The following is a 68,219-nucleotide window of genomic DNA, read 5'->3' as shown; positions in this document are numbered from 1 at the left end:
AGATGGATCTTTAAGAATGTTTTGAGCTTTCTTAAGGCAGCGGGAGCTATAAAGCTCTTCCAAAGAGGGGAGAGGGCAACCCATGATCCTCTGGGCAAAGACATTAACCCTCTGGAGTGACATCCTATCTGCCCCGGTGCAATTGGCAAACCATACAGAGATGCAGTAAGTTAAAATACTCTCTATGGTGCAGCGGTAGAAGGTCACCAGCAGTTTTTCATTCCTTTGTTGTTTCATGAGAAGCCTCAGGTAGCCTAATCTCTGCTGGGCCCTTTTGACCAGGGCTGCAATGTGAGCCCCCCCAGGTCAGGTCCTCTTTTAGGGTAACACCCAGAAACTTAATACTGACCACTTGCTCCACTTGGTCTCCATTGATAACCAAGAGCTGGATGTCTGATCTGTTCCTTCTATAGTCCACTATAAGCTCCTTGGTCTTATTGGTGTTGAGGGCCAAGTTGTAGGAGAAGATGCTGGCAGAGGTTTTCCAGACAAGGGTCAGCTGAATAAATACGCAGACTAGAACGATTCAAGGCTATATGAAGCTATTCAAGTTGCGTTCTATATTCAGAACATTTTCCAAAGCCACATAAAAGGTGTAAAAAAAAAAAAAGAGTCTGGCGCCCAGTTCTAGAAACGAGTTTGCTGGCTGCAGTCGGTGGCCTGGACGGTCTCCATGTCTTCCCAGCCTTCTACTCTCGCCTGGGCCTGCGTTCAGGGCCTCTGGCCAAGCCTCCAGGCCTGTTCCTACCTCCCTACCTCCCTCCCTTCCTCCCGCAGATTTTCCAGAACCCCCACCAGGTGGTGACCGTCCTGCTGCTGCAGGTGCTGGGTGCACTGGCGCCCTCCCTGCCCACCTGCCTCACTGCTGCCATGGAGCGCTGCAGCCCTGAGAGCAAGCTGAGCCAGCTCCTGGGCCTCTATGGCACCACCATCTACTTTGCACACGGGCTGGAGGCCGCGATGCTGCCCAGCCTGGGTAAGTCCTTGGCGCTTGGACACCCTGCCCAAGCGGCTTTTATGGGGGGTTTTTTGGTCCTTTTTCTACAGGTTTTTTTTATAGGAACACAACTTGTTAGCATTGCATTGACTATCTTTATTGCAGTTTTTACATAATCCTTGTACCAAGCTTTGTTTGACTTGAGTGAGCAGTATTGACACAGTGTTTAAAGTGTTTGCCAAAGCGGAACAATTTGCATTCTATTGTGAGTAAATACTCCCCAGCACTTTTGATTCCTGTAAAGGTGAGCTCAGCCTCTCCTTCCCCCTTAGCCTCGTCTCTTCTCACGGTCACAGAGGGCAGGTGGGAAATGCCCCCACTTGGTGGGGAGCTGCCCTCTGGGCTACGAGGGGGAATGACACTCCACCCCCACCCCCACCCAAAGAGAAAGAAACGTGAGCCCTTCCAGGCTGCCTGCAGGCCTTTCCTGGAGGAGACAGAGTAGCTGTATGGGGTGGGGGTGATGTCTCAAGTTTTCACCCTCCCTGCTAATTAAATAAAAAGCAACACAGCAGCAGTAAAGGTCTATACCTTTACTGCTGCTGTGTTGCTTTTTATTTAATTAGTGGTGGAAGGATTTAATTCTAAAATATACTTTTTCCAGAGTAAATACATAAAGCACTTTCTTTGTGTTCTTTAATACAGGGGACTCCAACCTTGGCAACTTTAAGACTTGTGGACTTCAACTCTCAGAATTCTTAAAGTTGCCAAGGTTGGAGACCCCTGCTTTAGTACAGCGGTCGCCAACCGGTGGGCCACAGAAAATTTTGGTGGGCCGCAGAGAAATGTCACCCCAGAGCACCCTCCAAAGCAATTAATCCAGGCTGCTTAAACTCAAGGCTGCGCCACCCACATGGCCCGTGGGAACCCTCCCCGCCCACTCACTCCTTACCTGGCAAACTTGCCTGCTAAATTGCTATTTTTCCTTTTTCCAACAATCAGCTGTTCTGCTGTGCTGGGAGATTTAGATTAACTAGAAAGCAGGAAATGGTTAGATATTTTGCTTTCTAGCTAGTCTTTAGATCTTTGGCTCTGCTTTTAAGCACAGCCGAACCTCCCTTAGGACTGAAGGTTCTATTATTCAGTGCAGACTCACGGCAAGCAAATTTTATGTGACAGACTCAGATAGCTGATGGCAGATAGATAGATCACTGAAAGAATCTGTGATTCTGTGAGCAACTCAATCTGCCTGCCTGCTTTGCCTGATTTTGGGTAAAAGTTGCTCTTTTTTATAAAAAATTCAATATTTACATACATGGTGTGTTGTGAGTTAATTTTGTGAGTTTGCTTGTAAGCAATGTTATGTGACAGACTGAGCTAGCCGATGGCAGATAGATAGATCACTGAATGATTCTGTGAGCAACTCAATCTGCCTGCCTGCTTTGCCTGATTTTGGGTAAAAGTTGCTCTTTTTTTATAAAAAATTCAATGTTTATATAAATATTTATAATATTTACATACAAGCCATGCCCAGCCAGTCACATGACCACCAAGCCACACCCACAAATTAGGCCACGTCCACAGAACTGGTTAGTGGTCCCTGGGATTTAAAATTATGAGTTTGGTGGTCCCTGAGGCCCAAAAGGTTGGCGACCCCTGACTGTTATTTTGCCTGTTTAGTGCCTGTTATTTTAAAAGAGAAGAAGCTCAGCAGCCCCTGCCCTGCTTTGTGGCTCCTTCCTTCCTTCCTTCCTTCCTTCCTTCCTTCCTTCTCCTTCCTTCCTTCCTTCCTTCCTTCCTTCCTTCCTTCCTTCCTTCCTTCCTTCCTTCCTTCCTTCCTTCCTTCCTTCCTTCAGAGTCCGGAGGAGGATCCTTGGAGAGTTTGGGGAGCAGAGAGGTCCCTCCTGTGCTTGCAGGAGAGTCTGCCAGCACCATTTGGGCCTTTTAACTTCTCCTCTCGCCCCAGATTTAATTTTAGTCTAAGAGCAACTGGCAAAGCGGGGGAGATGCAGGCCAGGTGGGGAGCCCCCCACTGTGAGTCCGCTCTTGTGCTTTCAGGCGAGTGCAACCTGGTGAAGGTGGCCGAACTGGTGGAGGCCGTCTTCAGCCCTTACAAGCCCTTCCAGCTGCAGTACCGGGCCCTGGAGGAAGAGAATCTCCTCATCCAGATGAGCGCTGTCCCTCTGGTAAGATCCCTTCTGGGCTGCCCCCCCCCCCCAAAGAAATCCTGCAGTCGTCACGCACAATTGTTGACCGACGGCCCGGTTTTGTGACACCTGAAGTGTTGGACAGAGCTCCAGAAGTCCGAATCCTTCCGAAAGGGAAGATTCTGCAGCCGAGCGGCCTCATTCTCAGCCTTCCCGGGTGGCGGAGCCTCTTCCCAGGGGGCTGCTGCTGGGCTTGGCTTCCCTTGAGCTTCTTGCCAGGCTCGTAAAAACCGGCCTTCGTTGGCTTCATAGGGTTGGTTCTGTGTGGTGGGCCTGAAAGAGAAGGAGCACAGCCGGTGAGGTGCCTTTGTAAGCTTAAAACACACAGCAACGAGAAGGAAGCCTGGCCAAAGCGGGACTGTCCCCGAGGCTGGTGGGGTTTGTTCATGGCAAAAGCCCCCAAGCTGAGCTCAGCCTGGAAGGGGTCTTCACCAGGGGCATCCTGGGATGCCTTGAGGGGGAAGGGCAGGCCTGTCTTTTTCTGGAGGAAGGGCCTGGAGCCGGCTCAGAAGCTTGGGGGCATGGAGAGGGACGTTTATCTTCTCTTTCTAAAGAAAGTTTAAATTCAGAGCAAGGGTCTCCACCTTGGCACTTTAAGACTTGTGGACTTCAGACTCAGCCAGCAAGCTGGCTGAGGAACTCTGGGAGTTGAAGTCCACAAGTCTTAAAGTGGCCAAGGTTGGAGACCCCTGGTTTAGAGAGTGCAAAGAACATCTGCCTCCCCCTCTGCCCCCCCCTTCAGACAGCTGCCTGGGTGCTGCCCTTGTTATCACGGGAGGACGGTGACTGTGATAGGCTGGACTGGGTTCCACATAGGGGGGGCATCGGGATTTCTTATTTTGTCCTCTTGAGTTGGGGGTTTTTAACCCCGTTAAAGGCTTTTGCTTAAGGGTTTTCCATCTCAAAAGGCCACTTCTGGCATTGGCTCAGGCGACAGGAACTGCAGAACGGTCTCGGGGGTCCCGGAGCCCCAGATTTCCCCATAGAAATTGGGCCTGTTGATTAGCAGGATGCTCCCTCTGTAAAGCCTCAGAGCAGCCGCATCCTGCAGGCTTGGAAAGCGTCTTCTGGGCTCCAGCCGGGCAGGAGGTTCTCTGGGCCCCGGCAGACAGAGTTGAACTTTCAGAGTGGAAGGGCCCCAGTGGAAATGGCTGCCGCCTTGATCCCAATCCCGCCCAGTTCGGACTGGCTGCCCTGCCGCTCCAGAGTGGCGACCGTGAGCTCTGACCTTGCGTCCTGCGCAGGAACACGGGGAAGTGATGGACTGCGTCCAGGAGCTGAGCCACTCGGTGAACAAGCTCTTTGGCTTGGCCTTGGCGGCCGTGGACAACTGCCTCACGCTGACCGACGGGCTGGGCGTGGGTGGACTCCTCGGGGCCCTGCAAGCCCTCTTCAGCAAGTAAGTCCTGGGCCACGGAGAAAGCTCCTGGCACCCAGCCTCTGGGCCGGGGGTGTGTGGGGCTTTCTCAGCACCCCCAACCCCTGCGAGGGTTGCGGGCGGAGAATTTTGCTCTGAGAAGAACAGGTTGGGAGGCGAGTGGGACTCCGCTGCTCCCCATGGCCACAGGAGGCAATGACCAGCCCCGCCTGCTGCCCCTTCCCCACCCTCCCAGGTCCCAATGCGGAAGGGAGGCAGCCTGGCCTTAGGGGAGGAATTGGCTTTGTCCCCTTGGGTCTTCCCTTCCCACCTGGGCAGCATTCAGACACACACACACACTCACACACACACACGCACGGCTGCTGGTGGGCTCTTATCTCGGACCCCTCCCTTAGATACGCCTCGGACTTCAGTAATGCCCTGCAGTCCATCCGGAAGAAGTGCCGTCTGGAGGACCTCCCGCCAGATTCCCACTTCCAGGAAGACTGGGCAGCTTTTCAGAGTGCCATTCGGTGAGAAACACCCCACCCACCCCGCGTGCAAAAGGCAAAGGGGGCGAAAGGGGAGCTTTTCTGGGGGAGTTTCAGCCGAGCCAGATCCTGATGAACCCCCCATCTCAATGGACCTGCTGCTGCTGCACCCTAGGAGCAGGTGCCGGGGGGGGGGGGGGGGCACTAGCATGCAAACAGTAATAGATTCCTCAAGGAAGTGAGCCACGCTCGGTGCTGTAAGCGCAGACTAAGGCCCAGGCTTCCTTTACGTAGAGGGAGTCCTTGAATTACGACCACAATTGGGATTTGAATTTTGGCCGTTGAGCAGAGTGCGGTCCCCACATGGCCGCTTGTCCCAATGACCACAGTCCTGGCACACCCCATTGTGGTCACTTAGTAATCTCGTGGGGGTCATTAAACCAGGGGAGACCCAGGTGAGGAGTGTGGAGTTTCCCTGGGCCTCAGGTAGCTCAAGGTTTTCAGTCCCTGAGCGGAGAGGCATTTGTTTGTGGCCCCTGCCAGACCTCTCAGCCTCCCCCCCCCGCCCCACCCAAGGCACCCCTGCTGCTGCTCTCCGCTTGGATTTTGGCCCCCTCCCCTCTCTGGGCTGGCTGGAAGGGTGGCTTGCAGGAGGAGGTGGGCCCTGCTCCTCTGTGCAGGGAAGCGGTCTCCTTCCGCGGGTGCAGCAGTGGAGCTGAACCCTCCAGCCCCGACTTCCACCATGTACTGGAGTGCGGGTGGCAGGGCGGAGTTTTGCAACAGCCTGGAGCATTTTAAGGTTGTGGAGCCTCCTTTCCAAGGGGCTCATCCTTCCGGACTGTCCTTAAATGGGGGCAGCTGTACGCTGAGGATTGCCCGCTTTGGAGGACTCACGAGCTGCTTCCTAGAGAGACTCAGGAGTGGGGCTCCCCCAGGGCTGGGGGAGGAGGGGGGGGCTTTGGGGCAGCGGTTCCACCAGCCTCTCTTTCCCTGCAGGATAATCGCCACCTGTGGGGAGCTCCTGCGACAGTGTGGGGACCTTGAGCAGCAGCTGGCCAACAGGTGGGCCTCCTGAGCTGCTCTTCAGAAAGGCGCAGGGTGGGGCCCGTCTCCCACCAGCGCGTGGCGCTCCTTTCCGGGCCTCCTTCCCCCCCAGAGCTTTGAAGGTGGCGGCTGTGGGGGCGCCCTCGGTGCTCAGGCCGTTTCGTGTCTGCCGCTTGCAGGGTCCTCTCCACGGCAGGGAAGTTCCTCTCGGAGTCCTACCGTCCCTGCAGCCTGAGCGGCTTCCAGGAGCGCAGCCCAGAGAAGCAGAGCCACCTGAAGAACCCCTGGCAGGAGTACTGCTACCTGCAGCAGGAGAGCCCGGCAGAGTACGCCGCCCTGCTGGAGACCCTCTACACACTCAAGGTGGGCGCGGAGGAGCAACCTGGGGCTGAGCTGTTGGATTACCAACCCCCAACCCCCCCCCACCCCCACCCCACCCCGCTTTCTGAGTGTGTGTCCGGCAGGGGGCGGAGGGGACGGTCCCTCCCTCCCTCCCTGCGAGTGTTTGCTTTTCCTGGGCCCTTCGGAGTCCCTGTCGCCTTGCTTGCTTTTCCCAGCATTCTGTGCCGGTTTGGTTTGGTTTGTCAGGCAGCCTTAGAGAAGGGGTGGGGGTGGGGGGAGAGAATGCATCAAGGCAGGGCGAGTTGGACCCCCTCCTCCTCCTCCTCCTCCTCCTCCTCAGGCTACTCTGGGCAAGAGGCTCTGTTTGACCCTACTCTGAGCATTTCCCAGGGAGACAGATCCACGCCTGCTCTCGCTCAGCTGGCCTGTGGGGGAGGAGGCGGTGCCTCAGGTGGGCGTGGCAGGATGGAAGCACGGAGGTTTTGGCCCAGCTGCCCTTGGAGGCTCTTCCCTCTTTTCCGCAGTGGGCGCTGCCCTTTGCAAGGACGCTGGCAGACGCACACACACACACACACACACACACACACACACCCGCCTCTTTTCTAGAAACAGGTTGGGTACCATAAGGGTGACCCTCCTCCGGGCTCCGGGCTGAGCATCTGCTGCCTCCCGTGGAAATGAATAGGCCTGATGGCCTCGGGCTGGGTCTCCAGTGGGTTCCTCCTGGGGGTCCCTTCAGGGGAGAAGCGGCCCAGGACCATGGGCAAGCTGGAAGCAGGGCGGCCGCAGCCATCACCTGTGGCTTCACGAGCTCCGAGGCCACGCCCGTTGCCCTGGTGTCCCCCTCAGGGTTGCTGGGGATGTTCCAGCCCCCATCCCCGTCCACGAAGCCCCCTTGCTCTGCTGATGCTGGGGTGGGAGAGGACTCATTGGGGTGTTGCGGGGGAGCCCGGCCTGACTGCCCCCTCCCTCCCCACTGCAGGAGAAGGGGACGAGCCACAATCTGCTCTCAGCGCCTCGTTCCGCCTTCACCCGCCTCAACCAGCTGGCCCACCAGCTGGCCTTCGACTCGGTTTTCCTCCGCATCAAGCAGCAGCTCCTCTTGGTGGCCAAGATGGAGGTCAGCAGCCAGGGGGTGGGGGGAGGGGCCCCCTCAGAGTCCTTGAACAAGGACTGTGGGAGAGGAAAGGGGGAAGGCCGCTCTGCGTGACACGTCAGGCTCTGCCTTTCTGCTCGTCCTTGACTTAGAGCTGGAGCGCAAGTAGTGCCGGCGAGATTCTCACCGACGACCTGCCCAACTTCAGCCTCACGCCTCTGGAGTACATCAGCAACGTAGGTGGAGGGATCCCCCAGGAAAGGCAGGCGCTCTCCGGGGCTCCTGCTCTCCGTCCGAGGCAGCTGTGAAAAGGGCGGCTTGCGGGACTGGGCAGCCTGGGAGGGGGAGGGGCTTCCTTGGTTGCTGAGCTGTGGCCCCTCGGAGTAGGGATGGATTCCTTTGGAGAACCAGAGCAGAGACGCCTCGGAGGGCTGCCCTGGGATGGACGAGGCAGCTCAGGGTCGGGAGGGTTGTTCTGGGAGCAACTGGAAGGAGAAACCTCGGGGTGACCCAGAGGCTGCAGCGGGGCTTGGCTGGTCCCCTCGCTTGGGCTTCAGGATGTGCCCTGGAGAGGAATGCGCCGGCTGCCTCCAAAGAAGTGGGGGACATCAGCAGAGTGACCCCGTTTTCTGCGGTGGAAGGCTGGGGCTGCCTAACCGCTTGCTCTCCTCCCTCCCTCGTAGATCGGCCAATACATCATGTCCCTCCCTCTTCACCTGGAGCCTTTCGTGACCCAGGAAGACGCAGCCCTGGAGCTCGCCCTGCATGCTGGGAAGCTGCCCTTTCCTCCAGAACCAGGTGGGGAAGGGCCCCGAGGCCAGCGAGAGGCCTTCATCCAAAGAGGCAGCTGCAGGACAGCTCACATGGGCAGCCCCCCTACTGTCTCTCTCTGAAGGAAGAAGTAGCTGTGGGGCAACCATCACTTGTGGTCCTCTTTCTCCCAGGCGACGAGGTCCCCGAGCTGGACAACATGGCGGACTACTGGCTGGGCTCTCTTGCCAGGGCCACGATGCAGACGTACTGCGAGGTCATCCTGCAGATCCCCGAGGTCACCCCGCACTCCACCAAGCAGCTGGCCACGGATATTGGTGAGGAGGGAGGATGCTTGAAGTGTGCGGGGAGATACCCGGGTTAGGTCCCTGCGTGCGGACGGGGCCCTGATGAGGGCCACCCAGCCCCCTCCCTGCTCCGAGTCCAGATTCCAGCGTCCCTGCCCTTAGGCCGCCCGGCTTCCAGCTGAGAATCTGCAGTGTGGAGGCAGCTGACTGGCTCCTGGGCTCCAGGGTCAGGGGGAATCTTCCTGTCTGGTCTGCCTCCCTGGATCTCAAATGCAAGTGATGCATTTAAAAAGGGGGGCGGGGGGAGGCTTCCCTTCGAGCCCTTAAGAGCCTTATTGCAAGCCATCCTAACCCTTTCAAGTGAAGGGCAGCCAGCACCTCCAGCCTCTCATCCCCAGGCTGGATGGGGCTTCCTTCCGTCGTCTGCTGGACGCAGGGAGGCCGTTGTCATGGGAATGCCCCCTCCCTTCCTCTCCTGGCGGTTTGGGGGTCGAGATGCTGCTTGTTCCTCTTACAGATTACTTAATCAACGTGATGGACGCTTTGGGCCTCCAGCCTTCGAAGACCCTGCAGAACACGGGGAGCCTCCTGAAGACCAAGCCTGAGGATTACAAGCAGGCGGCCAGAAATTTCCCCCGGCGCCTGGCTTGCAAAATTGCCGCCATGAGGGCCCTGGACTATTGAGCTGTGGGTTCCTTGGCCCAAGAGGGGCCCCCATCGCTGCCCCTGGCCAGAGATACACTGCAAGGGCCCCGGGGAGTGCCTGGTCCCCCTGTCCCCCGCCCGGTAGAGTTCTCTCCCTTGGGCGAGAGGAAAGAGGCCAGAGAAACCTCGGGTGCGTTCAGACAAGTTTTGTAAGTACTCAAATAAACCTCTTCAAAACAGGAGCCTCTTCCTGATAGCTGATCGAAAAGGGCATCGCAGCCAGCCGGGCCCTCCGTGTGGAATCGGGTCCGAGGGCAGGGGGATGGGAGGGAGAGTCCTGACCGGGGCAGCCTCAGAATTGGGGTTCAACCAGGGTCCCGCGGAAGTTGACCGGGATGGCTAAGAGTGGCCAGACTAAGGGATGGTTGTGAGGAAGGTGGACAGTTGCTCCTCTGCTGCTCATTCTCTGCTGGGGGCTGGCTGGGAGCTGGGCCCCTGGTGACCTCATGCTCAGAGGCCGGGACTCTGAGTGATGCAAGGAACCGGTCCGTAGGGTGCAACCACAGGAGGCTGAGTGAAATTCTTTCCAGCCAAACTCTTCCTTCCTTCCTTCCTTCCTTCCTTCCTTCCTTCCTTCCTTCCTTCCTTCCTTCCTTCCTTCCTTCCTTCCTTCCTTCCTCCCTCCCTCCCTCCCTCCCTCCCTCCCTCCCTCCCGAGCAATCCAGCTTCGCAGGGCATGCAGCTCTGGCTTCTCCAGAGCCCTAATTAACTCTTCCTTTGTCTGAATCTGGGACAGGCCAGAAAGTCGGCCTCTGCCCTCCCGGCTGCTCATCTGCAAAGAGGCGAAGCCAGCGGCCAGCCCAGGCCGAGGAACTGAGGGTCCAGCAGCCACAGGCCAAGGAAAGGCCACCTGCGAGACCCCCGTGGCCAGAAGAGGCACTTTGGGGGAAAGGACTGAGCCTGACCTGGCCAGAGGCAGCTTTGGGCGGGGGGGACACAAGGAGAAGCTTACGCGCTCAGGGCCAAGAAAAGAGGGGATGTTCTCCCCAAGTCCCCCCGAGGCTTCTCCAGGTGTAGCTTGGACCTTCCCTCCTTCTAGGCTGAGCCCGGCATTGTTCCTGGGGTCCCCCAAGCAGGCCTGGCAAGGACCGCTGCTCTTCTCTCCTGGGGGGACGGGGTGGGGTGGGGGCTGGCCCAGGAGGCAGGCCCTGCGTTGCTCCCCAAAGGGCCGCTTGTGGGCCAAAGGCTCTGGGGGGGCTCCAGTGCTGGAGGAGGAGCTGCCTGGGCCGGATCCTGCCGCCCAGAACAGCCTCCCTCCTGCCAGGTTTATGAGCTTACTCCCAGCTCAGAGCTGGGCGGGGCAGCCCCCCGCCCCTTGGAGAGCCTCCATCCCTGCAATCCCTCCGCTTCTCCTTTCGCCCAGGAAGGGAAGCTCCAGTGGGCCAGCCAGGCTTCCACACGAGCTGCCAGTAGCCCTGGTGGCAGATGCTGGGGACCTACCTGTGGGGGGGGGGGAGGGGAGGCTGCTCGGCTGCTGACCATGGGGCCCCCAGCCCCAACCTCTCTGGCGACTTCTCTGCATCAGCCAGTCCAACACATTTTACTCTCCCAAAGCCGTTTCCCTGCAATCCTCCCCATAGACGATGCTGAGGCCTCTTTTTCCACTTCCAGTAAACTTCTTCACTAACTGCATTTCTTCTACTTTTCCTTCCTTACTTTTCCTCCTCCAGGAGCTGAAGGCCTCCCCTCCCCCACCTCTGATCTTCCTCACGGGAACTTCTGTGGGGCGGACTTGACAGAGAGATGCCTGGGGTGGTTCTCGTGACTCTTGGGGGTGGGGAGGTTGACTGGCCTTTCCTCATCAAGTAGGAGACCTGGCATCAGAAGGTGATAGCACACCTGCAAGCCAGGTGGCTCTTTCAAAGCCCTAGCATTCGGGGCAGAGCAGCTGCCAGCCTGGGCTGCCGGGCGAGGGAAGTCCCTCCCTGGGGGATGGGGCTGGAGGGCAAGGGCAAAAGGCTGGCCCAGCTGCCCAATTTCCCCAGGAAGGGGCCATGCAGGATCCAATCTGGGTCGCCTTCGAAGCCTTCAGAGTCATGCTGGAGCCCATCCGTTCTCCCCAGCAGGGTGTGTGCTTAGAGCTGTTCTGTGCCTGGCATTTGTGTGTTTGCCTGGCTGTGTCTGGCTTTTTAGTTCTTGACCAGGGTGTTGATGGCTGGCAGGCAGTGCCCTCATCTGCCCACTGCACTAATCACGGCTCCAGCTCGGGACGGGAGCCTTTACCAAACTCCATGCCAGCCTGCCAGTCTGCCGAGAGGGTGGGCATCCCCTCACTTCACTTCCCCAGTTAAACCAAGCCTTTCCCTCCACTTCCTCAAGAGCGGGGGTTTTTTTTGTAGTTCTGTGCCAAAAAGGCCTTTTGAAAGGTAAAAGCCAGGTGGTTTTGCCTTCCGTACAGCAGAAGAGTCCTGCTTTCCACAAAATGTAAGAGCAACGTGGCAGATTTCGGGCTCCACAGCAACACTTTGGGGCCTTTAGGGACCTACCGATGTGGCAAGCCACTCGCTGCCCTTCAGCCCAGAACAAGGCGAGCAGCGGTGCCGGCCCAAGGGCTGTGCTGCCGGGTGTGTGCGTGCACCGCTTCAAACGTGTGTGCCTGAGCTGCAGGGACTGGAAAGGCAGCATTTTTGCCTGCAAACTCACTCTGGAGGAGAACAGAAGGCGGGCAGCATTTCAAGAGGCAAATTTCTCCCCGCTAGCATCCAGCTGTGGCGAGTGATGCAAAACAGATCCAGGCCTCTGATCCAGGAAGAGCTGTGCTGATCAAAGTGAACAGAATGGAGCTGGAAGGGACCCTGGAGGTCTTCTAGTCCAACCCCCTGCTCAAGCAGGAGACCCTATACAATTACAGACAGGTGGTTGTCCAACCTCTTCTTAAAAGGCTCCAGTGATGGAGCAACCACAACTTCTGGAGGCCGGCTGTTCCGCTGGTTAATGGTTCTCACTTTTAAGGAAGCTTCTCCTTAGTTCTAGGTTGCTTCTCTCTTTGATTTCCATCCAGGAAGCCCAGGGATTCTTGCATTCAGATCCCCGGCAGGGATCCTGCAGCTGCTCAGGCTTCCGGGGGACCAGGAAGCTTCCCCCCACCTCCCTCCCACCCGGAAGTTGCTGAGCTCGGCCCCCTTCTGCATCAAACAGCAAACCCAGACTCCCAACTGTGCAGCGTGTTTCCTAAGGTGCTCCTGGAGGACCCTGCAGGGCCACAATACTTTGGGAGAGAGCAAGCCAGGCACGATGCTCTGCTCCTTTCCCCTCTCTGGCTCTCCACCTGCAACCAGGGACCCTTCTCCCCCTCTGGGTGCTGCGTGGGGCTGGGTCCTTTGACTGCCTTTTTTGCCCACTCTGGGACATCTTGGTTTGGGGACCTGTCTTCTGCCTCGTGTTGGCAAGGGTGAAGATGCTGGCACTGCCTTTGAGAGAATTCACTTGGTCCGAATTCGGATCTCCCCCTTCTGACTCGGATTCCGCCTAGGCTGATGGGCACCAAGCCGGCAAGCGACAACCTGTCGCCGCAGCTTTTCACGCCGCCTCCTGCCCACAAGCGTTGCACACACCCTCTAAAAAGCAGCTGGCACCTTTCTCCTCGAACCCCTGTGACGCCTTGTCCTGCGAGGAGAAGAGTTTTGTGGCCGCAAAATGAGGAAAGTGAGGACAGAGGAGCGGCGGGAAGGTGACTAAGGGAACATGATACTCACCCAAACTGGGTTTATTTCGTGACGAAGCTTTGTGACTGTTATAAGGGCCCGTTTCTTCCCAGTGACTCCCTTCCTCTCCCATATCAGCCTTTTGATCGGCTCCAATGAAGTCCGTCATGGGACATCGGCCCCTCCGGGAAGCTGCCTGCCCGCCAGGTGCCTCTCCCATAAAAGCAGCAGCAGGCGCAGGCAGGACCCAGAAGGCCTGGCCCTGGCTCCCCCCTTCCACCCCCCAGGCCCCCTGTTCACTTTAAGATGTGCACCGAGCATTTCCCACGGCTGGCTGTAAGCCCCCTTTCATGGCAACGTTCGTTCATGGCAACATCTGGACTTGCCAGATTTACACCCGGAAAGAAACGTCTTTGGGCAGATCTGGGCTCTCCGGCTGCTCCCCGAGTTTCTGCTGGGCTGAGTGGAACTGGAGGGTGGCTGTGCTGTCCAGAAAAGAGGGAGAGATGCCCTGCAGGGGCCTGGGGAGCAGGGAGGAAACCTGCCTTCCTGGCCTCACTCGCTCTTTGGGTCCACTCCAGGAGCGTCTTCCTCGTCGCTGTCTGGCCCCACCAGATCCACAGGGAGCACACGAAGAGAGTCGTACTTGGGGGGCGGAGTGCCCGGCTCAGAGCCAGCCCCTTGAGCATCTGGGGCCCCACCCCCCGGGCCCTCAGCTGCTGCCGCCTTCTCCTCCTCCCCGCAGAAGCCCAGGTTGGTGTAGGCCTCCACTTTCTCGCAGATGGACGGGAGGGCATCTGGGGGCCTGCGGGCTGGCTTCCACTTCAGCCCCTTGCCCCAGGAGATTAGCTTCAGGACACTGATCCAGACGAAGTCGATGAGGATCTCCCCAAACTCGATGAGGCACAAGACGGAGCCCCCCATCCAGAAGCCGAACTGCCCGCCGAGGCTGGAGAGGAGCCAGACAATCTGCCGCGGGGAGAGAGAGAGAGAGGCCCGGGGTGAAGGTTGGCCGGTTCAGACGTCCCCAAAGCAAAGATGCAGGGAGGGGCCTCGCAGCTTGGCCTTGGGGGGGGGGGTCTGGAGCTGGGCTGTTCCTCGCCCTTATGGTCCCACACGAGGCCAACATGGAGGTGAGGACTGCTCACCAATCCAGCTCCTGAAGCCAAGGCCAGACGTCTAAAATTTCGGATCCTGAAAATTGCCTGTTTCTCCTCCGTCACAAGGAGCTTTGAGCCGCTGCTTGGAGTTTCCTCCTTTTGCTTGCAGAGCAACCCAGTCACCCCACTGCTTCAGGTCAGCCCCTCCCGGTTTTCCCAGATGTCGACATTGTTCCCACCGCATGCAAAGCAGGGCTTGCTGCTAAGCATGAGTGGAGTGCACACCCTCCTCCCACGGGACATTCCACATCAGAGGAGGCCCCTGCCGCTGCGTTGCCCATCCCTGCTTGTCAATGACCTCAGCCGCCTCTGGGGGGGGACACAAGCCTCGCAGGACCTCTGGGGAAGGAGGGGGCTGGACCGAGGACCGGACCTCTTGCCATCTCAGCGGGGCCACTTACCGTGGTTGCTGCAGACTCTGAGATGGTGCGGTAGTTGTATTCCTGGAAGTAGATGCTGAGCTTGATGATTCCGTTTCTGTGACGGAAAAATAAGGAGCATTCAGGGCTCCTCACCGTGTGAGACAAGACCTCCTTTCTGTCTCCACCCCTTTTCTAACAGCTTGCGGGTTTTCGGAAGGTTCGCAGAAGAACAGACTCACAAGAGTTTGAAGGTGCTTCCAAGGACCTGAGGGCAAGGCCTGCTCCAGCATCCCTCACAGAGGACCATCCAATCTCTAGCTGGCCCTTCAGCAAGGAACTGGCCACTTCGCGTGCGAGCCTGCTCCCTTGGCGGAGAGCTCATACAATCAGGATCCTCCTGATACCCCAGCCTGAGCCTCCAACCATGTGGTTCTGGTTCTGTCACGCAGAGAAGGTCCCCTCCCTCCTCTATGTGAGCCTGCTTTGGGTTTCTGAAGGGCGCTTTCATATCTTGCCCTCTGGGTGACCCTAGTCATGTCGTACCCACAGAGCCTGATCAAGACCCACAGAGTGGACCCATTACTTCCCATGATCTGGACTCCATGATTGTGTTTTGCCCTTCTAGCACCTCTAGCACACGGATGATGGTGGTTGAAAACGACAGCCCGGTGCCTTCATGCGGATTACCAGCTCTCTCCCATCCCATACTCACACTTTTCCAAACAGAACTTGACATGATGTCCCATCCAGTCAGCCTTGACTATATAGATCGGGGGTCCCCAACCCCCAGGCTGCAGCCCACTGTCAGGCCTCAGTCTGCTTGAAACTGGGTCGTGTGAGCGATGGGGAAATGCTCATGCGCGAAGCTCCACTCACACGAGCAGAGAGTGCTAGAGTGGAGGGCGCTTGTGCTCACGCACAAAGCTGCATTCACATGCCCCCCGCTCTGCCCGGCCTGGGCCGCCAAGGTGGGAAGGTTGGGGACCACTGATACAGATACTTTCTCTAGCTTTGCTGGCTGAGGAATTCTGGGAGTTGAAGTCCACAAGTCTTAAAGTTGCCAAGGTTGGAGACCTCTGCTCTAGGTGATCTACCCCGACCTGCTTCTTCAGGTCTTTCAATCTCTGAGTCTTCTCCTTCAACACTCTCTCAGCTTGTCTTCTGCAAATGTTTGAAGTGTCTCCTCAACTCCCTTAGTCAAGATCTTGATCAAAACGTTGAACGGCAAAGAGCCCTGTGGCCAGCCCTAGAAACTTCCCTCCAGATTGGTGGACTCTTGGGACGCGGCAATTGTGGGAATAGATCTAAGAGCGTCGTCATCCACTTCATCCCTTTCCCAAGGAGACCATCCTCAGATACTCTGCTGAAGGTGCCCATGTGTGCGCGCCAGGGTCTCGGTCTCCTCCTCTCCCACTCCAGGGGGCTGAGTCACATCCAGCCAGCAGGTTGAAAGGCCAGGCTGGGCTGCTGAAGTCTCAGAAGCCAAAGGGGGCTTTGGTGGGCTTCCCTCTGGCCCTGCCAGGCACCCCCACCCTCAAAGCAGAGAGGACAGAACTAGAGCCATGGCAAACCGGACAGGACTTCACAGGGGCATGTGCAATGTTTTGAGCCAGAAGGCGGGAGCTGTGACAAAACGGGTTTGAGGGAAGTTCAAGGGAAGAGGGAAGCTTGGACAGATACATACGCAGGTTATTTCGGACAGAAAGGGAAAGGCGTTTGGTTTCACTGCAGGGATTGGGAACAGCTGCAGGATTGGGCCCTTGTGCAGAGACACAAGTTGCACGTACTTGTGATGGGCAAGGAAGCAGAACTGGCCAGGCTTCCTCCCCCTGGTTGACCCACAAGTGAGCCGGGCTCCCACGGAGAGAGGGCAGAAGCCCCTATTCGCCTTCCAAGGGACATTTCCCTTCCTACACTCAGGACTGGCTGAGCCATTGGGGTGACTCAGGGCCACTCGGTCAACATCAGGAGAAAGTCCAGGATGAAGCGGGTCCCTCCCCCATGGTCCAACCTCTCTCCCCCATGGTCCTCGTGTGGGGAGGGCTGCCCCTCTGGGCTTTTCCCTCCGCCCAGGAGCTGCAACCGATGCTTCCTGCCACATCAGCCTCAACCAAGAATAGAAACGCTGACGCACCTGTCCAGAGTCACTTTGGTTGACGTGTCTCTTTCGTAAGATAAAATATGGAAAATCCAGTCCTAGAAGAGGAAAGTAAAGGACACAAGCAGGTCACGGTAGATGACAGATCGTCTTACGGGGACCAAGAAGTGGGACTTTTCAGCTTAAATACCCTTTTTACTTCCATGGGCTTTTAGAATTTAAGTCAAGGGTCTTCAAACTTGGCAAGTTTAAGACTTGCGGACTTCAACTCCCAGAATTCCTGAGCTAACATGACTGGAGGAGGAATTCTGGGAGTTGAAGTCCACAAGTCTTAAAGCCGTCAAGTTTGAAGGCCCCTGATTTAAACTATTGAACAGGGGTCCACGAAGGGTTGTTAAGGCGCCCCCGCCCCCAGAAATATCAAGATGGCCGCCCAGCCTCCCTTGTCCAGCCCTTGGAAAGGCAGGTGAGGAGCTGGCCTCAGGTAGGACTCACCTCTGAAGCTTCGGAGGGCCACTCTGCCATGGAAATGGTCATCTTGTACTGGGTGTTGCTGGAGGAAGAGATGAAAGGTCAGACTTTTCCCTTGCCCCCCCCCTCAGCCCCTCCCCCACCATTGGCTCTGCTCAACCACTCTTACTTGCAGGTCTCCTTGCAAGATTGGATGCAATCCTGCCGGTGCTCCTGGCTCATGCGCAGGATGGAGTAGCAGTAGGCTGTGGGGAAGGAAACAGCGTCTTGGCCCAAGGTAGAATCTGAGCTTCCATGTCACCTTTAATTCTGAAGGAGAGACGCCTCGAACCAAAGCTTTCGCTAAGGATTCAGAGCTCCTTGTCTCTCTCTGTTGGGAGCAGCACACCTGGGCGTCTAGGAAGGGGCCACTGGGCTCTCAGATTCCCTCCCCATGGCGCCCCGGTGGCCCCGTTGTCTTGCTGGGTCCCTACAGCCATGGGGTCGTTCCCTCCATTTCCTCACCCCAGGATGGATAGTCCTCGTTGTTGCAGTAATGGGCTCCTTTGGGCAGCGGATAGGAATAGTGGGCACACTGGCAGGTCTTCACTATCTTGGCTTGGAGGCAGGAGCGCAGGCAGGCCTGGAAGAGGACGGGGCCCTGTTGGCCGGGTGCTACCCAAGAGCAGGGCCCAGCCCCAGCCCCTGGGCGCTACCACCTCCCCTTGCCGGTTCCCAGCTGAATTCCTCCAAGAGGCCCCCACAAGAGGGGCCACAAGAGCTCTTGGGAATCTCAGCCCCCCAGCCTGGCACCGAGAGGGGCTCCTTGGGGAACGGGGGAGGGGAGGAACAGCAGCATTGCTCACCTGGATGGAGTACATGGTTTTGTACTGGCTTCGGAAGGGGGCCATCTTGCTGCCAGGGTGGGAGCAGTTGGCACAGGCCCCCATCTCCTTGACCTGCAAAGAGGAACCATTAGAGAACCCACCTGAGTAGCTCTCCCTAGATCTGGAGAACAGCCCTTTCCATCTGGGGGCAGGGCAGAGGAGGGGCGCCCAGAGATGAAAGACCCCTCTTCCACAAAGGCCTTGCTGTGCCCCAGTGGCAGCTCCTTCCAGAGGTCTGAGCTGGTCTCTGGCAGGAATCCTCAAGCCAAGGGCCACAGCAGGGTGCCAGCTTGTATTCCCCACCCCCATTTTCAAGAGACTCTGGCTAGAAAAGGGCCCCACCCATCGAGGAGGGAGGCGGCCAGCACAAAGAGTTCCTGCAGTGACGGATTTTCTAAGGAAATGCACGAGGGATTATAAAAGGAGGGCGCTTGTGCTAAAGGCTTACTTGGAACCACCCAGCCACCGGGAAAAAAGGGGGCCACCCAGAGACCAGGAAGCGCCCCTGCTCTCTTCTCAAGGACAAGGCGGCCCTGGAGGAGTTTGGAAACTTCCTCAGCAGTTTCAGGAGATTGGGGCAGGTTCAGAAACCGGCTGCCCCTTTGCTCCCCTCTTCCCCGTTTTGGGTGGGGGGTCTTCCTCTGCCCTCCTTTCTCCACAATCAGGGCAGTTCCATTCCTTCTGAGCAGCCCTGCAGCCCGTCCTGGGAGGGCTTCCCTGGGCTCACCTGCTTTGCCCAGGTGACTCAAGGAGCTCAGCTTTCAAGAGGCTGCAGCTGCTCTGCACCTGAGAGCTCACAGGGCCCTTCTGCCCACGGAGCAGGACGGCGGGGCTGGGGCAAAGCGGAACAGAGCAGAGCAGAGCGAGAAGGCACGGCCCTCTAAGGGGAGCCCAAAGCCCCCAAGCATAGGCACCCCAGATTCCCCCCGCCCGGCTTGGTCTGGCAGAGGCGTCGTCCAGCCCCTGTTCCTGGAGCTCAGCTGCTGAGCATCAGTCCCCGGGCGGCTCACCTCCTGCGATGGAGCCCATCTCACCACACCAGGGCTTGCAGGAACTAGGGGCACAAGGGGCGAGCCACGTCTCCCTGCTCCCCCCGCAACATCTGAAAGCCCAGGACCCATCAGGAGCAGCCAAGGCGGGTCCTCCCAAAGACCATCTGGCTCTGCCCAAGCAGCAAGCAGGGGACGAAGCTCCTTCTCAGGGCTGGGGATGCCGCCACATCACGTCCAGCAGATGGACCCCACGAGTCCCCCCCATTGCTGTGTTTTCCACTCGGATGCAGTTGAGGCAGCAGAGACCACTCCCTGCAATCAGCTTCCTGCTCTCATCAAGGCCAACCCTCAGGGGGAGCTGCTCAGGTTTCCAGGTTCTGAGGGGAGCAAATCTCCGGCCTCTTCTGGACCCCCAGCTCAAGCCCTACCCGATGGCCGGACACTGAAGGCAGCCAGGCCAGGAGGTGAGCCCCCCCCACCTCCCAGCTGCCCCTTTTCTGTCAATGGGAAAAGGGCATTAAGGACCCAGGTGCCTCCTGCAAGGCCACAGGTGCTCTGGCCACGAAGACCAGCCAAGGGGGCTGACAGGGACCCTCCCTTCGTGCCCCATGCCAGATCAACATCCCGCAGGACTCATCCTCTGGCCATACTGCAGACGCCCCCAGCAACAGGGAAGGAGGCAGGGACCCCAACCGGGAAACCCCATCACCTGCGAGGCAGTGTAGTCCTCGTAGAGGTTCTTCACGGGAACGTCGGACCCATTGACGGTGCAGTCGCTGTAGGGAGCACCCATCCTCTCCAGTTCATCCTAGGAAGGAAGGGAGGCCCAGAGAGGAGGCAACGGTGGCTTCTGGCTTCCTGGCACGGAGGGCCTTCCCCCCGACCCCCAAACTGGGCTCCCCTGTCCCTCTTCACATCTCTGGGGAGTGTGGGTCACACAGGGGTTGAAGTCCTCCGAACCCACCGCCAGATGGGGAAAGCAGCTCCCCTGAGGCAGGAGACCCCCCGGATTCCCTTCCCACCTCTGGCTGGCTCCCACTTCTCTTCAGGCGGTCAGCTCAGAGCAGCCCACCTACCACCAGGACGCCGATGGAGGTCTCGGTCCCTGACATGGCGTAGATGCCCTGATCCTTCAGGAAAGGGAAGCTGCCCTGCTCATGCAGCATCAGCCGGGCTCCGGCCGTGGTGGTGAGGAAGGGGATGTAGTCCTTCTGGCTGATATCCAGGATCACCTTCAGCCCTGCAGAGGCAAAGCCCCACAGGGATCAGCCGGAGGCTGGGGGTCCTGGCAGAGAAATGGGGTGCGGAAACAGGGCACCAGCCTGTCTTCACTCTGTTTGTTGGGGTGGGGGCTTGTCTTGGCAGCCAGGCGCCTCTGCGCAAAGGGCTGGACATCCAGTCCCTTTGCCACACCCTGGAGAACAGCAGGGCACGAGCTTGGGATGGGGGGGGGGCTGGCTGGTGCCTCTGAGCTGCAATAGAGTGCTTCTTTTGCTGCTGGGGTCTCCCTGCTCCAGTTTCCTTCTGGACTTTGGAAGGGGGCTTGGCATCAACCCCCACACAAATTCAGCCTGGATGAGCAATGCCAGCCTAAGGTTAGTTCCCCCCCCTGCCCGTCTCCAGGTCTACAAATGGTGCTGACCGTCGCAGCTGCAGGGCCGGACCCCGAGGCTGTCTCCCTTTCCTGGGACCAAATCTACTTCGACATGGCGGGAGAGGTGTGGGGCCCCTGCCAGCTCTACAGAGCCCCCCCCCCACCTCCAGTTGGAGCCCAGCCAGGCCTTGAGACCCTCCTCCAGGGGGTCTTCCATCCATACCCCCCCTGTGTACCCACCAAACTCTGCCCCTGGATTGGAGGAGAGGAGGGGCTCCTTCTCAACCCCCCAGTTGAAGACGTAGCAGTTTCCGTGGTCCGGGTGGTAGAGGTGGGTGAAGTTCCTGCAGGAAGCCAAGCAGCAAAGAGATTATTCTCGTGGGGAGGTTCGTGGGGGTCCTGGCCCACCTCAGACTGGCTGGACTGGCCCTCCCCAAACTTCAGGGGAGCGGGCAGTAAATCATCTCTCTGGTGCTGCATGGGGGTCTTCCAGGGAAACCCTCCACCAGACCCTGAGCTGCCGTGAGAAATCAGAAAATCCAGATCAATCCCAGCGTCTGCTTCTGATTTGACTTCCAGGGAAGGTTATCCATGCACTGGCCACATTCACACAACCCAAGAGGCCTAAACTATGGACACGAAGGTTCCTCCTGGCTTCACCCAAAACCGGACAGCCAGCAAATCACTGGCTGGAGGTTTCTCTTGCCAACCACCGGGAGTCCCCGGCATCCAGCCTTTGGAGGAGGCTCTGAGCCACGAAAGACCGGGGACAGAGCCAGCAGTTAAGGGAGCCTGGCGTGGGGGCCGTGTGAAGCCAGGCCTCGGAGCTAACTGACGGAGCCCTGGCTTTGACATCCGGAAGGAAGGGCGCCTCGGGGGCTCCCCTCGCACACGTTCAGTTTCTCTGAAAACGTCCAAGCTACCTCATCGGGTTGTTGCTGTGATGAAAAGGGGAGGGAGGATATGACTCCTATAAATTCACCCATAAAATGTATGATACGGTCCTGTTGACCAATTCTTGTTTTCGGAGGGGGGGGGAAATGGGTCCAGCCGACTCTGAGCAAACGAACCTTTTCGGTCATAAAACTTCCAAGGAGCTGATGAGGCTCTGGAAGGGAAAGGGGACTACGCTGCCCTGGGTCCTGAGCCGACTTATGGGGATGAGCAGCATAAGGAAGCAGCTGTTGTGGTCTGCTGGCAACCTGTGCAGACGGCAGCGGAATCGGACAGTGGGGAAGAACAGGGACCAGTCAGGGAGTCTGGAGAGGACTCAGACAAAGGTCCTGCATCCGATGCAGAGGCGGGGCCAAGGCCATCTGGAAGTGGGGTGCTGATTCCGGAGCCTCCAGAGTCTGGCAGCAGCGAGGTAGATGAACAGGGGGAGCCTGTTCCCAGTGCGTGTGTGCAGAGCTGCCAGAAGGCAAGAGCAGCTAAGACAAAAGAGGCAACTCGGGAGTAAGGCTGGGAGGGATTGCCCCTCTCCTAAGGGATAAAGGACAGGCAAAGGTGATGAAATCTTTGCAGGAAGCAAAGTCATTCATTCTCTTCGGATTAATCCTTGAAGCCCTGTGTGGACTTTGTACTTCGTTTGGTTTTGTACCGTTAATTTGGCACTTTAGTTGTTGGCAGCAATTCAAAGGAGAGAAAGGTGGGTGCTTATCTCGAGGGACTGTTTGGGACTCATTATGGGCTGGGAATGAACATAATTCCCAGCGTTGAAATAAAAAAAGAGTTGTTTGGACTATGCATTTGCTTAACTATGGTCCCAGGAAGCCTTGGTCAGAACAGCAGCCATTGGGGATCAGCAAATTCTGGACTGAGGACAAACCAAAATAAGAGGCTTGTGGCAGATGATGTGGAGGGTACCTGCCTTCCAACAGAAAAACCAAACCATTTGGTGAAGAGGGTCGGCTGCCTCTCTTCAAAAAGGAGTTCAAATGTCGGCTGATTGATTGCTCCTGGCAAGGCGATGGCCGGAAGGAGAGGCGGCTGCCCTCCAAGCCGAGTCAGTGGACAAGAGTGTCACAGAATCACAGCTAAGACCCAGAGAGGTTCTGCAGGGGTCCAGGAGGCGGCCAGGGAAAGGCCACAGAGAAGCACGTCCAGCTCAGCCTCGCTGGAGCTTCGTCAGGCTGTGCCTTCACTGGGAGCCCTGCCAAGGGATGGATGTCTGCTCACCCCAAAGATTTCTGGGTACTCAAAGCACAAGCCTCTTGGCCAGGATTCACTCTGGCAACTGAGGGACCCCCCATCTTTCCTTGGGGGAAATGCCCAAGGCCTTGTCTGGCCTGTGGAAGCCCCCCTCCCCCCCTCCCCCCCCCGCACAGGAGGGAAGTCTTCTCTGCCTTGTTGGTTTTGGCTTTAGCCAGGTTGGTTTAAGCTTCTCCGGATCTGAGACTGAAGCTTTTGCAAAATCTTATTTCAATATACAGGATCTTGTTTCTCAGAGGGTAATCCACCCTCTGTGACCGAGCTGGACTGGGCCAGAAAGGGAATTAAGGCAGCAGGAAGTGGAGGAAGAGCAGACAAGATGCTCTTAGCCCAAAGGCCGAGAAGGCAGCACCCCCCCCCTCCCTCCTTGGACATCCCCCTCCTGCACCGGGAGCACAGCTTGCGTCACCGAAGGGAGCGTCTCTGCAGACCACACACACCCATTGTGGCTTGTGGTTGTCATCTCACTTGGTAGCGCCAAGCTCACTCACTTCCTGATGCATCTTTCATTCAGCCCTCCATTGTCGCCTTACAATTCCTCTCCTGCGGCTGAGACCTCTGCGTGGCCCAGTTCAGAGTCTGCAAATGGGCAGCAACGAACTCGCTTGCGGAGTCCTTTACGGGAAGCTCGGGCACTGGATCTCTGCCTTTTCCTTGGTTTACCCCAGGCTGATTTTTATATCCTGGTTGGTTCTGCAGGCCGCAGCACGTGGGTTCACACTGAACACTAAGAGCCGTACAAGGCCTTGCGGTTCAAGAAGGAACCAAGTCAAATGCGAAGTGAATTCTCCTGCGCACCTACCTGTGGTTGCAAGGCTCAGCTCCATAGAGACACGCCAAGATCATGTCCTCTGCCTGGTAGCCCATTTCAATCCTTTTGCTCAATGGCACTTTGGACAAGATGCTGGTAGACTGCAGGACATACCACTCGGTCACCGCCTGGGCCGCGCTGGTGAACTTCCGGTAGAAGCAGTGAGGGGTGAGGTGTGTGCACTGAGGATGCAACCAGGAGGGAAGGGAGAACACATTTGGAAGGGAAGCCTAGCAGCTGTGAGGAGGCGTTGGCCTTTTCAGGTACATGACACCTTGCTGGCCCAGAAATAAGGAGCTTTTTCCCGCTGAGCAAGTGACCTGGTGGGGCTTCCTCAGTAACTTCTAAATAGACCCACCATTTGGCCCGCTTACCAGCAGAGCTGCCAAAGGAAACGTCTAGCTGGGCAGAATAGGACAACTCACCATGGCCAACTCTCGTGGCCGTTCTGACGCAGCCAACTCACCACAGGACAGCTCACCATGGATAACTCAACAAAATAATCTGCCCTGGTTATCCACCACTGTTTCTTTGACATAATTTCCATTTTTGTCAATGGAAATAATATCAAAGAAACCGCATCAGATAACATTTATCATAGTGAGTTATCCCACATGGAATTAATTTTCTGAGTCGAGTTGTCCCACAGCAAGTTGGCCATGGCAACTTGTCCTGGGCTGAGTTGTCCACAGTGAGATGGACGTGGTGAGTTGGCAATTGCAAGATGGACGTGGTGAAATAGCCACGTCGAGTTGGTCGGAGTGAACTGTCCTAGACCCCTAGCCAAAAGCTCAGAGCTGCAAGGACCACCCTGTGGGAGAGCCCGGAAGGTGTGCCACCAGGCAGGGCTGTGAGGGAGGGGCATTGGCATGCCTAGGAGCAGGGGATGAGTTCCTCCTCTGGGGGGGTCATGGGGGAAATCCTCCTCCTCCCCTGCTTACCAGTTTCAGAGCCAGCTTGTATCTCTTTGCTTCCAGGTTGCCAAAAGTGGAGGAGTTCTGGTGCCCTCCAGGACCCAGAGAGCCGTTCCCAAGAATGTCCAGGATGACTGGATGAGCCGCGTCGCTCTCGTCAATCAAGACCAGGGGGATCTGGTTCCAGAGCTGCAAGTTGAGCTTCTCGCTTAGATTTGCTGCAGGGGTGGCCGATGCATTTCCCTGAAGGGGCTGCAAGATCCTTTCAAGGGCTGCCTCAATGAGCTCATCCAAGTCTTTCAGGAAGGGCTTCACCTTAGAATACCTGAGAGATGTGCCAAAGGAAGTTCAGGCCAGGTTTGGCCATCACAAGTGGAAAATGCAGAGAGGATCCTGTACAACCATACACACATCTCCAAACAACAACTGGGCACTAGACCAGGTAGGAAGCCAAATTGGAATCCTGCCCGTGGAAGGAAGAGAGGAACAAAAGGGGAAGGAAGCAGAGGTGGCATTGAGCAAGTTTGGACCAGTTCTGGGGAACCGGTAGCAGAAATTTTGAGTAGTTCAGCGAACCGGCCAATCCCACCTCTGACTGGCCCCACCAACCCAATCTATTTTCTGCCTCCCATCGAGTCCCAGCTGATTGGCTGGGTCTTCTTTGGTTGCCCTGCAGAGGAGAATGGGGCTGGAAAGCAGGTTAGTGGGGTGGGGAGGGAATGGGGATTTGCAGTATCCTTCCCTGCCACACTGCCAAGCCACGCCCACCAAGCCATGCGCACAGAACCGGTAGTAAAAATTTTTGAATCCCACCACTGAATCCCATCCAACTTGAACAGCAGTACCAGGGACTGTTGATGAATGCAGAGGCCCTCCCGATTCCAGCCTGGATCCCTGCAGAAGGAACTCACCGGAAAGGGCTTGCATTGCAGATGGTCACAGCGGGGAAGGTCATGGTCTTGAAGCCGATGGCCAGAGAGGCTGTGACATTGTAGGACAGGTAGGTGTTGATGAGGATGCCCCACTGCCAGAACACCAGCGAAGCGAAGAGCAGTGTCAAGAAGAACCAGATCAGCTTCTTCTTCGGACCCTCACAAATGATGCGCTTGGGCCCATGGGTGTTGGTGTTGTCACAGTACCAGACCAGCAGCTCCTGGTAGGTGTATCCAGGGCCCTTCTGGAGGCGATGGAGAGCCTTCACAAAGTACTTCTTCAGCGTCATTGCAGGAGCTTTTGCAAAACAACAGGAAAAGTCCGTGACATAAATGGAATAAGAAAAAAAATGCCCAATTTCTCATTGGTGGAATAAGGAGCAGCTCGAGAATAAGAAGCAACAGAGGAGCCAGCGGCAGGTAGAGGGTGTCAAGGTTCCAGGGAATACATCCCCTTCAATGAGAACTCCGAGGCAGGCCTATTCCTCAAAGAAGACTCTTATTGGGGCATATCAAATTGGCATAGTCTTGGTGGAGAACCGGCTCTAAGTTCCCGCCGGTTTTACACCCAATTAAAAGTAAAACTCCCATCAGAGTCTCCAGTCACATGGTCCAATCAGCATGTAGTCTGGTTGCTAGGCAACCTCAGTCTCCACCTCTCGAACACCTACACGAACGTCCTTGATTCCCAGGGGAAATAATTTTATTGAAGCTACCACACTCCAGCTCTCTCTACACCCCACTCCCTGGCCCCTTCACTCCAGGCTGAGTCAACCCTGAAGCAGAAACCTCCCCAAAGAAAAACTACAAGGAGAAAATGGCCACAATTAGGCCACCTTCAGGGCTGACAGGTGGTGGCAGTGGTGGTATCCCTTACAATCTTAGATGCTGCTAGACCATAGCCCTGAATATGGGAGTAGACAGGGAGAACCTGGAGCACTAACCCAGGAGGACAATTATGACCACCTAGGCATCACCAGAACTCGGTGGCACGCTTGGCAGAGTTAGGTCCCCAACAGATATTGTGATGGTTGAACCCCCCCCCCCCATTACAATATGCCTCATTGAAAGTCTGGTCCTTTGACGTTGAACAGCCTTCCCCAAATGCTCCACCTGTCCAGGCAGTTTATAATAAGCTCCTACAACAATGCCAAGGACACTAATCCTTCCTTTTGTTGTTTCACAGAACCGTCAGCAGGATTTCCATGCTCTGCTTCGTGAATTTCTGTTCAAGGGTATTTTCTCCTTTACATACACCAGAACATTTCCCCTCTTTTCTCTCCTCCCGAGTAAGCTGTAGCCTTCCAGGGCTACTTGCCAACGAGTTCCTGACCTCTTTTGCTGATAGCTCCATTCATCAGAAGGCAGAGGAAGGAACAAAGGGTCCTGCTGGGTCTAATCTTTCCCAACAGGGAAGAACTGGGAAAAGGAATGTAGGTGACTGATGCTTTGGGAGAAAGGGACCGTGGTATTTGGGACATGAAGAGGAGGAGGAGGAAGAAGAAGAGAAGAGCCAAGCTTGTATGCAGATTCCAGAAAAGGGAACGGGGGTAGCAAGCAGTTCAGTTCCAGTGACTTGAGATGGTTGAGGAGAAAAGGCTGGGAAGATCCTGCAAAGGACTGTTCTTAGAATCACACAATCACAAACAACTCCAGCAGAAAGTATATGGAAGACATCAAAACATTCCAACAAAGTTCAGCAGGAGCTTCCTCAATGTTGAAAAGGTGTGTGGAGAATAAGAAAGGCTGGAGGAATGCCAGTTTGAACAGATCCACGTCTCTCATGCCAGCAGGCTGCATCCTAGCATCTGGAGGGACTGGTGGAGAAGAAGTCTGAGGGTTTCAGGAATTCCAGGACCCCAAGAACCGGAGGCCCCTCCGATGGTGTAGTTCTCAAAGGCCTTTGGAGCAGCTTATTGCTCTCAACAGTCGTAGGGTGGACTAGACCAGGGGATCTCCTCTCCAACCTTGGCAACGTTAAGACTTGTGGGTTTCAATTCCCAGAGTTCCTCAGCCAGCAAAGTCTTCATGTTGCCAAGGTTGGAGACCCTTGGACTAGACGGAGTACCAGAGACTGTTTTCCATCCTGAGGAAAAGAATTTAAATCCACAGCCTATCTAGAAGGTCATATCGTGTTTGCTGTAAAATTAAGGGCTTCCCATAAAGCCCCAGAGATGGAAGGGAACCCCACTGAGCTACCTGTCCCACTGAAGGTTTCCCCTCCCCTCATCATCAAAAGGTCTCTGGCGTTCAAAGCATATCAGGTGCAGTGGAGAGTAACAGGCAGGTCCGGACCTTTTCTGCGAGGCCATCACTCCCTTACTGGAAGTAGACCTTCTCCCGGAAGTCCCTTTCTACTCTTCTGATCAGCCTCATGATCCTCCTCTGAACCAGTTCCAGTTTCTCTCAATCCTCCCTTATGGGTTGAGGGACCCAGACCTGGATTCCAAGTGGAGTCTGACTAATGCAGAACATGCCATGCATGGTGGTGAAGAGAAGACCGAACAAGGAGCTAGCTACCTGCATTTACCTGAAAGGGTGTCGTTCCAGGGGGCAGTGCAAGCAGTGGTGGGCTACAACAGGTTTAACAACCGGTTCTGTGAGCACGCAGGAAACATTAAAAAAAACACACCAATTTGAACCTCTACAGGGCAGCCCCCCGGTAAGGGAAACAGCTGAGGCGTGAGAAATCCAGCTGAGCTGAAAAGCACGGAAATATAAGACAGGATAGGCAGGGGTGGGTGGGAGGGGCCAGCTGATTGTTGGAACTACCGGTTTGGTAGAACCAGCCCGAACCGGCAGCAGCCCAGCACTGAATGCAAGGAATAATGAATTTAAGTTACATGAAGCCGAATTCCTTTGAATGAGTCATAAATAAAGAGTTCAGAGAAGAGCAAGAAAAATTAGGGAGCCTAGAAGCTAAATCATACAAGGAACGATTACAGAAACTGGGTATAAGTACGGTCTAATGAAAAGAAGGACCGGGGGGTGACATGATAGCTGTCTTCCAATTCTTGTTTTTTTTAATTAAAGCTTTTTTTATTTTATATTTACAATAAACTCATCTTTCATTTAAATCGGGGGTCCCCAAACTTGGCAACTTTAAGACTTGTGGACTTCAACTCCCAGAATTCTCCAGCCAGCAAAGTTCTGATTTAAACAGGCTGGGCGCATATATCTTGTGCTAACAATTATAATTAATACTTTTCTTGCCAGTTATAGCAACGATCACATTTTCTTTACGTGCTATTATCTCTTATATCTCTTACCTTTCTGACAATCTTAACTTGAAGGGCTGCCCCAAGGAAGAGGGGGCCAATTTATTTCCCAAGGCACCTGGAGGTAGGATAAGGAACCGTGGATGGAATCTAACCAAGGAGAGAAGAAGGAGAAACTTCCTAACAGTGAGAACAATTAATCGGTGGAGCAAACTGCTTTCAAAAGTTGTGGGTGTGTCATCACTGGAGGCTTTTAAGAAGAGACCGGACAGGCCATTGGTCTGGAATAGTATAGGTTCTCCTGCTTGAGCAGGGGGCTGGACTAGAAGACCTCCAAGGTCCCATTCCAACTTTGATCCTGTTCAATAAATTTAGAAGCCCCCTCCAGGGCATCTCCTCACCTGAGGCAGCCACCTGTCTGGGATGGCTCCTTTCATCAGTGCTTTGTAAGCTACACGTTTATTGATGTGGTTTAAAATGACACGCACATTTTTAAATTGATGAGATTATTCCACTGTCTACCAAAAATCTCCTGGCAATTTATAATAAAAGGATAAGAAGCAATTATGCTAGAACAATTGCCATCTCTCATAGCGACATTCCTGTTGAAAAAGATAAGCTCTAAAGGTCAATCCCGCAGGGGCACATTCCGAAGTGGGGCAGAAAGCTCAGCCTGAGTCGCCTGCAGGAAGTCTAGGCAAAGTTCAAGAGGGCCAGGACAGGCAGGGCTGCTCTTCCAAGCCTCCTGGAAGCAGAACCAGCTCTTGGTGTCTTGCCTGAAACCGTTCGAGGGGCCCCGGTGGCTTCTCCACAGGCCCACCGCTGGAGGTCTGTGGACTAGACACAAACGCTCTCAGGTAGATACACCCTTGAGAACAGCCTCCCATGAAGCTCTTAACAGCAGCTTCTCCGTTTTAAAGCCACTTTCTTCCAAGAAGGGACAGAGGAGACATGTCAACAGAGACTGTTAGGAAGAGTCATGATCTCAAAACTGGGAAAGCAGAGAAAGGGGCATACCTACGCCACATAGCTGCTCTTTCTAAGGGAAAGTCGGAAGGATTCCATGATCCCAATATTTATTAGGAGACACATCTCCCTCTAGGAAATTCCAGGCTTTTCTTGTGGGAATTTTCTCCTTCAGAAGGTGCAAGAGAATCCTCTATCTCGGACCTGACCAGGCAACAAAGACAGCCTAGCCATAGAACATACGTGGGGAAGTAGGAATAGCAGGAACCTTGGAGGAAAAGGTCACTTCCTGTAACATTTAAGCAAAACTGAACTTCTTTCTTGGGCTTCATCCAGGCGGATCTGAACAAACTCTGAGCAACAGCGAAACACTGACAAGGAAGGGAGCCCAGGAGAAGGAGAGTTTCTTGACTAGGATGCATTAATATAGCACAATCCCAAATAATTCCAAAGAGAAAACTAAATAAAGAAGAATGCTGATCAATGTGGCTGCAGAAGAGAGTAACAAACATTTTAAGACAACAAAGGGATTGATATACCAGCTTTTCTGGGAAGGTGGGAAAAGGGTTAGCAGGTAACAAAGAAAAGGCCGGAACTCCTTTGGGTTCCTGGGTCTAGGACAAAATTGTCGCGGGACAATTCAAGGCTGTATTCATCATTTCATTCAGTGACTTTTGTTATCGGTGACTACGTTTTCATCAAAATTATTATAAATCTTGTCTTTCCGGATTCACTTCCTTTATTTTATTATTATTGTTATTTCCCAGTTCTCCGAACTACTCAAAATTTCCACTACCGGTTCTCCAGAACTGGTCAGAACCTGCTGAAGGCCACCTCTGGTCCCACGGCGAGTTGTCCTATTCCATTCCTGAAGGCCCAGCCAAATCTTTGTCTCCTGTTTTTGAGAAAGAATTAAGTACAGGTAGTCCTTGGCTTACAGTCATTCATTTAGTGGCAGTTTGAAGTTGCAGACTTACAGCGGCACCGAAAAAAGCAACTTACAATGGTTTTTGCACCCTTATGACCACTGCAGCATCCCTACGGTTGCCAATAAACATTCAGAGGGGAAGCCAGGTTCACTTACCAACTGCGTTCCTAACATAACAACTGCAATGATTTCACTTAACAAATGTGACAAGAAAGGCTGTAAAATGGAGCAAAACTCACTTAACAGCTGTTTTGCTTAGCAGCCGAAATGTGGGGCTCAATTGTGATCATAAGTTGAGGACCACCTGTATCAGGGTTGTAAAGGCTGCCCTATCTTCAAAAAGGGAGGAAAGGAAGACCGGGGGTCAGTGGATGGGTGGGTGGGGCAACAGACAGGTAGCCCGAGGACCCCCAAAGAAGATTCTAGAGCATTTCATAACAGAACCGATCTGTAAATCTTTTGAAAACGTTATTAGGGGGGGGGGGGGGGGGGGGGGGGGGGGGGGGGGGGGGGGGGGGGGGGGGGGGGGGGGGGGGGGGGGGGGGGGGGGGGGGGGGGGGGGGGGGGGGGGGGGGGGGGGGGGGGGGGGGGGGGGGGGGGGGGGGGGGGGGGGGGGGGGGGGGGGGGGGGGGGGGGGGGGGGGGGGGGGGGGGGGGGGGGGGGGGGGGGGGGGGGGGGGGGGGGGGGGGGGGGGGGGGGGGGGGTGGGGGGGGGGGGGGGGGGGGGGGGGGGGGGGGGGGGGGGGGGGGGGGGGGGGGGGGGGGGGGGGGGGGGGGGGGGGGGGGGGGGGGGGGGGGGGGGGGGGGGGGGGGGGGGGGGGGGGGGGGGGGGGGGGGGGGGGGGGGGGGGGGGGGGGGGGGGGGGGGGGGGGGGGGGGGGGGGGGGGGGGGGGGGGGGGGGGGGGGGGGGGGGGGGGGGGGGGGGGGGGGGGGGGGGGGGGGGGGGGGGGGGGGGGGGGGGGGGGGGGGGGGGGGGGGGGGGGGGGGGGGGGGGGGGGGGGGGGGGGGGGGGGGGGGGGGGGGGGGGGGGGGGGGGGGGGGGGGGGGGGGGGGGGGGGGGGGGGGGGGGGGGGGGGGGGGGGGGGGGGGGGGGGGGGGGGGGGGGGGGGGGGGGGGGGGGGGGGGGGGGGGGGGGGGGGGGGGGGGGGGGGGGGGGGGGGGGGGGGGGGGGGGGGGGGGGGGGGGGGGGGGGGGGGGGGGGGGGGGGGGGGGGGGGGGGGGGGGGGGGGGGGGGGGGGGGGGGGGGGGGGGTGGGGGGGGGGGGGGGGGGGGGGGGGGGGGGGGGGGGGGGGGGGGGGGGGGGGTGGGGGGGGTGGGGGGGGGTTGGGGGGGGGGGTTGGGGGGGGGTTTGGGGGGGTAGTTTATAGGGTATTGTATTTTATTAAATATTGTGGGGGTGATTATGAAGCCATCCTGGGTTTATCAAACAAGCTTTGCTAGATTAGCCTTATCTCAATTTCCTACTGTACAGAGAATATACCTTGATTTCAGCAAAGCACTTGGCGTTCTGGCTGGCATGCTTGGGCCGTGAATTAAGGACAATGAAGTGGATGCACAGCCAACTCAAAAGCCATCGTCCTCATCCAAGGGAGCAGAGGTGGCAGGTTCTGACTGGTTCTGGAGAGCCAGTAGCAGAAACTTTGAGTCGTTCGGAGAACCGGCAAATCCCGCCTCTGACTGGCCCCGCCCACCCCATCTCTTCTCTGCCTCCCATCGAGTCCCAGCTGATCGGCTGGGTCTCCTTTGGTTGCCCTGCACAGGAGAACGGAGCTGGAAAGCAGGTTAGCGGGGTGGAGAAGGAATGGGATTTTGCACTAACCTTCCCCCAAGAGTGGGGAGGGAATGGAGATTTTATAGTATCCTTCCCCTACCACACCCACCAGGCCACGCCCACCAAGCCACGCCAACAGAACTGGTGGTAAAAAAAAATGGAATCCCACTACTGGGAGGAAGACAGGAACGAAAGGAGAAGGAAGAGAGGAACAAAAGGGGAAGGAAGAGAGGAACAAAAGGAGAAGGAAGAGAGGAACAAAAGGGGAAGGAAGAGAGGAAGGAAGGGAAGGAAGCAGAGGTGGTCTTCAGCCGGTTCTGACCAGTTCTGGAGAACCAGTAGCAGAAATGTTGAGTAGTTCGGAGAACTGGCCAATCCCACCTCTGACAGGAGATTTTACAGTATCCTTCCCCTGCCACGCCCACCGAGCCACGCCCACAGAACCCGTAGTAGAAAAATGTGAATCCCACCACTGCAAAGGAGAGCCCTGAGCAGGGGCCGCGAGTGTCTTTCCTGTGCTTTCTTTAATCACTTTGAGATAAACCTCATCCGATTTGCAGATGACACAGCATTGGGTGGGACAGTTAAGACAAAAATTAAAATCAAAAGCTAAAAATTCAAAATGACCACCAAAGGTTAGAGAAATGAGCTGAATATAAGAGAATTAAGTTTATCTAATTTTTTTTAACATACAGTTATTTACATAGGAAATGCATCAAATGCACAGGTGTGGGATGGAGGCTTCTAAAAATTGAGGGGTATAGAAGTGGCAGTAACGAATAAATAAATTCAGTATTTGCCAATGCAGGTGAGAAACAAGTGGAACTCACCATCTCAGCCACCTGTTGAGATTTTTGACACCTGCCCCCAGGGGCTCCTCCTGCCTGCAGGGATTGGGGGAGGGGGGCGATCTCGAACATCAGTGAAAAATGGTTTCTGGTCATTCTCAAACTGCACCCAGCCCTTCTGCGTGCCTGCATAGCCATGCCCAAGAGCTTTGCCCTTTCACCTTTTACTTCTGCAGTGCAGGAGAAGGAATCCTTCCCATCTACGCACAGTAGAAATGTACATTCTTTACAAAAACTGTTCCTGAATGTTGCTGGGCAGGGCTGGTGGTCGGGAAGGGAAATAAGTGTGCAGAGTAAATCTATCATTTCTGTAATTTAACAACAAATTTCTACTGAGCAATTTGTCCCTAGACAAAAATCTGCTTTAGCAATTTTTATGAATTCTGCTATCCTTTTGGCAAATCATAGTTTCTTTCCTGGTTAGAAAAGATAGGAATATTAATGCAGAAAGACTGAGAATAAGATCACTTAGGAATTCTACAATTCAACAATTATAATTTTTCTCTGGAAAAAAGGTAAGTGTTTTCACAAATATTGTTGTGCTTTGGAAGAGTGAATAGCACCAGATGGGAATAAAGAGAGGGTGGATGGTGCAAGTGAAATATATAGAAATTTAAATAGGTCCTGTTAGGGTCCATTTAAAGTTTCTCTGCAGTGTGTGGAGAAGCAATTGCAGTTTTGCAAGTTAGAAAAGACTGGAAAACAAAAGCTAAAGTCAAAGAAGATGCACATCTGGTCACATCCATATTGTGTTCATGAGCTGCAATCTATGCACGTCAAGGAATACGCCCCCCCCTCAATTTGGAAAGGATACATAGAATATGCAGCAAACTGATAGTTGCAACAACTTAACACTGGACACATATTTGAAAAAGAGCAGCCAACACAGAGTTTTTTGAGTTGGTAAGTTGTACAGTTCTGGCCCTTGTGCTTAGATCAAGGTTCAGCCCAGATGAGAACCCTGGCTAGGAAATTAATTCAAACGTGTGAATCAGCTCCAAATATTTTATGGATGCAAGGTGATTTATTGACTTGCCATTGGATGCACTAAAGATGCTTCTTTATTTATGGCACTCAGATTTAAAGAATAGAGGTGTCTAATAGTTGCAAGAACAAAAAACACACTTCGAAACTTGACATCAGGCTTGGCTATAAATGCTCCATTAAGATAATAATAATCATACCTGCCTAAATTAAACACAGCACAGCACACATTTTTCTCTGATAATGCTGTGAACCTGAAAGACAGAAGAACTCTCATCTCTGAACCATAAAGAAACATGGAAGACAGAAACGCTTTGCAAATCCACAACTAAATAGATGAGAACATTTTAGATTTTGAACATTGGAATTTTCAAATATTTAGCAATGAGCATAGTTGAAAATGTTTATTGTACGTTAGAATGAAGAACTGATACAACCTGCACAAAATGTGACCCAATTCTGGAAGGAAAAGGGCTACGATGATGTTTAAAAGGTATACAGGAAGCAAAAGCGCAACTTTTGGAAATGAACAAAGAAATTGGATATTTTTTTTAGCAGATGCGACGGTGTGCTTGTCTGGCCCCGAAACTGGCCAACTTGTAGTCTGGATTAAAAACAGGCACCTCCAAGAGGCATCTGTAGAGCTGACATTGGAATGGTAGCACTTGGTGTCTGATTCTGCAATTTGAGCAGAAAAAATGGGCTGGATCCAAGCAAAGAAAAGGGAAAGTGGAATTTCAAAAAAACCAAAGAAACGGGCAGAGAGCAAGAGAGAAAAGTTCCTCATCCTTGGTCCACGTTGCCTGCACCCTAGGAGGCTTTTCAGGGTGGCCACAAATGCCCCGCTGCCAGAAAGGCACTGCCCACAGGAGTCAAGGTCTCTTGGCTGACTCTACCTGGGCACCAGAGCAAGCCTCCCCCAACCCCCCAACTGTCCCTCTGTTTCCTGTGTCAGGAGGAGACAGCTATGGAAAAAGAAATGTCTCTCTGAATCCTGGGTCTCCAGAGGTTAGGAAAATCCAGGGGTGAGGGGAGAAAGGGGATCCACATTGGGAACTTTTGCTGAGGTGCCTTCCTTCTTAGGCCAGCCCCCTTCACCGAGTAGGGCTCCAAGGCCCCAGTTACCAGCTGGGAATGGCCCCAGGACCGGTTCATTTGCAGATCTTCGCAAGGAACTGGCACAGCATCTGCTGGTCCACTAAACTCAGGGGAACTCCCTGCATTTTTTTAGGCCCAGCCTGCCCTTCCTTTCTCTGGCAAGCTCTGAACTTCTCCTGAAACCCTTTGAGGATCTGAGGGGCTCCCTGGACACCACAGATGCCACCAGGGGCATAAGCAGCGCCACAAAGAGGGAGACTCCCTTGGCACAGCAAAGCAAACCGAGAAAAACTCACCAGCAGGGGCAGGAGGGTCCATGAGACGTGGTAAATAAAAGGCAGCTCTCCGTTTTGCTAAGGGCCCGGGACACCTCTGGACACTAGAAGCGGGGAGAGGGAGGGAGGGAGACAGAGAATGAGAGAAGGGGGAGGGAGAGGGGCGAAGAGAGGGAGAGAGAGGGAGACAGAGGAGGGAAGGACCGCCAAGGACGTCAGGAGAAGGGAGGAGATTGTCTCATTGGGTGGCAAACAGATTTGCTTGAATGAGGAACTGGGTGAGGGAACCCAGTCCTCTTGGCACACTTGGGCACCAGATCCTGCCTCTCTTGCACAAGAAGCCTGGCTGGCAGCTGGCCTGGTGGCGCAGCGCCCAAAACCTGCAATTTGGAAAGAGCAAATAGTTTGAACCACTTGAGATTTCTGCTGAACTTCTTGAACTTTGACTCCTTCTTTAGAAACTGGTCTAACCGCCATTGAAAAGGGCCCAGTGCTTGTCAGAGATCCGCGATAGGCCTGTTCCCATGGGAGCTCCCGGCCCCTGGCTGGGGGCTTCTCAGAGCGAAGGCAGGGAAGGCCCCCAAGAACATCCATCCGTCCATCCGTCCTTTTTTTCATCTCATAAGCATCAGTCACCTTCTGCTTAAATTAATCTTGAGTTCCCCCACCCCACAGAGGGTCCTTTGGAGCAAAGGTCTGCTAAGAGAGAGAGAGGAGGGGAGGGAGGGAGGGAGGGAGGGAGAGGGTAGGGGAGATGGAGACGGGGAGAGAGAGAGGGAGGAAGGGGGAGAGGGGGAGGAGAGAGGGAGGGGAGAGAGGAGGGAGAGAGAGGGGGGAGAGGGAGAGGGAGGGAGGAAGGGGGAGAGGGAGAGGGAGGAGGAGGGGGGAGAGGGAGAGGGCAGGGGAGACGGAGATGGGGAGAGAGAGGGAGAGGAGGAGGAAGGGGGAGGGGGGAGGGAGAGAGGGGGGAGGGAGAGGGAGAGGGGCAGGGGAGACGGAGATGGGGAGAGAGAGGGAGAGAGGGAGGGAGGGAGGGAGAGAGAGAGAGGGCAGGGGAGACGGAGATGGGAAGAGAGGGGGAGAGGGAGGGAGGGGGGAGAGGGGAGAGGGAGAGGGCAGGGGAGACGGAGATGGGGAGAGAGAGAGGAGAGAGGGAGGGAGGGAGGGGAGAGGGGGAGGGGGGAGGGAGGGAGAGAGGGAGGGAGAGAGAGATAGGGAGGGAGGGGGAGAGGGAGGGGAGGGAGACGGAGGGGGAGGGAGAGAGGGAGAGAGGGAGAGAGGGAGGGAGAGAGAGATAGGGAGGGAGGGGAGAGGGAGAGGGCAGGGGAGACGGAGACGGGGAGGGAGAGAGGGAGAGAGGGAGAGGGGGAGGGAGAGAATACTCTCTGCTCAAAGCCAGCAAGTTTTGCTCCGCCTGTCCCTTTTGTACATTTGTTCCTTTTTGCACGCACACCCAAGTTATGTGTTTTCCATGGGAGTTGGGCTCCTGCCAAGCCACTGGTTGGCCACTTGTGGTCATTTAGGCAACCAGTGCAACACACAAAGTGTAGACGAGTGCAGTTCTATCACCAGACCTGGGGCTCTTCTGGGCAACATGCAACATGGCAGCAGTTTTGGAAACCACAACTCCTCCCTGATAGAGCCGTACTCATATCAGGTGTGGTATGTGCTGGTTTCCAGTGGAACTGAGGCACAAACCTCAGGGAAGAAGGAAGTGCTGGCGAGGTCTGGGGTTACTGGTGAATAAGAAGAGCATAAATGTTCCAGCCAATGCTGGGTGGTAGGTATTTCTATTTGTAAATGTGGAAAAAATACAATTCTCTCATTAAAAACATCATGAAAAAAGCACAACAAAGAATGTTCTTTCTGCACCAACTCAGGAAGCTCAAACTGCCCAAAAGGAGCTGCTGATCCAGTTCTACAGAGGAAGGATTGAGTCTGTCATCTGCACCTCTATAGCAGTCTGGTTTGGTTCTGCAACCCAACAGGACAGACACAGACTTCAGAGGATAATTAGGACTGCAGAAAAAATAATGGCTACCAACCTGCCTTCCATTGAGGACCTGCATGCTGCATGAGTCAAAAAGAGGTCTGTGAAAATATTTACAGACCCCTCACATCCCGGACATAAACTGTTTCAACTCCTTCCCTCAAAACGACGCTATAGAGCATTGCACACCAGAACAACTAGACACAAGGACAGTTTTTCCCCGAACGCCATCACTCTGCTAAACAAATAATTCCCTCAACACTGTCCAACTATTTACAAAGTCTGCACTACTATTATTATTACTTTTAATCCTCCCATGATCCCATCCTTCCTTTCACCCATCTCCTCCCACTTATGATATGACTGTAACTTTGTTGCTTATATCCTTATGATTTATATGGACTGTTTCCTAGTATGATTTGATGGCTTATTGTACCCTATGAGTATCATTAAGTGTTGCATCTGATGATTCTTGACTCTTGACGAATGTCTCTTTTCTTTTATGGACACCGAGAGCATTTGCACCAAGACAAATTCCTTGTGTGTCCAAACACACTTGGCCAATAAAGAATTCTAAATATATTCTATCTTCTTTAAAAATGAAACTGTTCCTGGCTACAAATGCCTGGGAGGAAGCAGAGAGAGAGAGAGAGAGAGAGACCGTCTGTGTCTTTTTTCTTGCTATTTTGCTTTTCCTGTTAGTTTCATCAACTTCAGACAGTTTAAAGATGCTAAAGGAAGCTGTTTCCCAGGGTACGGTTTGAGGTGACATGGATCCCCCAGGAAAGGGTCACTGAAGAGACAGGATTCCATGCATTGATTCCCATGTCACCACCATACCCCCACATAAGTAACACCCAAAGAGCACAAAGGGTGGTGTGGAGCCAGACAGACCTGAGGCCCATCTATTATTGCCAGAGGAGCCACCAAATGCTGGAGGAAGTTGAAACAGCAACCAGGCGAACCACTTCACCCTCCAGCTGGCATTGAGAACCTATGAAGAGTCACCATCATCAAAGCCACAGAAGTTTTCTTCCATTAATATTTTTAGTGATCACTTTATTGGATGATTTCAGATTATACACAATATTAGTTTATTTTCAGTTAGTCCTCTATTGATCCCGAGAATGAAATTTCTATTGTTCATCACTATTTTCACTGAGTAGTTCAGCCCACTTGCCACAGTCCCTTCCCTGATCAAACTCTGCCTGTGGCCTCAGATACCACCCATGTATATGGGAAGTTGGCATGCACCCTTTTTTTCCTGCAAACTTGAAATTGCATTTGCTGTTCACAGACCTGAAAACTCTAGTCCCCAGTTCCGTATTTCTGAATAATTTGGAGAAAGTCTGGAAGAACAGTGGAGATGGTGCTGGGAGCAAGTATATGTTGCTTGCCTAGCAGGTGTTAATTTTCAGATGGGCGGTAAAAAATGAGTTATCTGTAAGATCAGAAGAATCCTACTAAGGCAATACTAGGGGGGCAGCTGTTTGACACTTTCATATGTTAGTTTTTTTAAGGTATCTGGAATCTACAGAGTAGGTAGTACATACATATTTGTAGAAATAAATACATTATTCGTTTTATACTTCCTGTAATGGACCGTGAGAACAACCTTGGGAGACAGGAAGAAGGAGCTGCAACTGGGATAGCAGTCAGCAAGAGATATCTCAACCCAGAAAGAAGCAATAGTGGAATATTGTAAAAAGAAATTAAAATAAACTTTTGAAAATAAAATAGGTAAAGGCACTGATGTAAAAATAGTTTAGGATGTAAGTAAAGTTTTATAATTTTATAAAACTTTACTTACATCCTAATAATTTTATGCACTGTAAAAGTAAACTTAAAAAGAAGTGTCAAGAGACAACAGAAACCATTTTAGATAAAATACTAAGGAAAGAAGAACTGAAGAAACTTCCCAAGAAGATAAGTGTGGATCAATAAATTTAAGATTTTACGATGGCAACTATTTTTGTCAGTAAAAGAAACTGAAATAAAGCGGAATTATGTAAAGCAAAAAAAAATGAGTTTGTAAATGAACTGGGTATGTGGGAATAAAGATTAGGAAAGACTGTTTTTGCAGAGGACTTGGTGCTGCTTGTAGATCTTTTAAAGGGAATTGAAATATTAATGTGTTTTTGCAAAGAACTTGGTCATAAGCAGATGTCAAGATTAATAAAACAGAAGATAAAAATATTAACAAAAATATGAAACTAAGAAATTGAACAGAATTGATGAATAAAATAAGTCTTAAGATTGAGAAGATACAATATCACTATGATAAAATACTAACTTCATGTTATTCCAAAATACTGTAACTATGTTAAGACAAGAATGAACGAAGTTAAAAAAAATACGTTAAGATGGGAGAAGCACAATTGTCAATCCTGGGAAGAATTTCTGTGATAAAATGAATGTCCTACCTAGAATTATTATTTTTTGTTTGTTTAAGACAATAACTGTTTTGACAGCTGATGTATCACTTAAACAGTGACAGGGAGATATATCTAAATTTGTGTGGCAGAGGGAAAAACCACCCGTTAAATCTAAGGTGTTACAAGATGCAAAGGAAAAAGGAGGTTTACCTGACTGGAGATCGTATTTTGCAGGTTGCTCTTTGGCTTCTGTGAAAGAGCGAATGGTGCTGAGAGACAGGACAGAGGAACCTCTGGGAGTTAGAAGAGCAGGGCCTGAGATCTGGGTGGCAGGGATACTTGTGGTACAATAGAATCAAGGTCATCACAAGAAGCATTTTTAAATGAGAAATAGCAGGTAGAATACAAGTAGCTAACATATTGTGAGATACTAAAATTTGTCAAGGGAAATGTAAAATAAAATAAAAATAAAAAAGAGGAACTGGTAGCAGAGGGATATAATTTTTAATGGGTTTCTTATTTCCAATTACTAGAAAGATTTAACGAAGACAACAGAATTTGTGGTTTTAATTGAAGTTAAGACTGAATTTGAAATAGAATTGCTTACAAATGATGAGTGTGTAATTGTTAAAATATATAAACATTTATTGAACTTTGAAAGAACAAGTATGATAAAGTGGCTTAAATTTTTGATTATAATATATTATCGATGGAACAATGGGAAATTTGAAGCTTAAAAGGATTAAAATGTACATTATTTTAAGATAAAATGTTCATAAAAGGATACCATTGGTATATGTCATTAGAGAAATTGCCTAGTCTATATAAAACCACTTCAAACATGTTGGAAATGTGAACAAAAAGGGACATTTTACCACATTTGGTGGAAGTGTAGAAAATTCTGGATTCAAATATTTGGATAGATCCTGAGGATCTTAAAGATTAACATACAATTGAGATCAGAGATTTTTCTTGTCGGATGGATAGAGGACTGACATTAATCTCATTGCAAATCTGAAAGGCCTTCTCCCCTCCCTCACCTTTCCTTGCCACAGAAGTAGGGAGGGTCCCTTCTGCTTTCTTCCCCCACCCCCATTCCTTCTCGGGAGTAAGATCTTTCTTGCCTGATCCTGCAGCTCTTCCTCGGGTCTCCCAAGCTTATTCTCACTACCCATTCCAGCTCCCTGTGTCAAAAGGAGTTTTTTCTGGTGGGCTGCCCAGATCCTGTGGCTAAGCATGTGCTTCATATGAGCATCTTGGGAAGATCTTGGGAGTCCTAGTTGAGGATCACTTAAACCCGAGTCAGCTGTGTGCTGCAGCTGCCAAAAAAGACAATGCAGTCCAAGGCTGCATAAATATAGGGATAGAATCAAGACCATGTGAAGGGTTAGTGTCACTTTATAAGATGTGGAAAGATCACCCTTGGAATCCTGCATCCAGTTTTGGTCACTATGATGCACAAAAGATCTTGAGACTCTAGAAAGAGTGAAGAGAAGAGCAACCAAGATGATTAGGGGACTGGAGGCTAAAATATATAAAGAAGAGTTGCTGGAACTGGGTATGTCTGATTTCACGAGAAGAAGGACTAGGGGTGACATGATAGCAGTCTTCCAATGTCTAAGGGGCTGCCGCAAAGAAGACGGAGTCAACCTATTCTCTAAAGCACCTGACAAGAAGCAATGGGGGGAAACTAATCAAGGAGAGAAGCAATGGAGATACTAAGGAGAATTTCCTGACAGAACAATTAATCAGTGGAATGACTTGAAGTTGTGGGTGCTCCTATACTGGAAGTTTTAAACAGATTGGACAACTGTTTGTTTTGTAATGCTATCAGGCTACCTGCCTGAGCAGGGGGGTGGACTAGAAGACCTCCAAGGTCCCTTCCAACTGTTATTCTGTTAAGGAGAGGCTACTTCAGATACTCTAGAAGGTACATAAGACATCCAATTTCCAGTAAAATGAAGTCACTGAGCAAGTAAATAGGTATCTGAAAACACAGCACAGTGGGTGAGTTTAAACAGGATTTTCCAAACTAATTTCCTTTTTGGTACACATATTCTATTGCAAGTGGATAGGGTAGGTATACTTTCTTAACCTGTGAGGTTGAAAAGAAAATAAGAGAATGCAAAGGTGGTTCCGCTAGTAATTATAAGGTAGGGCCAGAAGGAATAGAGTGTAGCCCAGTGGGACATAGCAATTAGGAACTGGCCTTAAAACAGCATTGTATGTGCATGCAGCCACTGCATGTTTATAGTGGTGCTTGAACAAAGATAAAACAATGGCAACAGTGATTGTTGATGCTTGAATGCTTCCAAAGATAAAAATTTACTGGATGGAGCTCAGGAGGTACGATAGCTCAAACAAAATTCACAAGAAAGAAAATGAGATAGAGGAAAACTCATAGATTTGACACAATCAGAAAGATGAAATATGCTGGGAGCAGGAGAGATAGCACCCTTATCTATGGGGAAATATGTGGGCACAAATGATGATGGCATTAAACCACCAGTCCAATGCCCTGCTGAGAGCAATTGAGGTTCCCCTGACGAATGGCTGCTTGAACACATCCAGTCTTGCATTTGCAAGGTTAAATCTTTTTCACATGAATTAGCTTCTATCCTGTCGTTGCTTCCTCTGAACTTGTTTTAATTTGTACAAGTTCTTGCTATAATGTACAACCTAGAATTTGTACAAGTTCTTGCTATAATGTACAACCTAGAACTGGACACCGTAATTGATTCAAGATGGACTACGATCAATGCAGGCTAAAATGGAACTATTGTGTGCTACTGCTGTGAAACAGCAATAATTGTTATCTCAGACTTCGAAGTTCTAGGAAGAAACTCAGAAATTTGTGACCCAGGTGATGTTCTCATACCTTCTCCCAGGCAACTGAGAAAGACCAACTATGGAACATCAAGAGTTTTCGGTTTGAGGACACTTTAGAGGTGAAAGATTGGTGGCACCACCAAGAGCTGGGAAAGTCAACTTAAGCGGGAACCTTCATCCTGTGAGCTTGTGAGTCACGATGTTAGAGTAAGAATTTCAAACTGATATGTGATAAGAGCAAATGACAGAATAGTTATACCAGGCTATCCTGCCAAAAAATTAGCATCATCCCATCAAGCCCAATACAGTATTATGCTTGCCATATCAGCATGAAAAAATCAGAACCACCACGAGATGACAGTCATTGCGATTTTTGCTGCCATCTCAGTGGTGGTTCCAATTACTGTATGCCAATAATATGGTAACCATAATCTTGAGGCTTGATGGAATGGATGCCTAATTTGAATATAACAGATTTATTCCAGGAGAAAAGATGCAGTTGGGAGAGGGGATGAATTGGATTATCACTCTGCTAAACAAATAATTCCCTCTACACTGTCCAACTATTTACAAAATCTGCACTACTATTACTATTAATCTTCTTATCACTCCTGATCACCCACCCTCCCACTTGTGATTGTAGGACTGTAACTTTGTCACTTGTATCCTAACTATTTATATGGTCTGTTTCCTGGTATGATTTGATTGCTTATTGTACCCTATGACTATCATTAAGCGTTGTACTGATTATTCTTGACTCTTGACAAATGTATCTTTTATGTACACTGTGAGCATTTGCACCAAGACGAATTCCTTGTGTGTCCAACCACACTTGGTCAAAAAAAATTCTATTCTATATGCTATGTCTGCACTTTGTTGTGCTATTGAGCGTCTCTGATTAAAGAAAGAGAAAAAATGGATCAAAGCATTTTCTGCTGTTGGTGTCTTCTATTGCCCTTCAGTCCACATTTTCTCCTGGGATGAAACCATCCCAAAGGAAAGAGTTGATCCTTCAAAGAGATATGAAATAGTCCTGGTATAGGATTTTGATTGCCCCTGTTGGGAGACCAAACTCTGCTACCTGCAACCCCTCCAGAAAATTTCTGACTTCCATTGCTAACAACTCCCTCTTCAAAACTCTCTCACCAACAGTGCAAGATTTAGTGGAAGAAGTGCGAGTGGAAGACGGGGGACTTTCTGATTGTAGGAGAAACTAAAGCTAAGTCTCCCCCCAGCGTGTTCCTTAGACTTAAAAAAGAAAAACAATTTTATTGCATTTGGAGAAACAATAATGCTCGAGATAAATAAAACGGAGAAAGGTCGCATTGGGAATCGGGTGGGAGTTCTTTAAAGACTAAAAACTCAACGGCAAACCATCCCAATAACAAAACAGAGACCGGGAAGATGCAGAGAATTCTAGTTTTGTTTGACAACAGGTCCCCGCGTAAACTCTCTGCCGGAGCCTTCAAATGGCAGCAATGAGGAAACCTCAGCACGGATTTCTCCAAGACTTGTCCCATTGATCCCAGTTCATCTCAGTCCAAGGCGTGTTTTGGAAACAGGATAATTTGGCTGGAGCAAAACTCAGAAGGCGCCGAGCAGCAGCACCCGCTGTTTAAAGCGTTTGGGAAGCCGCGGCTCCTTCGGCCAGGGGCAGGGGAGGGGCTCGGGTGGGGTCGCCAACTGAGGGGGAGGCCGAGAGATGAGACCCGTCGCCACCGACGCCCGGAGAACTCCTCGAGGCTGGGCTTCGGCCGCTTCAAGGGCCCCCCGGGCTTCGCCTCTCCGCTTTAAAGCGGCGCCCCGGGAAGCTGCCCCGGGAAGGCGGATCCTAGCAAGCGGGGCTGAAGCTGCTGGGCAGCGGCGCCGGCGCCGAAGAGGCCGCCGTCAAGGGCAGGTGGCGGCTGCTGGCGCTCACTCCGGCCGCAAAACAAGCCGGGGTTTAAGCTCCAGGAAGGCCGGTTGAAGGGCAGGAAAAGGCCCGCCTTGCCCGCCACGGAGAGCCCCGCGGTGGGAGCGGCGCCTGCCCGGGAGCCCCGCAAAGCCGCCCGGCTCCGCCTCCCGTCCGGCTGAGGCTTTTCCTCCCGCTCTCGCCCGCCAGACTCGGGCCGCGCTCGCCAGGGCCGCCGCTCGCAGGGCAGAGCCGGAGGAGGAGCGCGGCTGGGGCGCCGCCGCCGCCGCCCTCACCTGTCGGCGCCGCGCGCTTCTCTTCCTGGGCGCCTCGCTCTCTTCGACGGGGCGGGCGGGCGGGCGGGCGGCGGCGGCGGCGGCGGCTCTCCTGGTCCGGGAAACGGCGGCGACGGCCGCCCTCCTCTGCTGCTGCCTCCGCCCGCTGCGCCGCTCTGGGCCGGGCACTTCTGCCGCCCGGGGAATTGCCCAGCGCGGTCGGCGGAGGAGGCGCGCCAGCCACCCCGTCGGGAAGGCGCGGCTGTCCGGGCGCTCCCGCCCCTGCTCGGCCTCCTTTGCCCGGCCCTGGGGGGGCTCCCGGCCCGCTGCTCCCGGGGCCGTTCTTTGCCTCGCGCCGTCCCAGCGGGCCAGAGGCGAGGGATCCTCCAGTGCAGGAGTCTTCCGAGGGCCTCGCCGCGCCCCCGGACGGCCGGAGAAGCCCAGGCCGGGCAGCTGAAGGGCGGCTGGGCGGTGGCGGCTGCGGGCGCTTCCAGCCGTCTCAGGGGAAGGAGAGCGAGCGCCGCGGGCTCCGGGCATCCCACCGAAAGGGCGGGGCCTTCCACGCACAGGCCCCTGACTGAGCCGCCCCCCCCTTCGCTCTGCCAGTGCCTGACACATTGGCAGGCTTGGCTTCCATAAGCGGAGAAGACGGCGGAGTTTCTGTGGTTCTCCCTTCCGTCCTTCCTGCTGTGTGGTGGTGGAGAAGCCCAGGCCCCCCCAGCCTTTGGGGCCGTAGTTGGGCTTCCCTGGCTGATGCTCTCCCTACAGGCAACGGGGCAAGACGGAGCTTCAGTGCTATTGCCCATCGCTGAATTGGCAGCAGCTATCAACCTGAGCGCCCCCGTGGCTCCTGCTTTCCTGGCGTCTCCTGCCCCCCCTTTCTGGAAGTCCTGGTGGGAGGCTCCTGTCCGTCCCTGCCCCTGCCTCACTGCCTCACTGCCCACCCTGCCACCCAGCTAGTGGGGAGGGGTCTTTCACAGTGGGGGCCCTCAGGGCAAATAGTAGTAGGCCTGGTTGGAGGAGGAGTTGCAATAACACTTAGACTTGCATTCTTCTCCATAGTGTTTTATTATAGAACTTTTTAAAGCATTTACAAATGTCAGCCTATTGCCCCCCACAATCTAGGTCAAGGGTCTTCAAACATGGCAAGTTTAAGACTTGAGGACTTCAACTCCCAGAATTCCTGAGCTAACATGACTGGAGGAGGAGGAATTCTGGGAGTTGAAGTCCACAACTCTTAAAGATGTCAAGTTTGAAGACGCCTGATCTAGGTCCTCATTTTACTTGCCTCGGAAGGGTGGAAGGCTGAGTCAACCTTGAGCCGGCCAGGATCAGCCTGCAATGCTGCACTCTAACCACTGCACCAGCTCAGGTGGTCTCCATAATGCCTTTCCAGCAGCGCAGAAGCAGAGCTTGGAAACCAGGGTTTGTTGTGAACTGAAGTCAGGAGACTCGGCTGGCCGGATTGAAGAGCGCAACCTGGATCAGCCATGCGGTGTCTGGCAAAGGGTTGGCCCTGCCGTTGAGGGCCAGCCCTGCAGAGCATGATCCTGGCCTCTTCCCCACGTCGCAGCACCTTTGAACCATTTCAGCCACAGATCATGTCACCAAGGAGGCCCCAGAGGAAACCCCACCTTTGCCTGTGGCTTCAGCTGAGCTTCACTTCCTTTTCTGCCAACTCCCTTCCCGGGACTGCCTGCGCCTCAGGTTGAGCAGGTTTGGAGGAAGGGTGGGGCTGTTTTTTCAGGGGGGAGGGAGGCTCTTGGGGAGCTTCCCAGCCCATCAGCTTTCAAGCTAATTTGGGGAGTTCAGTCACCGCTTCTCTCCTTGGCATCGCTTTTCTGCTAAGCTGCCGTCCTTAGTCATCGACTTGGTCTCCTGCGCCTTCTTCCTTCTCCAAAAACCAGGCCGGGGAGAGTGTAAGTCTGACAGGGCTTTTTCTCAAAGGAGGATAAATAAGGAGGAGCTTTTCTAGATCCGTTTTTTTCTAGTACTGGAAAAAATATTAGTCCAATTGTGGCAGCAGTAATCCAGTGTGGTTCCGGGGCAGTTTAGTTTAGTTTAGTTTATTGTCATTGCACCTCATACAATGAAATCAAGCACCATCTTCAGTGTACGTTATAACTATGAAAATAAACACAAACACACATCCTCCACACATTGAATTGAAAACCCCTGCTGTTGCATTAATATTGCACTATAGAATTCAAAAGAGCTACTGCCCTGGCATAGAAGCTGTTTTTCAGCCTATTTGTCCTTGTTTTTATTGTTCTGTACCATCTGCCAGATGGTAATAGTTCAAAAAAGGGGGTGTCCAGGATGAGATGGATCTTTGAGGATGTTTTGAGCTTTCTTAAGGCAGTGGGAGCTATAAAGCTCTTCCAAAGAGGGGAGAGGGCAACCCAGGATCTTCTGGGCAATGACCTTAACCCTCTGGAGTGCTGTCCTATCTGTCACTGTGTAATTGGCAAACCATACAGAGGTGCAGTAAGTTAAATATAATATATTTAATATAGTAAGTTAATGCCACCAGATAAAGACCAAATGCACCAATTATCACATTAAACAAGAGGAAAACCTTCTAAGCACCAATTCCACCCGTGCTTTTTACAATTTTGTAAACAACAAACTAAAAGACTCAAGGTCCATCCCTCCCTTGATAGGACCTGATGGTAAAGACTGCAACGACGACACCATTAAAGCCAACATCTTTAACACATTCTTCGGCTCAGTATTTGTAAACAGCAATGGATCATGCCCAGTATTTCCTAGCCGTACCACAGATAACAACAATGATCTAATACATATCGATTTCACAGAAGACAATGTTGAAAAAGCACTACGCAATCTAAAACCATCTCTATCTATTGGACCGGATGGAATATGTGCCTACTTCTTAAGAAAGCTATCCACTGCCATAGCCAAACCTCTAAGCATAATCTTTGAAAAATCTTTCAGGACCAGCTCCTTGCCTAACCTATGGTCACAAGCCACAGTCATCCCCATCTTCAAAAAGGGAGACCCAAGCCTAGTTGAAAATTACAGGCCAATCTCCTTATGCTGCATCACCTGTAAAGTCATGGAATCAATTATTAACCAATCCATCATCCTCCACTTAGAGACAAATAACCTACTCTCCAATAAACAATTTGGTTTCAGAAAAAAAACTATCCTGTAATCTGCAACTCTTACACTGCAAAAACATATGGACGACACAACTCGACCAGGCAAAGCAATAGACGCAATCTACATAGACTTCTGTAAAGCCTTTGATTCAGTGGTACACGACAAACTACTACTAAAAATAAAATCCTATGGTATCTCTGGACAACTGAATAATTGGATAGAAGCATTCCTGTCAAACAGACAACAAATGGTCAAAATCGGGAGCGTCCTATCAAATCCAGTACCTGTCAATAGTGGTGTCCCCAGGGCAGTGTTCTAGGACCAACTCTCTTCATACTCTACATAAACGACCTCTGTGATCATATTAAGAGCAATTGCGTTCTCTTCGCTGATGATGTAAAGCTGTTCAATACCACAGACAATACTGCTACCCTACAAAAAGATCTTGACTATGTATCAGAATGGTCAAACAAATGGCAACTTCAAATCTCAACAAATAAATGCTCTGTCTTACATATTGGCAAAAAAATCAGAAAATAAAATACAAGCTGAATAGTCAAGATCTTGTTGATGACCCAAGCTCTGTAAAGGACCTTGGAATACTCACCTCTAATGATCTGAGTGCTAGAGCCCACTGCAACTACATAGCCAAAAAGGCATTAAGAGTTGTTAACCTAATCCTACGTAGCTTTTTCTCTGGTAATATCACACTACTAACCAGAGCATACAAAACATTTGCTAGACCAATACTCGAATACAGTTCATCAGTCTGGAACCCACATTACGTATCTGATATTAGCACAATTGAGAAAGTCCAGAAATATTTCACAAGAAGAGTTCTCCACTCCTCTACTCGTTGTAGAATACCTTATGCCACCAGACTTGAAATTCTAGAACTAGAAAACCTTGAATTACGCCGTCTTCGGTCTGACTTAAGCATGGTATATAAAATCATACATTGCAATGTCCTACCTGTCAATGAATACTTCAGCTTCAACCATAACAACACAAGAGCACACAATAGATACAAACTCAAAGTAAACCGCACCAAACTTGATTGCAGGAAATACGACTTCAGCAATAGAGTGGTCAATGTCTGGAATACTCTACCCGATTCTGTAGTTTCTTCCCCAAACCCCAAAAACTTTAACCTTAGACTGTCTACTATTGACCTCACCCCTTTCCTAAGAGGTCTGTAGGGGGCCTGCATAAGCGCACCAACGTGCCTACCGTCCCTGTCCTATTGTTTCTCTTATTCTTTTTTATTTTTCTTATATGTACCCATTTCATGTATTCACAACTATGTATACATTTATACTTATTATCTTGTAAACAATTGACAAATCAAATAAATAAATAAATAAATAATAAAAAACACTCTCTATGGTGCAGCAGTAGATGGTCACCAGCAGTTTTTCATTCCATTGTTGTTTCCTGAGAAGTCTCAGGGATTTGGGGAGGGGGCATCATGCCCTCAGCTCTTCTGGAGACATGCTGATCCCTGCAAGAAAGGGCAGAGGGTGCCACAGGGGGCAGTCTGGTGTAGGGGGAAGCTCCCCTTTGAAGGGACTGGAAGAGTAGCTTTCTGGGACAGGAGAGAGTACAAGAGGTGGCATTGCCAGCTGATATCCAGCTCTTGAACCTTTGAGCCAAGCATACCCACCTCCCTGAGCAACCCCTTGGCCACATGTCCAGCTCAGAACGCTACACGTGACGTGTGAAATTTGGGCCTCTCCCTCTCCCGTGCAGCAGCCTGGTCTCAGGGCCGCCCACTTCTGGTTTCTTGAGATGGTGTCCTCAGAAAGGTTGTGCACCTTATTCTGGAGGAATAGCAACGTCATGGAAACCCCTACAGGTATTTCATGAGGCCGGTATTCCCGAAGTAAGCAGGGAGCTGGGCTTTCCTTGCTGTGAGGAATGGGATTAGCTGCAGAGCCCGTCTTCTGTTGTTATGCATCCAGGCAAGCCTCTTTGTAAGACCCAGGCCTTTTGGCCTCCTGCTTCCCGAGAAGACCAGGAACATTCCGGAGGCCAGGAGCACCGTCAAGGAAGAGAACCAAAGCTCCAGGCTCTTCACGACTTTGTTGGAAAGCTTTGTCTCTGGTTCTTTCAGCAGTTTCAGGAGGACAAACAGCTGGTGCTTCAGTGGTGGGATTCAAGTTTTTTACTACCGGTTCTGTGGGCGTGGCTTGGCGGGCGTGGCAGGGGAAGGATATACTGCAAAATCCCCCTTCCCTCCCCACCTCACTAACCTGCTTTCCAGCCCTGTTCTCCTGTGCAGGGCAACCAAAGGAGACCCAGCTGGGACGCAATGGGAGGCAGAGAATAGAGGGTGTCAGATACCTGGAATTAAAAAATAAGAGGAAAGCCGTTAATACTGTTGATTTCAGAGTTGCTTTTATTTAGAATGGAATGGAATGGAATGGAATAGAATGGAATGAATAGAATAGAATAGAATAGAATAGAATAGAATAGAATAGAATGAGAATAGAATGGAATGGAATGGAATGGAATGGAATGGAATGGAATGGAATAGAATAGAATAGAATAGAATAGAATAGAATAAAGAATGGAATGGAATGGAATGGAATAGAATAGAGAAGGAACAGGAACGGAACGGAACAGAACAGAACAGAACAGAACAGAACAGAATAGAATAGAATAGAATAAAGAATGGAATGGAATGGAATAGAATAGAATAGAACAGAACAGAACAGAACAGAACAGAATAGAATAGAATAGAATATGGAATAGAATAGAATTCTTTGTTTGCCAAGTGTTATTGGACACACAAGGAATTTGTCTTTGGTGCATAAGCTCTCAATGTACATAAAAGAAAAGATACATTTGTCAAGAGTCGAGAATCAAATAATTAAATAAATAAAATAAATAAATATATCATAAGGTACAACACTTAATCATAGTCATAGGATACAATAAGCAATCAAATCATACCAGGAAACAGTCAATAAAAATAATTACGATACAAGCAACAAGGTTACAATCATACAGTCATAAGTGGGAGGGGATGAGTGATAAGGAGGGATGGGAAGGTTAACAGTAAGAGTAATGCAGACTTTGTAAATAGTTGGACAGTGTTGAGGGAATTATTTGTTTAGCAGAGTGATGGCGTTCAGGAAAAAACTGTCTAGTTGTTCTGGTGTGCAGTGCTCTTTGAGGGAAGGAGTTGAAACAGTTTATGTCCGGGATGTGAGGGGTCTGTAGATATTTTCACAGACCTCTTTTTGACTCGTGCAGTATACAGGTCCTCAACTGAAGGCAGGTGGGTAGCAATTGTTTTTTTCTGCAGTTCTAATTATCCGTTGAAGTCTGTGTCTGTCCTGTTGGGTTGCAGAACCAAACCAGACAGTTATAGAGGTGCAGATGGCAGACTCCATCATTCCTCTGTAGAACTGGATCAGCAGCTCCTTGGGCAGTTTGAGCTTTCTGAGTTGGCGCAGAAAGAACATTCTTTGTTGTGCTTTTTTGATGACGTTTTTGATGTTAGACATTATTTCCAGCCTGAGACAATCTTGGGGGAAAAGGCTGCAGCTTGTTTGGAGACGTGTCTGACTGCCCCCTTCCCCTTCCCCATCAAGAGGTCCAAATTTTGTATTGCATTTTAGAATTACTCATGTGAAGAACAAACTGCTGGACACCTTTTAAATGCTATCAGCAAATCTGATCAACAATGTCTGAATAAGCTCAGAGAGATATAATAGGAATGTTTCCATAACACAAGTTTTAATTGCATCAAATACAATGGTGGAGTGACAGGCAGCTGTGTTTTTACTCAAGCTGAGCTGTTTGACAAACCTCCTCCTCCATTTTCCCAGCTCATTGCGGACTCTCCAGGACAGGGAGGCTGATGCGCGCCTCTCCTGCAAAGCCTGCCCAAGCAAAGGGAGTTGCACAAACATTTCAAAACTAACGTTGAGAAGGACTCACGAGTGGAGTCACAAGCAGGAAGTGCAGTCAGCGTATCTCCCCTTTCCTCTCTCTCTCTCTCTCTCTCTCCTCTCTCCTCTCTGGAGGCAACAAATGCTGGGTCCCTATTTGGGGGGAGGAAGGGGTGATGTCAGAGGCCACAACTCCACTCTTTCAGCCTTGTGACAAACCAGGAAGGGCCACGGCATTAAATCACGGAAGGAGCAGTCTACCAACTACTGGCTGAGTGTCGCCCTTTAGGGAGGCAGATGACTAGATGGTTGAAGGCTGGATATGACCCAGAAGGGCCTCTCTCCTTGCTGGCTGCCACTTGCCCAATTCTTCCACCTCTGCAAAGGGTGCTGGAGTGCAGAAGAGTTGCTCTGCCCTTGTGGCTACTCTTGGCACAGGCCAACCCCCCCCCCACCCCTCAGGCTGCGAAAGAGGGGAAGGTAATGCCATGGGAACAGGGCAGAAAAAAGGGGGCCAGCCCAGGTTTTCATTATGATTGGGTGAAAGTGGGAGAAGCTCCTGGAGGGAAAACCTCAGTCCAGCTTGGAGGAGCCCCCCGCTTCACTGCCAGGTGCCATTTGATGCCCTTCCACTGTGGGGCTGAGGGAAGTAGGGTTAGGCTGCTTGGGAAACTGGTGGCATCACCCTTGAACTGCCCGGAGTGAACTGACGGGGAAACCGCCTTGCTGATACGGATGGCAGACATCAGAAGGAACCCAGAGCTGGTGGAAACGGTGCCTCTTTCATTGGGTTGAATGCCTAAAATCTATGGGAAAGAGTCAGCTGGGACTGGGTGGGAGGCAGAGAAGAAATGGGGTTGGTGGGGCCAGTCAGAGGTGGGATTGGCCGGTTCTCTGAACTACTCAGAATTTCCACTCCCAGGTCTCCAGAACTGCTCAGAACCTGCGGAAGGCCACCTCTGCTGGGAAGGCAATCCCTGCTGAGACCAGCACAGTCAGGACTGAGGATTTCTCAAGGGGGCCACTACAGAGATGAGCAATCAGGTCCCCTTGGCAGCAGGTTGCGTCTAGGAGGAAGAGCCTGTGGGACGGTCCCCTGTCCTGGGCGGAGTGGACCTTTTGTTCAGGAACTGCTGGTGGCCACCGTGACAGTCAGCCCCAGGTGATGCCTCTACCCAGGGGGAAGCCTGTGCTGTCCAGACATTTTAGAGTTAATGGGATTTGGGATAGTTAGTTAGGAATTGAGAGCTGTCCCCTTAAGGGAATGCATCATGGTAAATGTAGTTAAGGTATCCTGGGAAATGTAGTTCATGTCAAGTGGTCACATCTGTAATCCAGATTGGTCACTAAATTGACCCTTATTGGGTTGGGGGAGGCTCCCTCACTCTTGTCTGGATCCACCATACCATGCAGCTGCTTCAACCATCATGGGGATGAGAGTTTATTATCTTTCTACACCACAATTCAGATATGCAAAGGATTGGACATTAAGAAGAACCTCGTCATAAATGTGAGTTGATAAGGATGCCCGATGAACCAATAAAAAAGACTTTGTGTGGATGGTTTGTGAAATTACTCTGTCTGCTTTATGCCATCCAGACCGTAATAAGCAGAACAGCAGAAATATCCTGGTGGGGGAAGCAAAGCCCCCCCCCCCGGGAGCCTTCTGTCCCTTGGCTGGAAATGGGGAAGGGCTGCTCCTCGGGATAGAAAGCTAGGGGGTCCCTGGTGGTCTCAGAGCTTGGTTGTTTTCTTGCGGATGTTTCATCACCCAGTTAGGTAACATCATCAGTACTAGTGCAGAAAAGCTTGGTCGGTTTCTTCTTTCTCCCACCCCTTCACACCTTGCCTTCCCCCCAGTACAACTTTGGGGGCAGAGCTCTGCTCTCTTCAACTCCTGGGATGGCTGGAAAGACGAGCAGATAAACAGCCAGAAACACCAAGAAACAAAAGTGCGGACAAAACCGACATTGCAACCTGAAATACGATTCGCTGGAAGGCATTCATACACGCCAACCCTCACCTGGTGCTGCCAGCCAATCTTCCCTGAAAGGGAGTCCCATGGGCTGGGGGGATATTTTGCCCTGGCCTTGAGTGCCTGGCCCTGGCACCGGGGGGGTCTGTTCTGTGCGGGCCTCCCTTTGATTTACAGGAGAGTCTCGATTCAGCGGGGGGGGGCAATGGAGGGGCCAGCAAGTGCCAAGGGCTGCCTCTCTCCAAGTAACGGATGTGGTGGGAGAATGCGGCGAGGTGGCTGTTCCGTGGAGTTTGGGCACTTCTGCCCAGGCAGGGCTTCCTTCTTTGCAGCAGGGATCCTGAGTCCCTCAATGCTTGGCTGGCAGCAAAGGAGGGAGCCCTTTTCCTGGGTGGGAGGGCCCCCAAGGCTGCTTCCCATGAGCTTTTGCCACAAGCGGCTGCTGGCAGCTGGCGAGCGGCCCGACCCACCACAACCTCCTCACCCCGTCTCAGCACTCAGCAAGGAGAAGGGAGAGGAAGCCCTTCTTTTCGGCTTGGGCATTATTGGCTCCTTCCGAACAGGCAGCCATGGCCTTTTGTGCCCCCCCTTTCAGGAAGACACCTCCCCAGTCCGTGACAAAGGCCACCCAGTGGGGCACAAGACAAATGCGGTTGCCATCAAAGTGTGGCTCATTTCTGTTTGGGGCAGCTTAGCAGCTATCTTGACTGCGTGAGGATCTGGTGCATTGCACAGAAAACGACCAACTCAGAGGCCAGGAGGGAAGGGTCCCACTCCTTGACAACTTGACCCAGGGGGCACCGAGCTGGAGTCTGAATCCATTGGCAGCCCCGAGCAGGATTGATGTGGAAACCTGAGCCTTGAGGGGGATGCCGGTGGGCGCGAGCCGATGGCTCCGAGAGATCTGTGGGAAGGGGGGCATCTGCAGGGGCCACGTGTGTGTGTGTGTGTGTGTGTGTGAGAGAGAGAGAGAGAGAGAGAGAGAGAGAGAGAGACGGTGCAATGGCGGATCTTGCAATGGCCATGACCTCTGAGCTTCCATCGTGTCCTGATGTAAATGCATCATTGTGGTTTCTGTGGAATTGCAACGTTGTGCAACTGTTGTCCTTGTGTTGTCTTTGTGGCTTGCCAAGGGGGGGCTGCTGTGGGTCTGCGCGGGAGAAGCGATTCCTCATGTGAGGTTCAGCCCTTTCGACAGGAAGGGAAGCACTGAGCACCCTGAAGCACCTACCTTCAATGCGGGGGAGGGAGGCAGAAATAGGTGGTCCGCACCAGGGCCCCCCTGGTCCAGTAAAGCAGCTGGCCAGGGAACTGCTGAGACTGGGGGCAGCAGCCCCCCACCTTGCCTGGCCCCTCCCCTCCCAGCCTGGACATGGTTGCTTGTCTCCATGTCCATAAAGGCGGGGCCAAAGCAACAGCCCCCCCCACATTGCCCTGCAAAAGGAGAAGCCCTTTGGGGTGAGGTGCCCATTTGCCTGCGACGTCCCCCCCCAGGGAAGGCTGAACACCACAGCAGCTCTAACAGAGGGGAGGGCCCTGCTGGATCAGGAGGGGGTGGTGAAATCCTTCCCCCCAGAAATCCCCCCAATTCCCTGCAGAAGGGCCAGAGAGCCACACGCACTGCTCCATCTAAGACCATTTGATTAGCCTTCAGCCTCGGCTGCCCTCCTGTGCAGTGGCCACTCTTGAGGCACTCAAAGGCTGTTGGTTGCGCAGGCACCAGCCCCCTACGCCCCTCCGGCTTGCCCTCCACGTCTTCGCCCAGGACTTGGGGGCTGTCCCAGGAGGGGCAGCACATTCTCCTTCCGACTGCAGCTGGCCTGAGCAGGGTTTCGTTTCGTTTCCTTTATTGCCATTGCACCTCATACAACGAAATCAAACACCATCTTCAGTGCACATCATGGCCATGAAAACAAACACAAACACACATCCCTCACACTCCACACATTGAACCGAAAACTCCCGACACCGCAACAACATTGCACTATACAGTGGAATTCAAAAGAGCTACTGCCCTGGGATAGAGGCTGTTTTTCAGCCTATTTGTCCTTGTTTTTATTATTGTCCTGTACCGTCTGCCAGATGGTAATAGTTCAAAAAAAGGGGTTCCCAGGATGAGATGGATCTTTGAGGATGTTTTGGACTTTCCAGGACTAGCTGAAATAGAGCCAGTCAGGCAGAGGCCTTAAGGTCAGCAACTGCTCCCCACCTCCTGGGGAACTGGCCTCCTGCCCCCCAGCCAATGAGCCAGCCTTAGATGCTCACACCGTGGCTGCCCCCCAGAGGTGCCTGGAGCTCTCCTGGGCCACGCCCTGGACTCCAGGATGGGGCCATTTGGCCGCCAGAGAGGCTTCCCAACTGAGAGAGAAGGCCACTCCTGTCCAGAGTTCAAGGCCATGGAATGGATGCCACTTTGCCTGAGTGCCCTGCCTGCCATCCTCACGCGTGGTAACAGCAGCCCCCCACCCACAAGGGCAGAGATGAAGGGGGGAGAAATGCACGCCCCCAATTGAGCCTTGCACAGGGAGTCGCTGTGTTGCTGGCTTCCGGCCTCCAGTGGCAGCACTCCAAGTCCCCCGGGTCTTTCTGTGGAGACCGCTGGGCCTCACTGGGCCCTGACCTCCAGGGTGTCCTCCAGCTGCTCCGAAAAGGGGCTGATGTGTTTCAGAGTGTTATAGTTGGGTGGGGGCGTTTGGGGCGGGGACAGCCGCATGGCCGTGTTGAAGGTGGGGGGGTCGTCGTCATCCTGGGCGCAGGCCGCGTTGTGATACCCCTGCTCTGGGCGGGTTGGGGGCCCCCCATCGGCCTCTTTTTGGTCCTGCACGCTTGAGTGGCCCCTCCACCACCGCTTGACTTTCTGCCACTGGTAACGCAGGACAATGCAGAACGTGTCCAGGAAGAAGACCTCCACAATCTCAATGACGCAGACCACCGAGCAGCTCATCCACAGCCCCAGCTGGCCGCCGAAGTTGGACAGGAGCAGGACAATCTGGGGGGAGAGATGCGAGTGTGACTCCCGTGGTCTCCAGAGGGTGACCGCCCAGATCCTGGCTGAGAAGGTGGACAGACGTGCCCCCGACTCCTGAGCCAGATCCAGAGGTTGCCAAGGCCCTCCCAGGTCCCACTGGCACCACTGGGAGACGCCAGTGGTTCAGAGGGCAGGGAGGCCGGATGGATTGGATGCCCTGCCCTCAGTGGTGGCATTTGGCTCGGGCTCCCCTACTCACCCTTCTCTTCTGCTTTTGAAGTGCAGCTCCTTTGCGTGGCACAGAAGAGTGCCACGCGCCAGCTGCTGAAGCGACCGGGAAAGTGCAGGATTGCAGGAGGGGACTCAAAATGCCTCTGCGCCCACCAAGCCTCACCCACTGAACCGGTGGTAAAAATATTCGAAACACAGCACTGCCTGTCCCGCCTTTCTCAAGAAGGGCCAGCAGGGAGGGGTGGGTTCTGGACATCCAGCCAGCAAAGGATCCAGGTTCTGTGGGGGGCAATTGGGTCCCACAAAGCAGACCAGCCTGGAACTTAGTCAAAGGGAAAAAACTTACATTGTTGGCTGGATTTTCGGTGATGAACCTCTCGTTCAGGTCTTTGTAGAACACCACTAGATTTGCCAGGTCTGTCCTGGGAAGGAGGGAGGGAAGGGCAGATGAGGAGTTCTGGGGAGCCAGTAAGAGGGACAGCCAACGAGGGGCCCAGGGGCAGGAACAGCCTTGAGGGCCAAAGGGTTCTGACGGCTAAAGAGGCAGCGGGAAACTTACTTGTTTAACATCTTGTGGCTCTTTAGGCCTTTGTCCCAAGAGAGAACGCGCAGGATCCACTCCTTCCAAGGAGGAGGAAGAGAGAGCAAGAAGGTTACGGGAATGTCTTTGCGTGGTTCTCTCCCCCCCGGCTCCTCTCAAGGCCCACTTAACCTTCCTAGCCAGAGGCAGTACAAGCGGTATTTAGCCGGTTCTGAAGAACCGGGAGCGGAAATTATGAGCAGTTTGGAAAATCGGCAAATGCCACCTCTGATTGGCTTGGCCCATCTCTTCTCTGCCTCCCATTGAGTCCCAGCTGATTGGCTGGGTCTCCTTTGGTTGCCCTGCACAGGAGAACGGAGCTGGAAAGCAGGTTAGTGGGGTGGGGAGGGAAGGGGGATTTTACAGTATATCCTTCCCCTGCCACACCCACCACGCCACGCCACACCCACAGAACTGGTAGTAAAAAAATTTGATTCCCACCACTGGTGTGCCCCCCCCCGGTTGGCCTCCTCAGAACGGTCACTCCCAGCCTGGGGTGGGCAACGGAGTGTCTGTCCCCACAGGCCCCAACCCAATTTCCACTGGTCGCTTCCCCTCTGAAGAAGGAGACCGGCAAGATGGCGCCCTCTGTGCTTCTGGCACCCGCTGGAGCCCGGTTAGAAGCCAACTGGGCTGGGGGCTCCCAAATGCCTCTCCAGCTGCTGCCGAGTACGGAAGGGCAGCGCCCGGCAGGCCTGCCTTACTTGCCTCGGACATGCTGGACGGCCACTGGGCCAGACTGGTGGTCAGCGTCCACTCTTTCAATCTGCGGAGAGAGGCAGCGGCTGAGTAGCTGGGAGCAAGGGGGGCTCCAATGCAGGGCAAGGCCTCCCAGCTCCCCCCTGGTTCAGGGCTTCAAGGCACAGGGCGTTAGAAGAGCTCCCAGCAGCAGCGCTAGAAGGGACCCTTGTTGTGATGGGCGGAGGGTTTCTAAGTGCTGGAGCAGGCCCTGCTGGGACATAGACCCCTGGGGGCTCCACTGGGCCTGAACGGGGGGCTTCCGGCCAGGACTTACTTGCAAGCTTCTCTGCAGATTTGCTGGCAGCCCAGCTGCTCTTTCACAAATCGTTCGTGCAGCTTGTAGTAGCAGTACACTGCAGGGGAAGAGGAAGGAGCGTGATGGAGGGGGAGGGGCCCAGGGAGGAAGCATCTTGGGGGAGCCTGAGAAAGGGCAGGGGGGGACTTCTCTTCAGCGCTTGGGCAGGGAAGGAGAAGCCAAGGGGGGGCAGGCCCGAGGCAGCCCCAGGAAACGAGGGGAGCTTGGCTTGGCTGCCACTTTCAAGGGGCCTCAGGAGACCCCAAAGCCACCCTGTGCCCCCTCAGCCACTTGAAGAGAGGGGGGCTTCGAGAACTGTGCTCCAAAGCCAGGGGGCCGCAGTCCACCTCTGACCTCTCGGAGACACTTACTCCAATTGGGGTATTTCTTATAGTTGCAGAATTCGGCTCCGGCTGGCAGCGGCTGAGCATACTGGGCACATCCACAGGTTTTCACCATCGAATTCTGGAAGCAGGAATGCAGGCAGATCTGCACGGGGGGAATCGAGTGCTGGTGAGATCTGGTGAGATGGCACCATGGTCTTCTTCCTCGTAACCCCTAGCAGCCGTGGGAGGGAGGGAAGGAGGGAGGGGCCACGGGGCTTGGAGGGCCACTGAAGCAGGCCACCCTGGGCTGGGCAAAGAAGGCGGCCTCGATTCGCTGAACAGCTGGGAAGGGAAGGCCCAGGGCCCCCGCTGAATGGGGCCAGATCTAACGGGTCCTTCTTCAAGGGCAGCTGCAGGGAAGGCCACGGCCAGCGGCGGTCAAGGTGGACTCACCTGCAATGAGTAGCTTTTGTTGTAGAGGTTCTGCACAGGAACATCCGCTCCATCCTCCGTGCAGTTGCTGTACGGCCGGCTGAGACGGTGGGACGTGGTCTGCAGCGGGCCAAAGAAGAGCTCTGTTGGGGAGATGCCTGGGGGAAGCCAGGGGAGGGGGCTTGGGACCACCAGGGGAACACCCTTCCGCCAACGGCTCCAAGGGGGCCTCTCTCTAACCTGCCCAGGAGATGCAGCTTTGAGCAGGGCAGGGCAGGGCAAAGAACGCGCGAAAGTCCATTTCCCAAAGAGCCCCCCAGCCTGTCCTGCTCCCTGGGCCGAAGACCCCAAGTTGGGGCCACTCACGTAGTGCATCCCGATGGAGGTGGCCGTGGCCGTCTCTATCTCAGTGCCGATGTCCTCAATGAAGGGGTACTCGTCCTGGTCATGGATCACAATCTTTGCCCCCGTGGAGGTCACCAGGAAGGGGTTGTAGTCGGCTTCTTCTATGTACAGGATCACCTGCAGCCCTGGGCAGAGAAGCAGGAGCCACCTGAGGCCCTGCAGGTAGAATGAGCAGGACCAAGGCGGGGGTGGGGGAGGACAGGTTGGGAACATGCTTCTAATGTAATATCCGTCTTGTGTGTAATTCGGTGCTGGGAGGTTTTTCCCCTTTTCTGTTCAATCCTGTCTGATTATGTCAATCCTGTCAGAGAGTAATCAGGACTGCAGAAAAAACAATGGCTACCAACCTGCCTTCCATGGAGAACCTGCATGCTGCATGAGTCAAAAAGAGGGCTGAGAAAATATTTACAGATCCCTCACATCCTGAACATAAACTGTTTCAACTCCTTCCCTCAAAATGACGCTATAGAGCATTGCACACCAGAACAACTAGACACACAAGGACAGTTTTTCCCAAAAGCCATCACTCTGCTAAACAAATAATTCCCTCAACACTGTTCAACTATTACAAAGTCTGCATTACTATTACTATTAATCTTCTCATCACTCCTTATCGCCCATCCCCTCCCACTTGTGACTCTAGGACTGTAACTTTGTCGCTTGTATCCTTACGATTTATATGGACTGTTTCCTAGTATGATTTGATTGCTTATTGTACCCTATGACTATCATTAAGTGTTGTACTGATTATTCTTGACTCTTGACGAATGTATCTTTTATGTACACTGAGAGCATTTGCACCAAGACAAATTCCCTGTGTGTCCAATCACACTTGGCCAATAAAGAATTCTGTTCTATTCTATTCTATTCTATTCTGTTCTGTTCTGTTCTGTTCTATTCTCAGGGGCTGCCTGGAAAAGTCCCTGCACTTTTCTTGGCCAGGTTTTCCCGAAGCGATTTCCTGCTGACCCAACTGCAGAAAGGCAGGGGAAGAACTCCCCTTCTCCTGGTGTCTAGCCTGGTGCCCCGACTATGACACCCATACTGCAAATCACTCCTCTACAAGGGATGGGTTGGGTGGTAACAAACCCTTTCCAGAGAAAGGGACACTGGCTTTATCTCCAAACAAGACCAGGCCACAACAGGCATCTCCTGATCAGAAACCATCACATTCCCTAAACGAGAGCCCAGGAAAGGAGCCCAGTTCAGCCTCGACAGTCCATGACTGTGCTTCCCATCCACTGAGCCAGTATCCACTGCTTTCCTCCCACCAATAGTTCTCTTGGGCTTCCCTGAACAAGCCCTTCCACTGATGGGAGCTGCCGGACGGACGCTGAGATGCTGTCTATCAAACGAGGGAAGGGCTTGGTGCTCTGCTGTTCTGCGCAAAGAATTGGATCCAGGTTGAAACGAAGGCTTTTGTCTCCCAACCACAAAAAAGGAGTCAAAGGCCACAGAAACCCGGCTAGTTACTATCATGCATAGCAAAGACGGGAGGAATCTCTAGCTACTAAATCAACTCTGAAATCCTAAGCAGTCATTTCAAGGTTTTGTACCTCCAGTCCCCACTCACTCATTTGGGAGTCGGGCTGATGGAGCCCTTGACATATTCTACAGGAGACCCCGGACTTCGCTCACATCAATGCTAACATCAGGAGATCAAAGGAAGAGAGGAGGAAGAGGAGGTGGAGAAGAAGGAAAAGTTAAAGGACTTAAGACTGGGAACCTGAATGTCAGTTCCTGAAGAAAAGGACCAGGGGAAGGAGCAGGAAGAGCTGCTGGCTGCTGGGCACCCGGGCATCAAAGACTGGAGATGCACCTGGAAGTTTCCTAAACTAAACGGAGCATCTCCATGGCGCCTCGGGTGGCCCAGAGGTGGAAGTGGGATGCAGCTTAGAATGAAAGATGCCAGGTGAAAAATAGGCCAGGTAAGTGCAGGAGGCGGGTGTAGAGGACCAGAAATCCCAAGAAGCTTCAAGGGCCACTCCGAGACAGCAACTGAGGCGATCCTGGACCACAATTCTCTGTTTCTCAGCATCCTCCTTCAGAAGGGTGGTCGTTAAAGAGGCTTCTATAAACAACAATGCCAAGTGAGTAGCGACTACTAGGCATCAAGAATCGGGGATTAGGTTAATAAGCTGTGGCCACGATAATGGTGAGACATGATTAACATGGCTAAGAAACAGGCTGGCCAACAGCCAGGCAAACGAGGGTCCCCAGGAGGCCTTGGATGGATGGGGCCTCGGCCAGGTGGGCAACCTGATTGAGGAGATGACAGCCTGATGTGGAAAGGATCTTGGGAACAAGAGCAGCAAAATGAAATCGCAGGTAAGCGAGTCAGAAAGGACGCCAGTGGCTGGCAAAGAGCCCGCCTCGCTCCCTTCTCCTTTGCTCCAGCTCCAAGCTCTCCGCAGCCCCTGCGGCTCTCACCATTCTCACTGCCTCCCGTGGATGTGGTCAGGATCTTCCCCCCTTGACCACTGTTGAAGGTGTAGCAATTTCCGTGGAGAGGATGGTGGAAGGAAGTGAAGTTCCTGAGAGAGGCCACAGAGGAAGCATTTTACTAAGAATATTATGCATGCACTTCCCCAAACTAAAAACAGGTGTGAGAAACGTGTTTCTACTGCCTGGATCAGGGGTCCTCAAACTTGGCAACTTTAAGATTTGTGGACTTCAACTCCCAGGAAGGAGTTGAAGTCCACAAGTCTTAAAATTGCCAAGTTTGGAGACCTCCGGCCTGGAAGGAGGAGAACAGGACTCTGGCTTTGTGACAGGGTTGCTCTCCTTCTTCCTTATCTTCCAAATGGAGAGCTGAGGCTGAAAAGCAGAGAGCTTAACTGGGTCAGTTACAAACATGGACCAATTCTGGCCGGAGTTTTTCTGCCCCTTAATTGGTGGAGTGAATCTGGTGGCTATTCAGTGCAGCTCGCAGGCTAAGCTGGCAATGAGAACGTAGCCCTTGGGTGAAATGGCCCGCCCTTCTGAGCTGGCCAGGACTGGCATGCCCTCCCCACCCTCCCTCTCTCCTCTCTCTTTCTTGGGTGAAGCAGGAGCTGCCCAGGTGGCTGCTCTTGCCTTCCCTTTGCCCAGAGCCAACCTGGCATCACAGGAGTCCCCGTCAAACAGGCAGCTCAGCATCAGCTCCTCTGCCGAGTAGCTCATCCTCTCTTTCTCCTCCGCACTGATCTGAGCCATGATGTTCATGTAGTGCAGCTTGTACCACTCCTGGATGGCATTGACGCCTGAGCTGAAGGTGTACACGGTGCAGTCGCTCTTGTTGCTGGTGTCACACTGCAAGAAAGGTCACAGGCTGGGGAAGGAAGGCAGCCCAGATTGCCTCTGAACTGTGGGAGGCCCCCTCCCTCTCGGCCCTCTGTGGGCACATGGCTCATGACAGAGCCAAGGGGTGGGCTTCCCCCTTTGCCACAAGCCCTGCCGCTCATTCCAATCCCAGGAAAGACCCCCAGCTCTCCCGGAAGAAGAAGCCCTCACCAGCTGGAAGCCCACGATGTCCCGGGGGCTCCTAACGTTGACTATGCTGGAGCTGCCCGAGATGATTCCAGCATTCATCCGCCGCTTGTACCCGGCGGAGACGTTGATGGTGGGCTTGGCGCGGAGGTCGGCCAGTTTCATCAGGGGAAACTGCCTGAGAAACTTGCTTTCCTCGGGGGGCTGCCTGCCCGCATCGCGGCGTTCCCGGGGCTGGCTTCCTGCTCCCGAGAAGTTATACAAGGACTCCAGCACTGACAGGGTCTCCTTGTCCAGGTCTGCGAGGTGCTCCTTTATGGCACTGTATCTGCACAAGAGGAGGAGCCGCCGAGGAAAGGTTTGGACTTGGAGGGAAAGGAAGAAGCCCTCCCCCCTCCCCCCCATAGTCTTCCTCTGTCCGTCCCCTGCTGCGGATTCCTGCCCACCGCCAGCACCTACTTGTAAGGGTTGATGTTGCAGATGGTCACGGCTGGGAAGCGCAGCTTCTGGAACTGTACGGTGACGGAGACGGAGGCCGTGTAGTAGTTGATGACCAACTGGGCGCAGTACCACAGGATCAGCCCCACCGCTGTCAAGGTCAGGAGGATCCAGAGGACGCGGCGCAGGCGTCCCCGGGAGACCACGATGCGCCGGCAGCCGTGGGTGTTGGTGTTCATGCAGTACCAGTGCATCAGCTCCTTCAGGGTGGGGGCCTGGGGGCCCGTCACGGGCAGCGTCTTCTTGATCTTGGCCTTGATCTTCTCCGCCGGAGCCATGTTGCCTGGGGTGTCTGTCCTGAGGGGGACAAAGCGGGAGGAAACTGTCTGGGGGAGACTCTCCCCTCTCCGGCCCTCCGTTCTCCGGCAAGAGCCCGTCGCGCAGCTCTCCCAGGCTTCCTCCAAGGGCCGGCCAGCTAAAGGAGCGGGGCGCCGAGCCAGAGCCACGTTGGGCCGGACGACTCCTCCGGCAAGCGGCCGCGCTCTGGCCCGGAAAAGGGCTGCTCTCCCGCCGCCCGGGACTGCGCAGCTGAACGCGCCCCGACGGTGCCGGCTGCCGGCTTCTTGCGCGGAGCAGGCAGGCGAAGCTGCGGCGTCGGCGGCCACGGAGGATTCGCGGAAGCCCCAGCTCAGCCCGCCACGCTGGCCCGGGCAGGAAGGGGCGGCCGGCAGTCGCGGTTCCCCGTCCCGCGGCAGAGCCCGCTCGCAGACGGGGCAGCGCCGTCGAGGAACGGCCGGGCGAGCTGCCTCTCCCCCCACCCAGCAGGGCACCCGCGCGTCGACGGCGACAGTGGGGGCTCCGCCGGCCCCGCGTCTCACCTGCCAGACGCCGCGCCTGAACCGCCGGGACTCTCCGCGCTGTGTCCGCCGCCGCCGCCGCCGCGCCCGCCTCTCTCGAGTCGGCCGGCGCCCCCGCCCTGCCAACTGACTGCCCCGCCGGCCAGGCTGCCTCCCGGGCGCCGGCGGTCCTGAGGCGGCCCCTGTCGGCGGCGGGTGGCGCGGCAGCCGCTCCCGGGCGCCCGAGCTGTGCCCGACGAGGCTGTGGGGCGCCGGGGAGGCGTCTTGCATCGGCACAGAGCTGCAATCGTTTGTGTCCCTGCGCCCACTCCAGGCTCGGCCCTGCAGTTGGCGCAGGGACACAAAAGTGGCGGCCAGGCCAAGGCCGGGAGACGAAGGGACGGCAGGAGAGGTTGGAAGACTTGGCTGAGAGGTCCAAGATGGTCCCCTCCAGGCGGAGGGGGGTTCAGAGCTTGGAAAGGGGGGGCACCTTGGCAAGAAGCCCAGCTGAGTGGAGCCCCAGGAAGCTGCCAGGAGGGCTGGCTGGGGATGGACGGAAGAGAGGTGGGGAAAGAAGGCACTTGGGGCCGGGTGCACAAGGGGAAGCTGGCCGAGAGCCCCTTTTCTAGGCCATAATAACGGGCATAAATTGCAGCGACCTAACTCTTGTCTAAACATAAACGTTCTTAAAGGTGAGGTCTGTATGACCATGGAATGGCCTACCTATGGAGGTTATGGGTTGGTTCTCCATCCCTTGAAGATGTTCGGATGCTGGGCAACCCCCTCTCCTGGGTGGCTTTCCCACCCATGACCGAGGGTTGGACTGAAGGATCCACCGGCTCCCTTCCGACTCCACAATTCTGTGATTCTGCAAAGCCAGCCCGTGGTGGTCTTTTGGCACTCCTCTTAAACAGACAAGGGTTTCAGGGAATAAATAGGTGGATTTAATTGCCATCCTTCACTCTGCAGGTGACTAAATCAGTTTCTCCTGCTATCCAAAGGACCCCAATTTTATGCACCAAACCCAGCAAACTCTGCCTTTGGGCCTGATCCAGTTTGTTCGCCTAACAGCAGAGGGTGCCATTTAGAAGGCGCTGTGCTTCCTTCCAGACATCCCCTGCCTGTGTTGGAGGCTGAGCATGCCAAGGAAAGGAAGGATGTTTCTCTTTTTTTCCCCTCTTTTAATAAATTTTATTAGATATAATCTTTAAAAACATGGAACATGGTGGACTTCTTTGACATACATTGTTGTCGTTACATATTATGTTAAATACTGTAAAAATTTTGTACACTTATATACATATATACATTTAATCTTTATACATTTTAAATCTGACTGGAGCCCTTCAAAACAACTTAAATAAACCAAACGACACAATATCCCATGAAGAAGGACCAGTAGTCATCTACAACATGTAGTGTAAGGACTGTAGCAGCCACTATTAGCGGAAGAGTAGCAGAGCACATCCACGAACATTAGCTAGCAGTCAGAACACGGAATTTCATAACACAAGGACAGACTAAACTCTAGTTTTAACAGGGAAACCATGAGCACCCTAGACCAAGCTAAGTCCAAAATGCTTAGGGAATTCCTGAAAGCTTCACACTCAGACAAATCAGCCATTAAAAGGCACCCAGATATAAACAATATTTACACACCATTCAAGAGGTAATAAACAATCTGAAAAGGGAAATAAAAAGACCAGAACATACTCTCCAGAAGCCAACACCCAGGTAAACAGGGATTAACACCAGAGAAACAATTGAACAATAAACAACAGCTTAATCAAGGAATTACCAAGGAGAAAGCCACACCTGCACCAACACTGGCAGGGCAAGCTAAACAGAAAACAAACCTCATTCCCTTCAAGTACTGAAGATGTTACCTAATCAGGCAATGAAATGTCTGCAAGAAAACATCCACGCTCAGGGAGCACTGGACTCCACAAAGAGAGAACACTGCTCAAAAAGTTAAATCAAGTTTGAAACACTGTTAAGGATGTTTCTCACAACCCAGCAGAAAAGGTTGTGTTTTGCACTGGCATTTATGAATGAATGAATAAAAGAAAGAAAACGTATACGGCTGCCTAATTCCCTCTCAATGACTCTGGGCAGCTTATCAAGATAAAAAAATCTCATATAAAAGGTGACACCCCACCTCACCCCCAATAACAACCATCAGTCAAAGAAGCCACTGGATGGGCTCCATCCCACTCTGGGTTCCCACAGGCCCGTTGGCAAAACCAGGTTTTCAAGGCCTGTCATTTCCTTAACAAGTTCTGCACCTCTTAATAATGTGCAGTGACCTTCAAAGATTCTTTAATATTAGACACTAGTAGTGCTACTCGTGTTATGCACCCGTGATGAAACACTTCCAATTCCAGACGGGGATGTTGTGTCCCAAGCCCCCAAGCCTCTCTTGTGCACTACTTCCAGGGGACCTTCCCTTGCTACTAACATGGATTACCCCCTTTATAACAATGGCAGCCTCCCTCCCTCCATCCACTGAAACCCTAAAACCCTCGGGTGCCTAGCCAAGGCCGAGTGCCCCCTGATCCACGGGGCTTGAGAGTTTCCTGCAGGGACCGGCCAGCCCAGCAGATAACAACGGTTGGGCATCAGCAGCCTGTGTGTGGGGAGGGGCCTGAGAACGAGGCTTCTTCTCCCCTTCCCCTCCTGCGTTTCTCTTCGCTGTGTCTTTTCTTGCCATCAGCACCTGGTGGCCTTGCCTGCCGTGACCCAGGAGCCTCGCAGCTTGTTCTTGGGAGGAAAACTTGTGTGGGGCTGAAAGAAAACCTTGAAGGGCAAAGTTATGCTGCCGATTCAGTGGGACCCAAGTAAAAAAAAATGGACAATTCTCTAAAGATACAATAGAAAGTAATAGAAAAAGAAGTTATTCATAAATATCTATTATTCTTGTTTTATTTACTAAAAATTTGGACTCTCGTGGTGCAATCAGAATGCTTCAAGGGAACACAGCTTATTCAGGGAGAAAATATACAGTATACGCCTGATTTAAAAATTGAGTGGGGGAATTTTTTTTTAATTTTAAATTTTTTATTAAACATAACTTTTAAAAAAACATTGAACATGGTGTAGTAGTTTTGACATAACTTTTGGTCATCATTCTAATGAAATAAAATAGAATATAGATCTTATATACATATGTATACATATGTACACATATATACATTTATTCATCCTTACTTACATCTTCCAACATTCTTGGTATTATTTAAGTCTCATGATCACAGATGTCCTCTTAACAACTCTTTCAATCTTAAACCCTTCCTTTCTGTCCCCACCAATAGCAGAATCTATTCCAAATTATATAATATTCTGATTCATCCTTATTTTTCATCTCTAGTGTTAGCCTATCCATTTCAGTGCAAGACAAAATTTTATTTATTACTTCATGTTCACTAGGAATTTCTTTCTCTTTCCACTTCCAGTCAAATACCATTCTTTCTGCAGTGATGACATGTATTATCAAATATAACTATTCCTTCTTATATTTTTTGGTATAATTCCCAATAGGAAACATTCTGGTCTATGGTCTATTTTAAATCCCATCATTTCTTCCAATCATTTCCCAATCCTGTGCCAAAACTCTTGTGCTTTTTTACAGCTCCACCATGCATGATAGTATGTGCCTCGTTCCATTAAACATTTCCAACATTTTGGGGATTGATTTTTATACATCTTAGCCAGCCTAGCTGATGGGAGATGCCATGGGTAAAACCTTTTAAATAAATTCTCC

The 68,219-nt window shown here is 52.9% G+C and overlaps 3 protein-coding genes across 7 annotated transcripts in view; 1 reads left to right on the top strand and 2 right to left on the bottom strand.

The window, feature by feature from the left end:
- Positions 1 to 9,417, top strand: part of COG7 (component of oligomeric golgi complex 7) — a 29,149-nt gene extending 19,732 nt beyond the window's left edge. Inside the window, exons 8-18 of the mRNA XM_087973099.1 lie at positions 778 to 976; positions 2,996 to 3,123; positions 4,389 to 4,543; positions 4,918 to 5,034; positions 5,989 to 6,054; positions 6,216 to 6,399; positions 7,361 to 7,498; positions 7,627 to 7,710; positions 8,158 to 8,272; positions 8,419 to 8,562; positions 9,050 to 9,417. Coding sequence (XP_087829225.1) covers positions 778 to 976; positions 2,996 to 3,123; positions 4,389 to 4,543; positions 4,918 to 5,034; positions 5,989 to 6,054; positions 6,216 to 6,399; positions 7,361 to 7,498; positions 7,627 to 7,710; positions 8,158 to 8,272; positions 8,419 to 8,562; positions 9,050 to 9,216 — 1,497 coding nt within the window. The 3' untranslated portion in view covers positions 9,217 to 9,417. The remainder of the gene's footprint in view (positions 1 to 777; positions 977 to 2,995; positions 3,124 to 4,388; positions 4,544 to 4,917; positions 5,035 to 5,988; positions 6,055 to 6,215; positions 6,400 to 7,360; positions 7,499 to 7,626; positions 7,711 to 8,157; positions 8,273 to 8,418; positions 8,563 to 9,049) is intronic.
- Positions 9,418 to 12,922: 3,505 nt separating this feature from the next.
- Positions 12,923 to 45,084, bottom strand: SCNN1B (sodium channel epithelial 1 subunit beta). Of its 4 annotated transcripts, none has more exons than XM_087973092.1 (14): positions 44,761 to 45,084; positions 25,272 to 25,590; positions 24,388 to 24,685; positions 23,438 to 23,628; positions 20,665 to 20,768; positions 19,907 to 20,070; positions 19,540 to 19,638; positions 17,818 to 17,910; positions 17,477 to 17,594; positions 17,142 to 17,217; positions 16,997 to 17,054; positions 16,538 to 16,599; positions 14,443 to 14,518; positions 12,923 to 13,850 (listed from the first exon to the last, which is right to left on the bottom strand). In XM_087973092.1, exons 2-14 carry the CDS (start codon positions 25,580 to 25,582, stop codon positions 13,437 to 13,439), a joined length of 2,064 nt encoding a protein of 687 aa, XP_087829218.1. In that variant the 5' UTR covers positions 25,583 to 25,590; positions 44,761 to 45,084; the 3' UTR covers positions 12,923 to 13,436. The 4 variants fall into 4 exon arrangements, with proteins under 4 accessions (XP_087829218.1, XP_087829214.1, XP_087829215.1 ...); XM_087973088.1 differs by lacking the exon at positions 44,761 to 45,084 and adding an exon at positions 28,562 to 28,690; XM_087973089.1 differs by lacking the exon at positions 17,818 to 17,910 and having other exon boundaries at positions 44,761 to 45,083.
- A 10,495-nt stretch (positions 45,085 to 55,579) lies between these two features.
- On the bottom strand, positions 55,580 to 64,581 carry SCNN1G (sodium channel epithelial 1 subunit gamma). 2 transcript variants are annotated; one of them, XM_026688118.2, is made up of 13 exons: positions 64,502 to 64,581; positions 63,645 to 63,980; positions 63,210 to 63,513; positions 62,815 to 63,008; positions 62,148 to 62,251; positions 59,679 to 59,842; positions 59,334 to 59,432; positions 58,926 to 59,043; positions 58,534 to 58,612; positions 58,227 to 58,284; positions 57,498 to 57,559; positions 57,285 to 57,360; positions 55,580 to 56,728 (listed from the first exon to the last, which is right to left on the bottom strand). In XM_026688118.2, exons 2-13 carry the CDS (start codon positions 63,959 to 63,961, stop codon positions 56,345 to 56,347), a joined length of 1,959 nt encoding a protein of 652 aa, XP_026543903.2. In that variant the 5' UTR covers positions 63,962 to 63,980; positions 64,502 to 64,581; the 3' UTR covers positions 55,580 to 56,344. The 2 variants fall into 2 exon arrangements, with proteins under 2 accessions (XP_026543903.2, XP_087829222.1); XM_087973096.1 differs by lacking the exons at positions 55,580 to 56,728; positions 57,285 to 57,360; positions 57,498 to 57,559 and having other exon boundaries at positions 57,966 to 58,284; positions 63,645 to 63,975; positions 64,502 to 64,572.
- Positions 64,582 to 68,219: the final 3,638 nt, after the last annotated feature.

This window comes from Notechis scutatus, chromosome 12, assembly GCF_049901735.1.
Source record: "Notechis scutatus isolate UNSWTSFEM ecotype Mainland chromosome 12, rNotScu1.2, whole genome shotgun sequence".
In the NCBI taxonomy this organism is placed as follows: domain Eukaryota; kingdom Metazoa; phylum Chordata; class Lepidosauria; order Squamata; family Elapidae; genus Notechis; species Notechis scutatus.
The sequence above is the reverse complement of the archived record's forward strand: the minus strand, read 5'-3'. Positions and strand labels throughout refer to the sequence as shown.

Bases quoted from the DNA above. Each gene is read 5' to 3' on its own strand.
- SCNN1B (XM_087973092.1), bottom strand. From the start codon at position 25,582: ATGACGCTGAAGAAGTACTTTGTGAAGGCTCTCCATCGCCTCCAGAAG. The intron at 19,639-19,906 runs GTAGGTGGGCTG...CTTCCTTCCTAG, and splicing joins CCTCCATCGGCGTCCTGGTG to GATGAACTGGAGAGGATGGG. The intron at 13,851-14,442 runs GTAAGTGGCCCC...TCCCCGCGGCAG, and splicing joins CAGAGTCTGCAGCAACCACG to ATTGTCTGGCTCCTCTCCAG.
- SCNN1G (XM_026688118.2), bottom strand. From the start codon at position 63,961: ATGGCTCCGGCGGAGAAGATCAAGGCCAAGATCAAGAAGACGCTGCCC. The intron at 57,560-58,226 runs GCAAGTAAGGCA...CCTCCTTGGAAG, and splicing joins GGCCGTCCAGCATGTCCGAG to GAGTGGATCCTGCGCGTTCT. The intron at 56,729-57,284 runs GTAAGTTTTTTC...CTCTCCCCCCAG, and splicing joins CCGAAAATCCAGCCAACAAT to ATTGTCCTGCTCCTGTCCAA.